We start from the raw sequence: 72,089 nt of genomic DNA, 5'->3' as shown, positions 1-72,089 counted from the left end.
CACCATCAACCGTCTCCCCTCATTCATGATCTCATCCAAATCTGAGTCAGCCATCGACGTAGCTGCTCTAGTAACACTCACAACCGAACCTTGAGCAGCAGAGACCTGCACCTCTTCATGTGTATCAACTTGATCCATATCGAAATAACCTTGACCTCCAAAGATAGCATCAAGATCTATATCCTCTGCAGCCGACACAACAGGCACAGCAGATGCAGCTTGAGTTGCTCTTGCCTGTCGCGGTTGAGGATCTCTGAACTCGTCCCCACCAGCAGGAACATACTCTGGGTTGATTAAAAACCCAAACAGTGGAGTATGCCTTGGACGACGTTCAGGGTTGCTCCTCGCTCTCGAAGTGCGGCATTGAGCAAAGATACGTTTGCTCACAGATTCCACGTATCTGATCGGTCGTCTCTGAGGTAGATTCGGAGCCACATGGTTCAATATCATCTGGATGAAACGTGGATACATAATGAACCGCTCCCGAGCCATCGCCCTCCTCTGTGTGTCAATCTCGTAAAAGACCATCTGACTAAAACTATAGCGTTTATTGTAAGGTAGTGCAGTCATTGCGGACTGCATGGTCGCACCCATACCGTCAGTGCCCGCCTTCCTTCCTGACATGCAAACTATAATGACGTGCATAAGGAAGCGCCACTGACCAAGTAGAAAACCCTTCCGTCTCTGTGAATCGCCTAATGGACCAGAATAGCCCATTCGGAGAAACGCTCCATCACGAAACGGAGCCACAAACTCAGTTGGGTCGTCCCTCGTCTCTTCTCCAAACCGTAATGCCACCCGAATCTGTTCAGAATTGAACTGAACCTGTTGATTGTTCACAGTCGCTCGCATGACCGGGGGCTCAACACGACAATCGTATTCTACCGTCTGCCAAAAGTCTTCGATATTTGGTAAGGATATCGGCAGAGTCGTCGTGATAGCATGAAAAATCCTCGAGCGTATGAGGAAAGTAATAATCTGGCGGTAATCCTCAACGCCGCTCGCTTCCGGGTCAAGGGTGATGTACATATTGTGACCCGGGAAAAATTGCCGTTGGTTATCACCATCGTCTCCTCCTGCACCTCCAGCACCAGCTACTGCAGCCATATCTGCAACAAACGAACCAAGTTAGATAAACGTTAATGAATAACACAAGTTCGCTGGTTACCATGAGCGAAGTTGTGATAAACTCTGTATAGGCGAAGTTAAAGATGAGGCGAAGTTGGGAACAACTTCGCTTCAGCTTTAAGTTCGTCTAATCATTATTAAGTTAAAAAGGTCCAGGCGTAGTTAATGATAACTTCGCCTCACCACAACATCGCTTCAGGCGAATTTAAGTTTCAGGCGAAGTTACGGATAACTTCGCCTCAGGCGAACTTAAGCTTCAGGCGAAGTTACGGATAACTTCGCCTAAACCATAACTTCGCCTGAATCTGAAACGGCGACAGTTCGAATGATTCAAGCATGAAGATCTGAGGTTTTCTGGGTATTTTGACGATTTAGGACTTTTAAACTCAAGCTTTTAACAATAGGTTGACGATCAGTTTGTACATGACCACGTGAAAACGAGTTTTGAAATCGGGTTTAATGGTCGGTCGTCCGAGGTTATTACCCGGTTGTCGAAACAACCTTAGATTAATCAAAGAACATATAACATCAGATAAAAGAACCCAAACAACCTTTAGATCGGTTTGAAATCGAAGAACAAGTTAACAAGTATGGATTTGTAATAACAAGTTCGCTGTGAAAAAACGGTGGATATAAGTTCGCTGAATAATGAACAGTTTGACTCTAAGTATTCTTTATATAGGGGATCTGTTATACAGGCGAAGTTACGGATAACTTCGCCTAGGCGAAGTTATCCACAACTTCGCCTGTTCAACAACATCGCCTATATATTTACAGAAATTAACCTTATAAGTTTAACATTTTTCCAATCAAGTTATAAAACTTTCCTTTAAGAACTAAACGACACGATCAAGTCCAAGTAACCAGTTAAAAAATCATAAAACTATCTAAGTACAAAAACTTAAAAAATTTAAAGTATAAGGGATCAAATTTCAGTCTAGTTAGGGACTACCACGTTTTTAGAAAAGATCCGAACAGGAATCATACTAATTACGTGACTGTCACATAGATCCGTGTTTAGCTGTATTATGACATATAGAGACAGGTTGTAAGCAGGTATAACTTAAAGTGGTTTTCATCGTTTCTGTGATACGGGTTAGGTTCGATTAAGCCTCAAAATTTAAGTGAGCAACAACTCAGAGATTTTGATGCCTCCTATCTATCCTTAAAGCGTATTTGGCTTTCCCCAAGTCACCCCGAATTGACTTCGACCCATAGTGTCTGATTAAACTTGTAAGTATTCTTGATCTGCTTCTCGTTCTTCTCTCTTACTCAATGATTGTGAAGTCTTGATTTTGTCATCTCTAAAATGTTTCAATAACTCCAATTTTTTTTTTTTTTTTTTGAATAAACATAGACTTCAAAGTAGAAATTAACTGCAAGTCCCGAATCTGGATCACTGCAGTATCTTGAGACGCTATCTTCACGGGAATCAGAACACTTACGGGCTCGTGTATGACTGGGTAATCGCTTTTCTGCCTATCATTCGGAAAGATATATATGAAGACATGCAAAACTCTTAAGGAGTTTCCACGTAAAATCAAGTAAATTTAGTTTGTATCACATCTACTTTTACGCACCATTAAAAAGTTACCATGACATACAATGACTGTTCTAAAGCCTTTTAAGCCTAATAACTTCACTAGTTAAGCACACAGAATCAGTATAACTATCATTTTCCAAGGTTGGATCAATTTTCTGTTAAACATAGCAAATGAACTTCTTACGAAGTAACAGACTTGAAAAATAATTTCATTTCCCAGTTCTTTCAAAATTTTAACATTAATCGCCCCGACCAAAACAAAGTCTTCAGGTAAACGGCTATCCCGAAGATCCAATGAATCAGCTGGACCGACCACATACTAGTATGTGTCATTCTAACTAAGTATGATCGACTAATTTTAAGCGAAAGAATGAAAAACTCATCATAAACCGCCCCGGTCACTATCAGTAATCTGGTTAATGGCTATCCTCAAAATCTACACGTAGAAAATGAGGACCAAAACATATCCGAAGACAAGTCCTTCAAACTGATGTAACCGACATATTTTTAAGCGATTAGTGACGTTTTTTTTTAAATATCACAAGAAAAGCATGGTTACTCGGGATTGATCATCCCGTTCAGTTCAATAAGGTTTTGAAATCTGGATTTGTCAAACGCATTAGTATATAAATCAGCGAAATTATCAAGCGTATCCACCTTTTCAAGCACAATCAATTTCTTTTCAGCACAATCCCGTATAAAATGATGACGTATGTCAATATGTTTAGTTTTACTATGTTTCACGGGATTGTTAGTTACTGAGATAGCAGCTGTGTTATCAATGCAAATAGGAGTAAGTAAGAAATTCAGACCATAGTCGCGCAACTGTTGTTGAATCCAAAGAACCTGAGAGCAGCAGTTGGATGCTGCCATGTATTCTGCCTCACAGGTTGAAATTGCGACTGAAGTCTGCTTCTTGCATTGCCACGACACCAATCTGCCACCAAGAAACTGACATCCTCCAGTTGTTGACTTCCGACTCTGATTGCACCCTCCATAATCAGAATCTGTGTAAGCGACTAGCTCCAAGTCTCCTCCTCTCGGGTACCACAACCCCAGCTTCGGCTTGCCCTTGAGATACCGCAGTATCCTTTTTGCACCTTTCAAATGAGATTCTTTTGGATTTGCCTGAAAACGTGCACAAAGACAAACACCAAACATTATATCAGGCCTAGATGCAGTTAAGTACATTAAAGAACCTATTATTGCCCGATATTGAGTTGGGTCCACATCTGCATCACCGTCTAATTCAGCACCCAATTTGTGATTGACGCAAATTGGAGTATCATATGGAGAACTATCCTCCATCTTGAATCGTTTGAGCACATCATGAACATACTTCGTCTGATGAATGAACATCCCGTCCTTCTTCTGATCAACCTGCAATCCTAGAAAGAAAGTTAGTTCACCCATAGCACTCATTTCAAACCTTTTCTTCATGACGGCTTCAAACTCCTGACACATGGAGACTTTTGACGCAGCAAATATAATGTCATCCACGTAGACTTGTACCAGCAGGAAGTCGCTTCCATCCCTTTTGAAGAACAACGTGCTATCTATTTTCCCTCTTTCAAAACCATTCTCGAGCAAGTAATCCGATAAAGTTGAATACCAGGCACGAGGTGCCTGATGTAATCCATACAACGCCTTGCTCAACCTGTACACGTGATCTGGAAAGTCTGGGTCAGGAAAACCCGGAGGTTGCTCAACATACACAACCTCATCAACTTTCCCATTCAAAAACGCACTCTTCACATCTAGCTGAAACACCTTCATCTTTTCATAAGCAGCAAACGCTAAAAACAATCTTATGGCTTCCAACCTGGCGACAGGAGCGAACACTTCGTTATAATCAATCCCCTCTTGTTGATTAAAACCTTTAACGACTAGCCTCGCCTTGTTTCTTATAATAATCCCCTTATCATCTCTCTTGCACTTAAACACCCATTTTGTGCCTATCGCATGCACATTCTTTGGTTTTTCAACCAAAGTCCAAACTTCCATCTTCTCGAATTGAGCCAACTCTTCTTGCATGACTTCGACCCACGAGCTGTCCTTTAAAGCCATTTGATAATTCTTCGGTTCAATCTGGCTTATAAAGCAGGTGTACAGGCATTCATTGATTATTCCTGTCTCCTTAATGCTTGTATAAACACAGGTGTGTTCATTCAAGCTACTTCTCGTTTGTACACCTGAGGACACATCACCAATCACATTATCCAAAGGGTGATCTTTATGAATTCTCGTGGTCGGAACAGAACCGACATGCAAATTATCTTCCAAATTATAAGAGATCTCGTCAATGGTTGTTTCTGGCTGAGAGTGAAATGGATTGATAAATTCTTCTTCAGTCGAGGCAGCAGGGATACCAGTAGAGTTTGATGAGGAAGGTTGACATTTATCAATCAGCTGTCTTTGCAATAGATTTTCTTCCTCATCACGTATCATCTTCGTCGCAACTCTCTCTTCCTCTTCAGAAATTTCCAAATCCGGTATGTTAAAAGACTTAAAAAGCTTAACATAGTCGAAAAGCTCAGCAGGTCCATTGCTTGGTTTTGGCGGTTGGTAACTTGTGATGTCGGTGTTACACATCATCTCCACCTTTCAGGTCGAAGTATTGAAGACACGTCTGTTGGGAGTACCAACAACATAACTGACTAATATTCCTTCATTGGCTACTTTGCCAAATTTAGAATTTGTCATCAAGATCGAACAAGGGGACCCGAATGGTTCAAGACCACTCAAGTTTGGCTTCCTTCCATGCATAAGCTCGTAACACGTTTTACCAAGTCTCTTAACAGTTAACACTCTATTCAGAACATAGCAGGCTGTAGCAACTGCTTCAGCCCAGAACATCACAGGAAGCTTCGAATCTGCCAGCATAGTTCTGGCTCCTTCAATTAAAGTTCGGTTCTTCCTTTCAGCCACTCCATTCTGTTGCGGAGTATACGGAGCGCTGTATTGGTGTTCAATTCCTTTCTGAAGACAGAAGATCTCCATCTCAAAATTCTTGAAATCCGTTCCATTGTTACTCCTGATGAACTTAACTGTTTTACCCATGACGTTCTCAACTTTGGTAATCAAATTCTTCACCATTTGAGCCGTCTCATCTTTCGATTTCAGAAAATATACCCACGAATATCGCGAGTAGTCATCAGTGATCACCAAGCAGTAAGAAGTACCTCCTAGACTTTTTGCATACACGGGACCGAAGAGATCCATGTGAAGCAATTCTAGAGTACTGGCAATAGAGTTGACCTTCTTGGTGAGATGGGATTTCTTGTGTTACTTTCCCTTCTTGCATGCTATACATTTGTCTTCAAAGTTAAAACTTTTCAAGGGAACGCCCATCACAAGTCCATTCCTGACAATGTGGTTCATCTTCCAAAGATGAATGTGCCCCATCCTCCTGTGCTACAGTTCGGATTCCGATTCGCTTTCTTTCGTCATTAAACATGATTCTTCCGTGGCTATTTCAGTAGACCTCATATCCATCACATAAGTATTTGTATCACGTGGAGCTTTCATCACTATCCACTCGTCTGGTATCTGAAAACCAGGCTTCAACACGATCGCCTCATTCTTCGTGAAATGAACAGTGTACTCCTTATCACAAATCTGCGACACACTCAGCAGATTGTGCTTCAACTCTTCTACAAAGTTCACATTCTCAAGAGTCATTTTTCCATTGGACACCGTTCCTCTTCCAGTAATTCTGCCTCCACTTTCACCGGCAAAGCTAACTCTCGCTCCTTGAACAGGTTTTAAGTCGTGCAACAAGTATTTGTTACCCGTCATGTGCCGGGAACAGCCGCTATCTACAATCCAAAGACTGTGGGCAGCCCTGTTCAACTGTTCCTGCACAATAAAGCAAAGGATTAGAATCTAGGGACCCAAGACCAATTGGTCTTGGATCTATACATCCCGTACTTCTGCTTTCCAAAGTTAGCATCTGGATTATTCCTGTCAGTCCTATTAGGAAATCTCCTTGGAAATTGAGTGTGAGGCCTTCCAAACCTATGTGTATTGAAAGTATTATATCTTGCGGTTTGGTTATTAGCATTGTTAAACTGAGGTTTGTTTCTGTGAAAACCAGAATTAGTTACATTTCGGAACTTTGAAGGGTTTTCATTTTTAGCAGTATTAAAATTACCATTAGGCTTATGTTCAGTTTTAATAGGCCTCACACCTCTGAATTTCGGCGTCAGAGGGCAATCTGCAACAAGATGTCCTAACTTATTACACCTAAAACAACACCTATGCTCCATTTTCTTTTCAAAGGTTGTTTTGGATGTCGAGGCTGTGTTACCGGCCGTTCGTCTCACATAAGGTGGGACGTACGGGTTGAGTGGAGTACTCTTTTTATAAGTTTTATCTTTTTCTCCACCAGTGGGTAACACTACCTTCTCTTTTGTCTTACCCGATTCGGACAACTTGTCCGAATCTGATGAGACTGGACTCGTAACAGAAATTTTCACACTTGAAACAGGCGAACTCGTTTCGCCACTACTAACACTTGGTTCTTTACTCGTAACCTTGATTGGAACTGTCTGAGGAACTTCAAAATCAACAGATTTATGAACACTAGGGTTAAAAGTGTAATTGTGGTTATAAGGTGGTGGAACCTCGTGATAACCAGTTCCTCCCCTCTTCGCAGAGGAATCTTGACCACTAACAAGGTGATCAAGAATAGCTGAGGAATTTCTGAACTGCTCAAGTTTTCGGTTCAGTTCCACCACTTTCACCTGGTGGTCAGCAATCTGCTTTTCTCGTTCAGCAATCAGTTTAGTCTTTTCTTCTAAAACCTCATAACTTAGATCAATTACTTCAATTTTTTCAGCAAGTTTTGTTTTTAAGCTTTTAACATCTTTTTCACACGCTTTTATCTTAACTTTGTAACTGTTTTCTCTTGCTTTCATAAAGTGATGATCTTCTTTAAGAGTTTTAAATTCAGCATCTAAACGAACATACTGATCAGTTATGGTAGCAAGTTGCTCAGACAAATTCTCACATTTAGTACAAATAGGTTTAGAACTTACCTCGGAGAGTTGATCATCGTTATCTGCCATGAAAGCTTTTTCCTTACCAGTAGCTTTCTCTTCTCCGGTAATCTTCTCACATTCTTCATTTTCAACCTTAGCCATATTTGCCTGCTCACTAGTTTCATTCGAATGCATGTTCCAGTTGTATTCACCTGCTTCTCTGGATATCATGGCATTGACTTCTTTACTACTCCCAGTGAGCTGTGCAGACCGGCCTAGACCACGTTCAACTCGCTCGTTTCTGCACTCTTTGGCAAAGTGCCCGTTTTGTTGATAGTTATAGCACCTCACCTTAGACTTGTCGAACCCTGGCCTGCCACCAATAAACTTTCTCCCCGTCTTTCTCATAAACTTCTTCACTCTCCTCACTATCATGGCCATCTGCCATTGTAAATCCATTTCCTCCAGATCATCAGCATCGATCTGGTCATAGTCTTCATCCAGCATCGCTGGATCAACCACCTTTCCTTGAATATAGTTTTCATATGAAGCAATAAACGAAGCATAGAGGCCAAACTGCTCTTCAGCAGATTTGACGCTCATTGGCATCTTAGAGTAATTATTGCTTGAGGAACTTGAAGATCCACTAATCTTGCTTGCTGTCTGTTGAGTACCACTTGATCCACCCGCAACAAAGCAAACATCCCCATTTGAGTTTACTGACACATGCCCCTCCTGTGAAGACTTGTTACACGACTCGCCCTTTGAGTAGTAGGCGGCAGAATCAGTCTTTGAACTTGAATTTGAGTTTACTTTAGCACCGTACATGCCTGGATCTTGAACCTGATCCATAGATGTCTCTTTTCTGACCATATTAAGCTCAAAAGTTCTGAGCTTGTTGACAGTGGTTTCAAGATCATAAGTAGGGAAGTCCTTGTCTTCCCTCATCAGCACAGTATACATCTCCCATTTTGGTGGGAGGGCATCGAGAAGCTTTTCCACAATCTCTTCTTCTCGGTAGGAAATGGAGTAGTTACTCAATTCAGTCATTAGATGATAATATCGAGTGATAATATCATCAAGAGATTCGTTCTTCAAGTACTTAAAGACTGAAAATTGAGTTTTGAGCAACTTTATCTTTGAAGCCCGAATACCTACATTCCCTTCAAATCTGTTTTCAAGAGCTTCCCAAAGCTCTCTAGCTGATGTATACTTTCTGAATGTATGGAGGATCTCCTGTGGAAGAGCCATTGTGATTGCAGCATGGGCCTTGCTCTCGGCCTCATACATCTTTTTCTCCTCCTCTTCCATTTTACTGTATTTCTTGATTTGGTCTCGACCCTCATACTCCATGACTGGTGGAATATATCCATCTTGGATGCATACCTACATTTTCGCATCCTGGTACTTAACGTATTGTATGAACCGATCCTTCCACGCGACAAAATCGGTTCCCTTCAGCAACCTTGGGGCCTTTGTAGCTGACCCCGCTTCAACTTCCATCTTTACAAGCTCCGAAATGTTGATCGACGACATCCTTCTTGAAGAATAAGAAACCCGAAAAATTCTGAGTAGGCGAAGTTAAAAAATTTCCTCTGAACAGTACTGTAGGCGAAGTTAAGGATAACTTCGCTTAAGTAATAACTTTGCTGGATCTTTCTTAAATTTGCGTGACTGGGCGAAGTTGAGAATAACTTCGCTTAGGGTAAGCGAACTTAGAAAGTAGGCGAACTTGAAGAAAAATTCGCTGAGCTAGGCGAACTTGAGGAGAACTTCGCTGAGTTAGGCGAAGTTGAGGAGGTAGGCGAAGTTGTAAATAACTTCGCTTCTCCTTATATCTTCGCCGAAACCCTACGTATCCTGACGGCAACTTCGCCTGATGAACAGCAACTTCGCCTGACGAACTCAAACTTTCTGCAGTTCTGAAAATCGGATTTTAACGAAGTTTTTGACGGTTTAAAGGCTTGAACACACTGGTAGGAGGCTAGAATGAGCAAAAACACCAAAAACTCGTCCAGTGAATAGTCGAAACGGGACAAATTCTACACCCGCGTGAATATCCCGAACCACACAACCGAGCAAAAGCTCTGATACCAATTGTAGGTTCCCTGGACGGATCACACGAAATATCCCGATATACACAGGTGCGGAATCCCTGTGTAGATCGTTACGGACGTAGAACACAAACACACGAACACACGAATACGATACGAACAAACACACGTTATATTAATAACTCAACACGTGATATAATCACAGTTACAGACTCTCGACCTCACGTCACTTGACTCACTGAATTACACGAACTCGAACTCTTTTAACTAACTCTAAAACGATAATCCGTAACCTGTATAAATACACGACAACTTCGCCTCAGGCGAAGTTGTCCATAACTTCGCTTGGTTAACAAGTTTGCCTAGGCGAACTTGTCAACAACTTCGCTTGGTTAACAAGTTCGCCTAAGCGAACTTGTCAACAACTTCACTTTAAACAAACAAATACATAAACAATATTACAGACTCGATTACAGACACTAGACATATGAACTACTGACATTTATGCACCAACACGAGCGAAGCACGCCAGGACCCCAGCGTAGTGACAGGTACATTCCTCGTCTCTGACCATTACGCTTCTGTATTATTTGATACGAGTGCCGACAGAAGTTTTGTCTCCGTTAAGTTTCTATCGATAGCAAACCTTCCAATTGGTGAAACCATAGAACCTTATACCGTAGAAGTCGCTAACGGTAAAACCATGATAGTTAATCAAATAGTTCGGAATTGCCCTTTTATTCTAAACGATCAATCCCTTCCAATTGATTTGTTACCGGTAGAATTGGGTAGTTTTGACGTGATAGTGGGAATGGATTGGTTAGCACGTAACAAAGTAGAAATAAACTGTGAAAAGAAAATCGTCAAGATCCGGGTGTCGGATGACGAAGAGGTATTAGTGCAAGGAGAAAAGTCAGGCAATATGATACCGTTTATATCCCACCTCAAGGTGTTAAAATATATACGCCAGGGATGTGTGGCGTATCTAGCAAGCTTGACGGCCACAGATTCTGAGGAGAAACGAGTGGATGATATTCCAGTGGTGAGCGAATTTTCACAAGTTTTCCCAGAAGAACTTCCTGGATTACCGCCAACCCGACAGGTCGAATTCAGAATCGACTTATTACCTCAAGCTGGCCCTGTTGCTAAGGCGCCCTACAGACTTGCACCATCCGAGATGCAAGAATTATCCAACCAGTTGCAAGAATTGTTGGATAAAGGATTTATACGTCCCAGTTATTCCCCGTGGGGTGCACCTGTACTATTCGTGAAAAAGAAGGACAGGAGCCTTAGAATGTGCATTGATTACAGGGAATTGAACAAATTAACAATCAAAAATAGATACCCTCTTCCCCGAATTGATGACCTGTTCGACCAACTACAAGGTGCGAGCTACTTCTCAAAAATTGATCTTAGATCGGGATACCATCAGGTTAGAATTCAAGAGGAGGATATCCCAAAAACCGCATTCCGGACTTGTTACGGCCATTATGAGTTCTTAGTTATGCCTTTCGGGCTAACAAATGCGCCGGCAGTGTTCATGGACCTCATGAATCGAGTCTGTAAACCTTATCTCGACAAATTCGTCATCGTGTTTATTGACGATATTTTGATATACTCGAAGAGTAAAGAAGAGCACGAGCAACACTTAAGATTAATTTTAGAGCTTCTTAATCAGGAGAAGTTGTATGCAAAATTCTCCAAGTGTAACTTCTGGTTACAAGAAGTACAAATCCTTGGTCACGTTATAAACCATCAAGGAATACACGTTGATCCGAGTAAGGTTGAAGCAATTAAGAATTGGCAAGCCCCTAAATCTCCAAAGGAAATCCGCCAATTCTTAGGCTTAGCTGGATATTATCGTCGATTTATAGAGAACTTTTCCAGCATCGCCCAACCTTTAACCCTTCTGACTCAAAAGGATCGAAAGTATGAATGGGGAGAAGAGCAGGAAACGGTGTTTCAAACGCTAAAACAAAGATTGTGCCAAGCGCCGATCTTAAGTCTCCACGACGGAAACGATGGTTTTGTCGTGTATTGTGACGCATCCCGTAGAGGGTTAGGATGCGTGTTGATGCAGAATAATAAGGTTATAACCTATGCTTCTCGACAGTTAAAAGTACACGAGAAAAATTACACTACTCATGACTTAGAACTGGGAGCGGTTATCTTCGCACTTAAAATCTGGAGACATTATCTTTACGGTACAAAGTGCACCATCTTCACCGATCATAAAAGTTTGCAACACATATTCGATCAGAAAGAACTGAATATGAGGCAACGAAGATGGGTCGAGTTGTTAAGCGACTATGACTGTGACATCCGTTATCACCCCGGCAAGGCTAACGTCGTAGCCGATGCCTTGAGTAGGAAAGATCGAGTTAAACCATTGCGTGTGCGAGCGCTGGGGATGATAGTCCAGTCGAACCTTTCGGACCTGGTTCGAGTCGCTCAACGCGAGGCGTTGAAAGAGGAACAATTGGAAAAAGAGGGACTTTACGGTAACGAGAAGAGTTTCGAACAGCGCGTGGACGAAATTCTCTATTTCAAAAATCGGATTTGGAACCCGACCCTCCATGACCTTCGTGAATTAATCATGGACGAAGCGCATAAATCGAAATATTCCATACATCCGGGATCGGATAAGATGTACAAGGATGTGAAGGAATTCTACTGGTGGCCGGGTATGAAAAATGATATAGCCACGTACGTCAGTAAGTGTACGACTTGTGCGAGGGTTAAGGCGGAGCACCAGAAACCCTCGGGAATGTTACAACAACCGGAAATTCCTGAATGGAAGTGGGAGCAGATCACGATGGATTTTGTGACACATCTCCCCAAGACGTCCCGAGGACATGATGCAATTTGGGTAATCGTGGATCGATTAACCAAATCGGCACATTTTATTCCGATTAGAAATAATTATAACACTGAGAGACTTGCGCAGATTTATATAAATGAAATTATGTCTCGTCATGGTATACCCATCTCGATCATCTCCGATCGAGATAGCCATTTCACCTCCAATCTTTGGCAAGCTGTACAAGAAGCGCTGGGAACGCGTATTGATCTAAGCACAGCTTACCACCCTCAGACTGATGGTCCTGGAGGATTTGCTTCGTGCGTGCGTACTGGATTTTAAGGGAAATTGGGATCAACATCTCCCACTCGTTGAATTTTCCTATAATAACAGTTACCATAGCAGTATAAAGGCAGCACCTTACGAAGCATTGTATGGACGGAAGTGCCGATCACCACTCTGTTGGACTGAAGTGGGCGACACACAGGTTATTAGATCGGACCTGGTCTAGGAAACGACCAGCAAAATCCTTGAAATTCGGAACAATCTGAAGGCCGCGCGGGATCGGCAGAAGAGTTATGCCGATACCCGTCAAAAACCGTTATCATTTGAGAAAGGTGATAAAGTGTATTTGAAAGTATCACCTTGGAAAGGAGTAGTCAGATTTGGAAAGGCGGGGAAGTTAGCCCCGAGATACATTGGGCCATTCGACATTACTGCAAAAATCGGTCCTGTAGCATACCGATTAGAACTGCCTGATGAACTGAGTGCAGTTCACAATGTGTTTCACGTGTCGAACTTGAAAAGGTGTCTGTCGGATGAGACATCGGTGTTGCCCTTAGAGGGTGTCCAAATAAGTGAAAAGCTTAATTTCGTAGAGGAACCCATAGAAATAGTGGACGGGAAAATCAAGCAACTTAGATGGAACTCGCAACGAGGCCCAGAATATACATGGGAACGAAAGGACGAATTTCGGAAGAAATACCCCCACCTATTTCCTCAAAAGGAAGTAGTTGACGCGTAAAATTTCGAGGACGAAATTTTTGTAACGGGGGGAGAATGTAACGATTCTGGCAAATTCAGGTATACCCTAGCCGGTATATACTATTTACGTGTTATTTAATACTGAATATATGAATTATAATGTGTATATACGAGTATGTATGATTCGCGGTACGAATTATACTCGATTATACCGTTAATCGTATTGGAAGTACGGTTAACCGATTGACGGTTATTGAAACCCGAATGAATCGGAGATTACATTATAGACGAAATATATAATGTTTAGTGATGTTTACGAAGTATTAAAGCTTCGGGATAAGTGAATTAAAGCACAGAAAAGAGTTTTCGATTTAATGGTACGTCGGTACGTTAAACGAAACCTTTAATACCAAACCAAGCAAGAGGCGATCGATCAAGCTGAAAAAGATGCACAATTACCGACAATATGATGTGTTAAGTCAATAAATGTCATGGTTTAAGTTTTTAAAGTTTTTAAATCGGTTTTATATAAATTTCATTTTAAAGCCGAAAAACGACCGTTTTATCCTTGTTTTAAGTCGAATTAAACGTTTAACCGAAAAACGAACTGAACCAGATTATCCACAACGTTATCAGGATTACACAATCCGAATGTGTGGCCAAGATTGAAGGTGTGGGCCCCACCCCACACCCAATATGTTCCGATCGGATAAGGGTAACCCCCTCATCCCTTTCATTTTCTTTTTTCTAAAACCTAATCTCCCAAATTCTCTCCATCCTTCCAACATTCATCCAACCTCTCTTCGATTTATACCAAGAAACCAAGGTAAAGACCGGATTATAGTCGTGTTCATCTTCTTTTCTCGAGTCATTTACAAGAAAATGAGGTTTCAAATGAAAAATGGGTGAAACCCCGAGATGAAACCGATTCTTGCATGATCAAGTGATGTATACAAGTTATACAAGGGATCTTGGTCCAAGAAAGGAGTTAAAAGAGTCAAAAACGAATTTTTACGGTTAAAATCTTTGTTTTGATGTCTTAACCGAAACCATGAAAGAAATGGCATGATTGTGGGTATAACTTGCTTGGTGTGGTGTTATTGTGCTTGTAGGTGTTATATCAAGTTGCTAGCAAAGGCTAGAAAGCAAGATCTTTGCGATCTAAAGCTAGAAACACAAGGTAGTTCGGTTTTTCGTATGATTTATATGATTTGGACAGATTGTGATAGACTTAGAGTTGGGTCATGAAATTTCACAGAGATGATCTACACATGAAAATATGAGATCTGTGAAAATTTGGTAATTTTTGGATAAAGGATGAATATTTGGTGAATTTAATGCTCGGTTTTGGCTAAAAATGGTGAAAAATAGCTAAACATCATGAAAAATTCTGGAAAATTCCAGATAAGCTTTTCATAACATGTAAAAGTCACACACAAAATTTCAGGTCCATTGGAGAAGTCTAAGTAGGCTTTTCGGTAAAACGAGTTCTAGGGTTTTCTAGCTCGGTTTTAGTGAAAATGGCATGAAAAATGAGATTTTGGTTCTGGAAAGATTACAGGGAACTATGTGGATGGCAGGGGTCATCCCAGAAAAATTTGGGATTTTTCTAAGGTCGTTTGGTCTTTTCGACATATTTGGTGTTTAAATGATGTTTAAAAATAGATAAATAAATGTTAAATATAAAAATTAATTCTGGAAATATTTTTATAAAATTCCTTACTGTCAAAAAGTGGTTTGTGCAAAATTTCAAGATCCGAGACTAAACGGATAATTATTTGTGCTAAAAAGAAACATAAAAACAAACTTTTAAAGCTTAAAACGCGTAAACCGGCAATTTCGCCTAAGCGAGCTGACCGGTGTATAAAAACCTTAAAATGGACTATTTTCATGAAACTAAGTTAATCAAGTAAAAATAAATCATCCGAAAATAATTCGGATGATTTGGGTATTTTTACCCGATTTAACAGTTTCCGGTGTATTAAAGACGGAAACGGGCCCCGCGGCCAAACGGGGTGTCTAAACCGAGCTCTAATTTCACCACTTTAATTAAAATATCAGTAACAACTATTTTCGGGTCGTGTGTGACCAAACTCATTTTGAAACATAAAAACGGATAACCGTGCTAGGCACGCAAAACGGGGAAAACATAATAATAATAATTTTGACGGATAAACTCTAAGAGATATCACAATCTGAGTCCTGAGAAGTGTCTCTGGGTTAACATTGTCTCTGGATCGAGTACAGTACTGGGTTAACAGTGTCCCCAGATGTACCGGTTGACACGGATTTAATTTATGGAAATTGTATAGTAACGACTTAGGTATCATATTACAGATTCAGGCTCATAGCTGTACACTGTACTACATACTGACTCACGAGAAGGTGAGTTTCACGAGCCCCTTTTTACTGAACTGTTTTAAATATTTTCCCGGGGCGGAAAGCATGTTTCTATCAAAATGTTTAAGTACATGCTGATCGCATGGAAATGAATGTATTTATTTAATGTTTGTTGTACGGGAATCGTACGGTAATGTATTAAGATGGTAATTGTCTGAGTTGCTAAAATTGTAAGGCCCGAAACAGTGTTCTGGATTAACAGTGTCCCCAGAGGTTATTAAATGGGATTCTGGGTTAACAGTGTCCCAGAGGGTATTAAATGTGTTTCTGGGTTAACAGTGTCCCCAGAGGTTATTAGATGTGTTTCTGGGTTAACAGTGTCCCCAGAGGTTATTAAATGTGTTTCTGGGTTAACAGTGTCCCCAGGGGTTTTGGGTGTGCTTCTGGGTTAACAGAGGTTTCACTTGTGGGCTCAGCATAATTACATCGCTAATTTATGATTATTATAATGATTTGTCCTAGTTTACTTAAATTAGTGAAACTCACCAACTATTCGTAGTTGACCCGTTTTCTTTACATGCTTTCTAGGTACACCCAAATTGGAATGAGTGATACGTGCTTGATGATGTGTGCTATTTTGTGGAAGCTTAAGGATCTATATTTGTATTAAATATGTTAATGTACTATCGGTAAAACTTATGTGATAACGCCTAGACGGTAACGAAACTCGGAACAATGTAATACGTTTAAATTAATGTAGTGGTGTTTTCTTTATAAGCAATGCTGTTGATATCGGACGTGTCTGTGGCATCCCGTTTACGTTTCCGCTGCGGTTATGGGGTGTTACATTTTGCCCCCCCCCCTTGCTTCATTACCCACGATTAAGGCCTGGAATCACGAAATTGACTTTGTATAAACGCTAAGTGATAAAAAACGCGTCCAAATCATACCTTAATTATGTTAATCAACAACCAATTGACAGCTCAATGCCAAAAACGAATCGCGGATCATTCGATTCCTAAAACCATATATAAACTCGTTTATGTTTCAATTAAACTCGTCCACAACTCACTCAATCTATCACGACCTAAACCCCTATACTTAATTAGACCAGTTCACTCTTTATAACTCGTTCTTTCATCAATAAACCGCTGGCCCTGCTTGATCTCGTTCACCCACCTCTGATTGTTGTTAGACTTAATTGTATACATGGTTAAATTCGCGATGTTGTGTAGATTAAAAGCCCTAAGGCTTATTGGATAAACGTTAACATATTTGGATCAATTGATTTCGTTAGGGTTCTTAGCCAAATCTGTTGATGTTTGCTTATGTTTATATTATTTGGGTTCTGGGTATTGTTGCAAGATGTTGGATGGCTCAACTGGTTAAGTCACTTGAATCCCGTGGTGGAAGTCGCGGGTTCGACCCCCTGCCACCCCGTTTTGCTTTTATTTTTAGTATTTTTGTTAAACTAATCAATTTCAATGATTTAAAACTTAATAAATTATAAATAATTTATATCTTATTAAAACCAACATACTAACTCGTTGTTTTCCGAATCTCGGTTAAAACTATAAACATATATATATATATACACACATATATCTATATATATAAATATATGTATAATAGTTATTAAAAGTTTATAAGGGTTTTTGTAATGAATATTTAAAAAGATTTTGTTTATTTAGAATACGTAAATTAAGGTATATAATATTATTTTACATAATAATTTGGCTAGCAAATTTATAAACAAATGGCATTTTAATAAATATATATTGTTACCGCTTAAATAATATAAGTACAAGTATTTTATAACCAGTTATATTTTATGCAATATTAAGTTATAAGTAATCTTTATTAATCTTTAACTTTAAATAAAATATGCTATACGCTCAATACCCGTTCCTATCTCGTTTTCTCTCTTAGTCCATTTGTTAATTTGTAGTTTTCCCGTTATTACACTTGTTAGGATTTGACTTTGCTACCTCTCGAGCGCGACGCTTATTCTCCTGCCAATCTTAACGTATTTATTCATTTGCTTATTCTCTAAGGTGAGTTTACATATCCCTCTTTTTCATCTTTTAAATTTTGGGGGTGGCATGTATACCCTATTTAAATTACTCATTTTTATTTATTCATCTATTCATAACACCATTCATTATATGTTTATGTGTGATTATTGCATGCTCTATGATAATGTTGTATGTGCTTAATTGTTTATTTTATGTTTGGTGGTTGGTATCTCATCCTCATCTATCCTCATCTAGTATGATCATACACTTACCCAAGTACTTTGATTTCGTATCAATAGGAACGAGTCCACATCTATTTAGTTGTTTTACATTTTTTATGGGGATTGTGATGCTCAACATTAACATATGACTTGTGGTTTTTATCTATATATGTATCTCAACTAAAACTTATGTATTCTCATCAACATTCGTGTTGAAAAACTCTATTTTTATACATGCTACAGGTACAAGTAATTTACATTGATCAAGATTGAATATATTAGTTTTTACCTTAGGATATTTATCCAAACAATAAATATGATGTAATTGTTTTGATTATTATAATGGTGTACTTGTTTTGATATTAATGAATTAAATAATTATCGTCACTTTAATTAGTGTCTTATGAGCTACTGTCCAATCAATACGTTACGCCCCGGCATGTTCCGCCTTTGGTCGGGGTGTGACAGGTTAGTCCATCTCGCAAACTTTTTCTTATTATCATAAGTTTGACTAGTTTTAGACACAAAGTGAACATTTTGAGTTTTAATTTTAGAAGAATTGTAGTTATTTCTATGTAATTCTTTCCTAGACACGATAGAAAAAGCAACTTTAACAGAGGTAAGAGGTTCCCTTGTCAACAAGTTACTTCTAATAGGCTGATAGATGTCATCTAATCCCATAAAAAATTGCATTGGTTTGATTAGATAGTTGAAATCATTAAATCTTTTAGATGCTTGACAAGAACAAAAAGGAAGTTGAACCATGGAATCAAACTGCATCCACATGGTGTTGAGTTTGTGATAGTAATCTGCTACAGAAGAACCATTTTGGGAAATGTAACATCCCGAAATTTCTAAAAGTAATATTAATTATATTATTTATTATTGGTGGGAAAGTTTACTCGGGTTAGTGAGAAAATAATAAACTAAAGTAGGAGTTATTAGGAGTCGGGCTTGTGTTGGGTTAAGTAATGTGGGTAATGGACTTGGATTAGAAAGGAAAGAAGATGGACCATGGGCTCAAGCCCATGACCCATAATATTAATACTATAATTTACCCTTAATTCATTCATTTCCATTCCATTCCATACACCACCAAAAACACACACTTAGCTATCTTTCATAATACTCTCTCTCTCTCTAGCCGAAACATAGAAGAAGAATTGATTTCCGACCCTAGGTAATGATAGTATAATATTGTAGAGGTTCAAACCCGTTAGATCTAGTCGCGAAATGACGAGCCGACACCTTAAACCGTTAAAGTCACGAGATCCGGATGGAATCGGGTATAAACCGATCATAAGATGAGCTTAGGGATCACCCTAGCTCAGATCTGGATCGAACGGGACAAAAAACGGTGAAGAACGGTGGAAAATAACTGAGATCTCGTTTTTCCGGCGATGACGGCGCCGGAAATGATGTACGAGGTTATGAGAATGTCAGGGAATATTCTGACATTCTCTGACCTAAACCTAGTTCGTTAACGGAGACTTAACGAATTAGAAGGTAATTCGTTATGTCATTCGTCAACGGGAGATAACAAAGCAGACACAATTCGTTAAGCCTTTCGTTAAGGAATAAATGACGAACTAACTCCAATTTGTTAAGTAGTTCGTTAAGGAAGAACTGACGAATGAACCCTAGTTCGTTAAAAAAGGTCCAATTCGTTATGATGAAAGATGACGAACTAGAATAACGAATCAGCTAAGGAAAGATAACGAATTAGCTAACGAATCAGGACAACGAAGCTGGATAATGAATCAGATCATGTGCTAGATAACGTATTAGACTGTGATCTGATAACGAATTAGGCTTAATTCTTTATAGAAAATGTGCTGGTGAATAATATAATAATTTAAAATCCTAATGGAAAATGTGTTAAGACAGTTAATGGAAATAATATTTGTTCAAGCTGACCTGGCAGCTCGACCCCAGCCAGGGGCTCTGCCCCTTGGACTCTGCTAGGGGCTGCCGCCCCTAGAACCCCGCTGGCAGGGGCGCTGCCCCCCAGACCCCGTTCGTTGAGGGTCATAATTAGACTAGAAACGCGTTTTGGGTAGTGATAGTTAATTGATATGTGTAATTATTATACAGTTAGTCGGGCACAGCTAAAGAAGGGAATAACTATAAACGGTGAATGTAACCAAATTCAGGTGAGTTTCTAGCCCCATTGCTTGTTATGTTTTCGGGGCTGTGTGCATACTCGATGTGATTAGTTAATACACTTACCTTAAGTGGTATGTGTATGCCATATATGATATATATGTGCCAGGCATGAATGATTGCTTGTCGGTACACGAACGATCTTCGTATATTGCGCGCACTGTCAGGTTAGAAATAAAGATATGGATGTTATATGTAACGTATGGATGATGTATGAACATTATAAATGAACACTTTTTGGGCGTGAACGATCTTCGGATATTGCACGTATCGATAAGGGGTGTGACTGTTAAATGAATGATGTGAAGGATGCCTATAGTGTTCTTATGCTACAATGTACTTATTGTATATGTCAAGTAGGTGTGTACATGTACATGAAAGGCATGTGAGTTCTACGTCCGACATAGAGAGTTAGGATGGTAAATCTCTCTAACTTCTGCTGGACATAGACTTGACAGGTGATGGCGTAGTTAAGGACTACGGGCCTTATTGTAAGGCCCCGTTACCGGTGCCTCACTTTTAACGTTGGATTTACTCATAAATACAGTTCATAATATCAGAGTTAATATAAACATTTGTGGAATATTAAAACATTCAATCCATTACATTACATGACCATTCATCCTTGTCTTAACGAGCATTAAAATTATTTAAACATAAAACATTGTCTTTTAAATATCATGACATAACACTTCATTGAGATGCTAGTGTCTTCAAATCCATGCCATGTGCTTCCCCCCAAGCAAGTTGCTTCATTCTACTCACCTGCGTGCATACTAAAAGTCAGCTACGCTGAGTGAGTTCTAGTTAAACAGACGACATTCAATACTTTCACCTACTGACATATGCACCCGAAGGTACATACCTTCATATTTACTATGCTTACATACATTCGTACTTTCATCCTTTCTTTCATACTTACGTAATACTCCCATTCATACATGTACGTTTTTAAGGGCATTTCACCCTATTAACTTCGCCGATATTATTAGGTTCGGTTCTCTACATTCGCCGATACTATTATGGTCGGTTCCCTACATTCACACTACTATAACATACTTGTCCTTTACATGCTCTCCTTGACAATACGTGCAATCTCCGAAGAGCGTTCACGTGCCATCAACATATCATACATACATTATTCATACATCATATATATTCATACATATATCATTCATACATCATACATATCAATCATATCTTTAAGTACCACTTGACGGTACATGAAATATCCGAAGATCGTTCACGCACCGTCAAGAAATCATCATACATAAATCATACAAGGCATACACTTACCACCTAAGGTAAGTGTATTGACTATCACATCGAGTATGCACACAGCCCCGAAAACATAACGAGGAAGTGGGGCTAGAAACTCACCTAAACTCGATTACGTTTACCGTTAATTGTTATTCCTTTCCTTAGCTGTGCTCGACTAACTGTATAACAATTACACATATCAATTAAATATCACTACCCACATTGCGTTTCTAGTTTAGTTATAACCCTTAACGAACGGGGGTCCGGGGGCAGCGCCCCTGGCAGTGAGGTCTAGGGGAGGCAGCCCCTAGAAGGGTCCAAGGGGCAGAGCCCTTGGCGGGGGTCGAGCTGCCATGTCAGCTTGGAAAAGTTTTATTTCTATTAACTGTCTAATCACATTTTCCATTAGCATTTTGAATCATTAATTAATTTGCTACTTAAAAGTTCAAGGGCTTCTTTGTAATTAAATCATTCTTTTTCTAAGTTCAGGGACCATTCTGTCCTTTTGTTAAACTTCTAGTTCGTTACATTGCTCTTAACGAATTGGCTTATCTTAGCGAACTGGTCCATGTAGCGAATTGAACCCTTTAACGAACTGGTTATTAAATGAACTGGACCTTATAATGAACTGGTCCTTTGACGAATCAATTCATGTAGCGAATCAGTCCATGTAACGAATTGGACCTTCCAATTCCTTATCTCCTTTAACGAATTACTATAACGAATCAAGGATGATTCGTTATCTTTTCCCTTAACGAATTAAACACGAACTGAAGCTAGTTCGCTATGCTTTCTTTAATGAATTACTTGGCGAATCACCCCTAGTTCGTTAACTCCCCGTTAACGAATTAGGGTTAGGTCAGAGAATATCAGGAACATTCTCTGACATTCTTACCTCGTATTACCCTTTTCCGGCGCCGCCTTTCCGGCGCCTCCGCCGGAAAACATCGGATTCGCCGGAAAAAACGAGTTTTAACTCGTTTTCGCCCCGTTCGATCCAGATCTGAGCTAGGGTGATCCCTAAGCTAATCTTAGGTTCTGTTTATACCCGATTCCATCCGGATCTCGTGACTTGAACGGTTTAACGGTGTCGGCTCGTCGTATCGCGATTATATGTAACGGGTTTAAACTCATACAACATCATACTATCATTACCTTAGGTCAGGATCGGTTCTTCTTCTATGTTTCGGCCAGAGAGAGAGAGAGAGACTAGAGAGAGCTTAAGTGTGTGTTTTGATGGTGTATGGAATATGTGTGAAATGAAATTAAATGGGTAATTAAAGGTATATATATTTATTGATCATGGGCTTAAGCCCATGGTCTTTCCTCCTTTCCTTCATAACCCAAGTCCATAACCCATATCCATTTACCCAACACTATCCCAACTCGTAATAACTCATTTTTCATTTATTAACTGAAACTCGAGAAACGGGATGTTACAAGTCTTCCCTCCTTAAAGAGGTTTCGTCCCCGAAACCTAACTATTACATAAACAAATTCGGATAAAACTTGCGCATCTCATCCTCAGCTTCCCACGTGGCATCCGATCCTTTACGATGTTTCCATATCAATTTCACTAATGGGATAACTTTACGACGAAGTTGCTTCTCCTTGCGATCAACTATCTCGATTGGTTGCTTGATGTAGTTCAGCCGTTCATCAACCTCAATGTCCATTAATGGCACGTGCGATGTGTCATCAGCCAGACATTTTCTCAGATGGGAAACATGGAAAGTTGAGTGAATTCCTTCTAACTCTTATGGCAAATCTAACTTGTAAGCCACTTCACCTACTCGCTCTAAAATCTTGAACGGTCCAATGTACCTCGGACTCAACTTTCCCCTCTTCCTAAAACGAATAATTCCTTTCCAAGGCGAGACCTTGAGCATCACATTGTCACCAACGTTAAACTCAATCGGTCGTCGCCGCTTATCAGCATACGACTTCTGTCTGTCTTGAGCAGCTTTCATTCTTGCCTTAATCTGATCAAAATTTCAAGAAGTTTCTTAAACAATTTCCAAACTTCCCATCTCCTTTTGACCAATCTCTTCCCAACATACTGGAGTTCTACAGCGTCTTCCATATAACATCTCGAATGGTGGCATACCAATACTTGAATGGTAACTGTTGTTGTAGGAGAACTCTGCTAGATGCAGATGATCATCCCAACTTCCACCAAAGTCTAAAACACAAGCACGTAGCATATCCTCAAGGGTTTGGATCGTCCTTTCAGACTGACCATCTGTTTGAGGATGATACGCCGTACTGATGCTCAATCTCGTCCCCATGGCTTCATGGAAATTCTTCCAAAACCTTGAAGTAAAACGAGTATCTCTATAAGACACGCTCGATAACGGTACTCCATGCTTGGATACAACCTCCTTAATGAACAAGCTTGCCAACGTTTCTGACGAGATAGCCTCTCATATCGGCAGAAAGTGAGCACTCTTGGTCAAACGGTCCACAACCACCCAGATGGTATCATGATGCTTAGCTGTACGAGGTAGCTTAGTTATGGTGATGTGTTCCCATTTCCATTCTGGTATCTCCAAAGGTTGCATCTTCCCATAAGGCTTCTGATGCTCTGCCTTGACTTGTAAACAAGTTAAGAACTTACTGACATAATCTACCACGTCATTCTTCATTCCTGGCCACCAATAGTCTCTTTTCAAATCTTGGTACATCTTCGTAGTTCCTGGATTAATCAAATACCTTGACTTATGATCTTCATCTAAGATTCGACCTCTGAGATCTCCATGGCGTGGAATCCACATACGGTCAAACCTAGTCTTAACACCATGAGTGTTTTCCATCAACTCGTCTTGCTGACCGAAAATCCTTTCTTTCTTTACTAGCCCTTCATCAACCAGCACTTCTGACTGCACCTTGATGATTTCTTCAAATAAGCTTGAGTTCATAATTAGCTGATATGACTTTATTGTTGCAATGACTTCCTCATTCTTAAGACTTAGCGCATTAGCGACCACGTTAGCTTTACCAGGGTAGTACTTAATATCACAGTCGTAATCCTTTATCAATTCTAACCATCTTCTCTGCCTCATGTTCAATTCCTTCTGCTCGAAGAAGTACTTTAAACTCTTATGATCTATGTAAACGGTACACTTACTACCATACATATAGTGTCTCCATATCTTGAGAGCATGCACTACTGCTGCTAGCTCCAAATCATGTGTCGGATAAGTACTCTCATGGACTTTCAACTGTCTAGACGCATAAGCTATCACCTTTCCTCGTTGCATCAACACGTAACCTAACCCACGATGCTAAGCATCAGTACAAACAACCAAATCCTCGTCACCATCGGGTAAAGAAAGGATTAGAGCTTTCGTGAGTCTCTTCTTTAACTCCTGAAAAGCCTCTTCTTGAAACTTACCCCAACTGAATATTATCGACTTTCGGGTCATACCGGTCAACGGTGCGGCTATCTTGGAGAAACCTTCGATGAATCTCCTATAGTAGCCAGCTAACCCTAGGAAGCTTCGTATATTAGTCGGATCTGTGGATTTTTCCAATTAGTTATCGCTTCAATCTTAGCTGGGTCCACGGTAATCCCTTCAGGATTAATCACGTGACCTAGAAATTGCACTTCTCGCAACCAGAACGCGCATTTCGAAAACTTAGCATACAACTTCTCTTTCTTCAGAGTCTCCAATACCTCTCTCAGATGCTCAGCATGATCAGACTCGCTTCTGGAATAAATCAATATATCATCGTTGAAGACGAGAACTGACTTATCCAACATTGGCTGACACACCCTATTTATCATGTCCATAAATGCTATGGGAGCATTCGTTAGACCGAATGACATTACAAGGAACTCGTAGTGTCCATACTGCGTCCGAAACGCTGTTTTAGGGATGTCTGCCTCTTTCACTTTCAACTGATGATAGCCTGATCTGAGATCTATTCGTGAGAACCAACTTGAACCTTGTAGTTGGTCAAACAGATCGTCAATCCTTGGCAAAGGATATCTATTCTTTACCGTAAGCTTGTTCAACTCGCGATAGTCTATGCACATTCTCATACTTTCATCCTTCTAATTCACGAACAATACTGGCGCGCCCCAAGGGGAAACACTTGGTCTTATGAAACCTTTGTCAAGGAGTTCTTGCAGTTGGGACATCAATTCTTTCATCTCAGACGGCGCTAGACGGTAAGGTGCTTTTTTGCGACAGGTTGGGCTCCTGGTATTAAATTTATCTGGAATTCTATCTCTCGCTCCGGTGACAACCTTGGAAGATCCTCTGGGAATACTTCTGGGTAATCGCGCACTATAGGGACATCCTTCATTTCTTTTGTCTCGGCTGTAGCATTGACAACATACGCCAGGTAGGCACCGCACCCTCGCCTTAACAAACCTTCGGCTTTTATCATTGAAATGAGGTTAAACCTTGAACTTTCCTTATCACCATAATCCGTCACCGCACTACCACTGAGCTTTGTATTCAGATAACCAATCCATTCCCAAGACTACATAGAACCCTCCTAAGGTCATAACACACAAAGTAACAGGGAACTCATGTCCCTCTAACTCTATCTTACAATCCTTAACCATTTTCATTATTTTGACCGAGGTGTCACTAGCGGTTTCTACTATGAAGGTTTCAGACACTCGGCAACTTTTCATTCTAGCTAGTTTACTAAACGTCGCAGCTACAAAACTTCTATTCGCGCCCGAATCAAAAAATACTGAAGCAGAAATACCGTTTACTAAGAACGTACCCGTCACAACATCATAAATATGCCTAGCTTGTTCCTGGGTTAGCATGTAGGCTCTAGTTCTCGGCCTCGTTTGATCAGCATCTTTCTTCTCACTCCCTCCAGCTTCACCATTCGTACAAGTTCTCGCCAAGTGACCTGTCTGTCTGCACTTATAACACGCGGGCTTCGCATAGCAATCTTGAGCAAAGTGCCCCATCTTACCACATTTGTAGCAGGAATTTGACCCTGATCTACACTCCCCACCATGGGACTTCCCACACTTGCAGCACACCTCAGACCCAATGCCCCACTTGCACTCTCCAGCGTGCATCTTTCCGCACGTCCTACATGACCTTTTCTCCCACACTCTCGGTTGCTTGTTCTTGGGGTTCAACATCTAAGTACCAGTTCGTTTGACAGGCGCGACCCACTTCTTCTCCTTCTTCTCTTCCATATCCACCTCATCTGTCAAGTCCTCATAAACCGTTTCCGCGAGCCCCACAGCAGAACCAAAAGTACCAGGTCTACCAGCCTTAACCAAGACGCGAACATTCTGTGGCAGTCCCCTAAGGTAGCATTTGATCCGCTTGGCCTCGGTGTTCACCATATCTGGCACCAACCTTGATAAACGGTTGAATTCAGTGAGGTATTCGTGGTGTGTCATCTTACCCGCCTTCAGACTCAAGAACTTCATCTCAACCTTCTCTACCTCTGCATTAGCACATAATCGTTTCATCACTAACTCCTTTATCGTACCATCTCAAGGCCTTGATCTCTTCTCGACTCTTCCTCTGCTCAACTGTCTCCCACCAGTACATCGCCTCCTCACCGAATGATTGGGTAGCATACCTCACAGCTTGGTCGGGATGGCATTCGCTAATTCGGATAATTTTTTCCATCGCAGTTATCCATTGGAGAGTAGTGATTGCGTCTCCCAAGCCAGTTAGCTTTGGTGGATCACAGCCTTTGAAAGACTTATAGTTGCATCCACCACGGCCCCTTTTCCTACCATCAACCTTTACCGATTTAACCACGCTCGATTCTTCCCTCTCCCCTTCATCATCCTTCTTACCATCACCTTCCGCCCTCTCAGCGGTTCCTTCTCGGCCTCTAGCAGACTTATAGGGATTCATGTTTTTCACAGCAGCTGCTACCGCTTGAGCAATGGCAGTTTGAATTGCGGGATCCAGTTGAACTCCCTCGTTGATACTCGGATTTTGACCAGCTGCACTTCCTTCACCTTCATTGTTAGTGGCTGCCTCTACTGACGGTTCTCTGACAACACGTGGCCTGCCACGACGTCCTGTACGTCCTCCTTCATTTTTAGCTTCAGCCATTCGTATTCTATAAGAAAACAAACATCATCACTTATGGAACCATTTAGTACAATGATAGTAAGGCTAACAGGTAATAATAGTGGCCAGATGTGATTAGCTGCTCACGTTACCTTCCGTGTCCTATACACTTCCTCTTATGAGTATATTCGTGCTAGTTCTACTTCTAACAGTTAGACACTCAAACAGTTCATATCATCACATACTCCTATCCCTAGCCATTAAGCTAGCATTCATACATTCTTTATTTAGTAATTACGCAAACATCCAGTCATCATTCTACTTTACACGTGAATTTAATCGCATACTTTACCTTACTTAGCTTGCTTGAGTGACACATGGCATTCTCGTACTGGCATCTTCTTTCTTTTCTTACTTTTATCCCATTCTCTGTTCGAGTCTAAGCATGTAGGATGCTTAAATCTCTCAAACTTTGCTCTGATACCAACTTGCAAGGCCCCGTTACCGGTGCCTCACTTTTCACGATGGATTTACTCATAAACACAGTTCATAATATCAGAGTTAATATAAACATTGGCGGAATATTAAAACATTCAAACCATTACATTACATGACCATTCATCCTTGTCTTAACGAACATTCAAATTATTTAAACATAAAACATTGTCTTTTAAATATCATAACATAACACTTCATTGAGATGCCAGTGTCTTCAAATCCATGCCATGTGCTTCCCCTCAAGCAAGTTGCCTCATTCTACTCACCTGCGTGCATACTAAAAGTCAGCTACGCTGAGTGAGTACTAGTTAAACAGACGAGATTCAATACTTTCACCAACTGACATATGCACCCGAAGGTACATACCTTCATATTTACTTACATGCTTACATACATTCGTATTTTCATCCTTTCTTTCTTACTTACGTAATACTCCCATTCGTACATGTACGTTTTTAAGGGCATTTCACCCTATTAACTTCGCCGATACTATTAGGTTCGGTTCCCTACATTCGCCGATACTATTAGGGTCGGTTCCCTACATTCGCCGATACTATTAGGGTCGGTTCCATACATTCGCACTACTATAACATACTTGTCCTTTACATGCTCTCATTGACAATACGTGCAATCTCCGAAGAGAGTTCACGTGCCATCAACATATCATACATTATTCATACATCATATATATTCATACATACATCATTCATACATCATACATATCAATCTATCTTTAACTACCACTTGACGGCACATGCAATATCCGAAGATCGTTCACGCACCGTCAAGCAATCATCATACATAAATCATACAAGGCATACACTTACCACCTAAGGTAAGTGTATTGACTATCACATCGAGTATGCACATAGCCCCGAAAACATAACAAGGAAGTGGGGCTAGAAACTCACCTGAACTTGATTACGTTCACCGTTAATTGTTATTCCCTTTCTTAGCTGTGCTCGACTAATTGTATAACAATTACACGTATCAATTAACAATCACTACTCACATCGCGTTTCTAGTTTAGTTATAACCCTCAACGAACGGGGGTCCGGGGGAAGCGCCCCTGGCAGCGGGGTCTAGGGAGGCAGCTCCTAGCAGGGTCCAAGGGGCAGAGCCCCTGGCGGGGGTCAAGCTGCCAGGTCAGCTTGGAAAAATTGTATTTCTATTAACTGTCTTATCACATTTTCCATTAGCATTTTGATTAATTAATTTGCTACTTAAAAGTTTAAGGGCTTCTTTGTAATTAAATCATTCTTTTTCTAAGTTCAGGGACCATTCTGTCCTTTTGTTAAACTTCTAGTTCGTTACATTGCTCTTAACGGATTGGCTTATCTTAGCGAACTGGTCCATGTAGCGAATTGAACCCTTTAACAAACTGGTTATTAAACGAACTGGACCTTATAACGAACTGGACCTTTGTCGAATCAGTTCATGTAGCGAATCAGTCCATGTAACGAATTGGACCTTCCAATTCCTTATCTCCTTTAACGAATGACTATAACGAATCAAGGATGATTCGTTATCTTTTCCCTTAACGAATTGAACACGAACTAAAGCTAGTTCGCTATACTTTCTTTAATGAATTACTTGGCGAATCACCCTTAGTTCGTTAACTCCCCGGTAACGAATTAGGGTTAGGTCAGAGAATGTCAGGAACATTCTCTGACATTCTTACCTCGTATTACCCTTTTCCGGCGCCGCCTTTCCGGCGCCTCCGCCGGAAAACCGCGGATTCGCCGGAAAAACAAGTTTTAACTCGTTTTTCGCCCCTTTCGATCCAGATCTGAGCTAGGGTGATCCCTAAGCTCATCTTAGGTTCGGCTTATACCCGATTCCATCCGGATCTCGTGACTTGAACGGTTTAACGGTGTCGGCTCGTCGTTTCGCGATTATATCTAACGGGTTTAAGCTCATACAACATCATACTATCATTACCTTATGTCAGGATTGGTTCTTCTTCTATGTTTCGGCTAGAGAGGGAGAGAGACTAGAGAGAGAGCTTAAGTGTGTGTTTTGATGGTGTATGGAATATGTGTGAAATGAAATTAAATAGGTGATTAAAGGTATATATATTTATTGATCATGGGCTAAAGCCCATAGTCTTTCCTCCTTTCCTTCATAACCCAAGTCCATAACCCATATTGATTTACCCAACACTAGCCCGACTCGTAATAACTCATTTTTCATTTATTAACCGAAACTCAAGAAACGGGATGTTAGACTTATGCGTGATATAGAGGATAGATGTGAGCGTAGATAAGGACGGCGGGCCTTATACGTGTTATAAATAATTGGTGAACGTAGATAAGGATTGTGGACTTTATACGTATTGTAGATAGGTGTCAGCATAGGAAAGGACTGTGGACCTTATACGTGTTGTAATTGTATTTGTGTTGTGGTAGCATAGGGGAGGACTACGGACCTCGTATGTGCTATGAATTAGGTTACAACATAGGGAAGGACTGTGGACCTTGTACGTGTTGTTTATATAGGATGGTATAGGGAAGGACTGCGGACCTTGCACGTACCATAATTAGTGAACATAGGTAAGGACTGCGGACCTTTTACGTGTTCATGACCTTGAGTATAGGTATAGACGGCGGACTATGAACATACTCTCGGTGGACTGAGGTAAGTGATAGTATGTATGTATGTATGATAGAATGGTAACCGGTTTAGTATGGATATGTATATGCGGATATGTATGTATGTATGATATGTGTATGTTTTGTATGTCGCCTGATTAACTAGAACTCACTCAGCGTAGCTGACTTTTAGTATGCACGCAGTTGATATGACTAAAGAGCTAGCATGAGGATGGCACATGGCATGGATTGAATGGCTGGCATCTGAAGATGGAAGAAACGATGTTTTAAATATAATGTTTTATGTTATGGTATCAAAGAAAAGATTTAATGTTTTGTAACTAATGATTTAAGTTAATGTTTCCGCGAAAGTTTTAATTAACTCTGATTGTAAAAACTGTGTTTATGAATAAATTCGACGCTAAAGTAGGGCTACCGGGTTCGGGGCCTTACAAGAAAGCTCATTGATCTTCTGATATAGATTGAAAATCACAGACCCATCCACCTTGTCATAAGCTTCCTTCAAGTCTTCCCAAACCTCAACAAGTTAAGAATAGACTTGTCCTACATATAGTTCCTCACTAATAGAATTTAAGATCCAAGTGAATAACTAGATAGTTACATATATCCCACTGACTTGCTAAAACTTCATTATCATTAGTTTTAACACATAATCCAGTTACAAAACCATACTTATTTTTAACTTGTAAAGCAAGTTTCATAGAATTAGCCCAAATTGATTAGTTTTCAGTTCCTTTCAGTTTAAAATTGATGATGGTTAAGGAACTACAATCACTTGGATGAATATACAAGGGATTACTGACATCTAGCTTACTTATTAGTGTATCATTGTTAACCACAACTTAATCAGAATCACCTATTTAAAATAAACAACTAAACACAGAAGATATGCACATATAATCCTAAAATTCCTAATGCACACAAGAACCATGCATGTACATCTGGTATCAACAAATTCCTAATGCAAAATCAAAATTAAACAGTAACAAAGAGAAGGAACAATCTCACCAAACGAGCGTAGTAGAAAAGGGAGAGCCGTAAGCTTCACTTAGGGTTACAAACTGTCAGAAGATCCCACGAACACGAACACCTTCTTTTAATAGTCGTAACCTTCAATTGGGTTTTAAATCTGAAAACTCTCAACACCACCAATCATGGAAAATCCTAAATGTGGAAGAGCGATGGATCAGATGCTTATATGCTCTTATACATTGTCACAACTCTAAACTTAATATATTCAACCAAAATAGACGATTCAATACATAAGACAATTCGGATTAACACAATCTGATGTTACAATAAAAGGAACTAATAAATTAAATATAGATCTTCACTATAACTATTCAATAATCTCAAGAACATAATAAATGTAAATATTTGATGAGAGAGAAACAATATGAGAACCAAGAGACTTTATGATAAAGTTCTTGTGCAAAATAACATCTCTAGAAAATATAACGTGGAGATGAATGGGCCAGCCATCAAACCAAGCTCCTAGGCTCCAAGCCATTGAACAAAAGAGGCCCCAAAAGCTCCAAGCCCAAAACAAAACAAAACAAAACAAGAAAACTAACATTAAAGAGAATATTGATTTGGGAAAATCGATATATTTTTAACAATTATAATGTACAATCTTATGTCTTAATACTTCTTACGATTATTTATAAAGTTTAAGCTACATCATTGATCATGTGCTAATTAAAGTTGTATTATAATAAAATGCATATTATTCTTCTAATATTGTATATTTCTTCAAATTAGAGGGGTGTGGTATGATGAAACACATAGAACCCTTTAGATAGAATCAAATTGTCTATTTGAAATCTATACGGTTAAGTATAATATTGATTCAAGTGATTAGACATTACACGTATTTGAATACTTTAAAAACATATTACGATAAGATTTTATCAAATACTTTCGAATTGGTTTGTGTAATCTCCATTTATTGTAGTCCTATACTCCTATACCAAAATCTTGTAATCATCAATTATAAGCTATTTTCATCAAACATTAAAATCACTAGTATGTGTCTCGTAATATATACATACATATATAGAAGGATTCTAGAATGTACAAGGAAAATTCTTACTATTTATGGTGTGTTGGGACATGAATGGGTTCCAAATCTCGTAAAGGTTTTCACTTTTACAAGTAGTGTACAACTCGTCGGAATCTCAACCATAAGAAATTAAGAATCGTTTTTTTTTTCATGTTTTTGTTGTCTCACACCTAAACTTATGCCGCTTTTTTGAGCGTCATTATTGTGGAAATTCTTGGTCTCATCCTTAAACTACCACGTGTTTTCGGTTTTCCAGATTGCTTCACTGGTAGGAATTTTCCTCCATTTGGTCTCAAGTATCACTTATAGCCTAGTACTTTGATTCTTTGCATCGTTTGACCCGACAAGATTTCCTAAACTTAACTGTCGAATGGCATAAAAAATGTATATGGTGCTCTTTTGAACACTCGTCGTGTAAGTTATTCTTCGTCCATGCGATAATTTTGTAGAGGTCATGTGAAAGTGTGAAACAAGTGGATATCTAACTTGGACCAAGTTAAAGTCAGTATCTTCCTAATACGTCAAATTACTAGAATACACCTTCATACATTCGAACCAGTTCTTTATGCAACTATTGTTGAAGTAAAAGTTTTACCATCACTTGTCATCCACAAACTCTACAATATGTATCCTTTTCCATTTATTGATCCACTCTTTTTTCTTTAATTTTCGTTTCCGCTTTATCAAACAAAGTCCTTGCCAATCTTCTTCTCCTCAAATTTTGATGACGTAAATAAAGGAAGAAACGTCGATTAAAAATATATGGTTACCACTAATATAGTTATATAGGTGATAGAGGCCAAGTTCGAGATTGGCTAATCTCCTTCTAAAATAAAATAACACTAAATGTAAAGAGACTTGTTTTGATTAAATTGTTCATGTCCTCCGTTAAAAACCAAATATGCCTTTTATAGGCTTACAAGAAACGTAAGATATGCATGAAATAAGGAAGATAGGTTAGTGGTATAATTACCCACTAATACTTCTAGAATTGAAATAACTAAAATAAAGGAGTTAACCAACTAATGCAAATAAACATGGAATTGACTAGAGAACATGGAGCCAATAGTTGTGCATCATGAGGGATCCGTATCAATAGGCGTAAAATTTAACGTAGTTAATGAATTGTTTACCTTTTTAATTATACACATAAATTGTATGGAGATGCAACTTAGGATACAACCTAATCAACTATGTGAGAAAATAAGAATCATTAGAAATTTTTATCATTATCCGCTTAGAAAGGCTATAAGTTACATAGAATTTGAAAAGTTAAAATAAAACAAAATTTTCAACTCTAATAAGGAAAGTTTTCCCTATTTTATGCCGAAAGAAAAAGTTCATCTTGATTGTCTATGTTACTTTTGTGTACTAAAATGAGTAATTATTAAAAAATTTTCTCATTTCATGCTCTTCTCGCATGAATAGTCTCCCTATGAAATATAGAATATGATCAAGTCAAGCAGTTCACTAAATCACTGAAGGTGCCTTCATTTGGATACGTCACCATGTAATAATTTCTCTTCACAAATTGACAGAAAAGCATCAAATGATTTGTCGTTTCTGGATCTTCATCAATGGGACTAAACCTTGACCAATAAACACACCCCTACTTGCAAGTGTCGTCATTGTTAGGATCCTATTTATCGTTGCTCTCCAACAAAAGAAGTGCACCATAATAAGGATCCAAATGTTCCAGCTATGATTGTATAACCATAAGTTGAACATGCCCTTCTCTATATTGTTTTTAAGGGAGTGAACTGAAAAAACTTTTAACATTTGCCTTTTACACCTACAAAACAAACTATAACTAATCCATTGTTGGAACTCGAACATATCTAACTCTTTACTTGATACCATTTTCTAGTCCCATATTTGTCTCGACATATTAACTTGATGTTGCCATTGTCATAAACTTATCCAAAAAGTATATATTTCTCATTGTCGGTTGCCGCTTTTATTTTCCCCAACAACTCTATGTTTAAAGCTGCCATAATCTCGTTCAATATTTAATATATTCTTCCATGGACCCGTAATATTATACGGATGTCATAAAATTTTAAACTCCATCTTTTATTACTTCATACACAGCCACAATGCAAATACAACTAACCAATCGAAGAAGAAACCAACATATGAAGATTATTACAATACCGATAAACTGACTACAAGAAGTTTAGATCAATTCAACAATGATCTATACGATTAAATCTCTCAAGAAATTACAACGGATGAAAACCTTAAACAATATTGAGATGAAACAAGAAGATGAAAATAATGGAAAATATCTCAAAACTACTGAAACAAAAAGCCAGACTTCGTTTATATCAGCAAGCCTAAGTGCCTAACCACAAGTTGTTGTAACAAACTTCATACAGCCCAACAGCTCCAAGCCCAAGTATCTTTAATCAGGTACAAGTCAGCCCACTAGCCCAGACTTTTGTGACCAGCCACAAAATTATTTTTTCCTCACAATAACGCAAATAAACAACACATTAATATTTAATAATAGAATTGATAAGATATAAATTCGACAACCCCCCTCAATTCTATTATTGAAACAAATCAATCAGACCAAGAGAGTAATAAACTTGATCATGTTGAGTTGGAAGAAAACCTTTTGTAAATACGTTAGCTAACTGCTCATTAGTACCAGTTTTAATCACTTTTAAAAAACCAGAAGCTATTTCTTCTCGAAGATATAATAAATCTATCTCAAAAAGTTTAGTCCTATCATGGAATACCGGATTTGCACTTACAGAGATTGCAGCTGAGTTATCACAGTATAACTCAATTGGCAAATCCACTTTAACTTCCAATTCTCTCAACACATTAACCAACCAAATAATTTCTGAAGTAGCAGCACACATAGCTCGATATTCAACCTCATGTAAAGATCGAGACACGGTTTTCTACTTCTTACTTTTCCAAGAAACAAGAGATTTCCCCAAAAACGCACAAAACCCAGTAACAGACTGACAAGTAACCAAACACTTACCCCAGTCTGAGTCTGCAAAAGCAGACACCTTCAAACCATTTTCTTTACTAGTCAACACACCCTTACCAGGTGCCTTTTTTAAATATCTCAATAGCCTAAATGCAAGCTGTAAATGAACATATCTTGGGCTATGCATGTATTGACTCAGAAACTGAACACTATATGAAATGCCAGGCCGTGCATGTGATAAATATATTAGTTTTCCAATTAATTTTTGATAAACTGAAATATCACTTATTAAAGTTTCATTCTCCTTACAAACATTTATTACCATATAATTTTGATCAACTAAGTGTTCACCGGTTTACGAGCAATTAACCCGAACTCACCAAGTAACTCAACACAATATTTTCTTTGTGATAAGCAATTACTAGAAGATGTTTTAAACCTTAGTTCCTAAAAAATACTTTAAAGGACCTAAATATTTTACAAGGAAAATAACTTTAAACCATTTTTTACCTTTTCAATTTGTGACAAACGTTACATGTAACTACTATATTAGCAACATATACAAGTAAAACTATCAAAACAGCTATGCAAGACTTTATAAACAAGAATCACATTTACTTTGAACAAACCCCTGATCAAGTAAAGCACCAACTAATACTTGATTCCACATCCTTGGCGCTTGCTTTAAACCATACAAAGGTTTTTTTTTAGTTTACAAACTCTATTATCATTTTTTGAAAAATAACCCTCATGAAGAGTCATGTACACGTCTTCATGCAAATCACCATAAAAAATGCATTATTAACATACAATTGAAATAAAGGCCAAACATATTTAACAGCTAATGAAATTAAAGTTCTAACAGTTATCATTTTAACTACCGGTGAAAAAGACTCATCAAAATCAACCCCATTAAGAATTAAATCAATTTTATTAATGACTAAAATCATTAAAAACTTTTGATGCTTGACAAAAACATGAGGGCAATTGAACCTTAGCATCAAATTGTTTCCACATGGTAGTAAGCTTGTGGTAGTAATCTGACACTCATGATCCATTCTGACTTAAAACATTTATTTTTTGATATAGGTTAAAAACAACAGAACCATCAATTTTTTCATATGTTTCCCTTAGTTCTTCCCAAACCTCATAGGCCTGATAAGAATAAACTTTTCCTACACACAATTCCTCACAAACAGAATTAAGAATCCATGTAAGCACTATTGAAAATTAACACTTGATTTTCAGTTGGTTTTATACATTTTCCATTAATAGAACCTAGTTTATTTTTTTTAACTTGTAATGCTAATTTCATAGCATTGGCCACACAGAATAATTTTCTAGTCTCTTTCAACTCTATTGTAATTATTGACAGGTTACTTGAATCATTAGGGTGTAAATACAATGGATTACTCGGATCAAGTTTACTAATTAGGGTTTCACTAGTACTAGAATCACCCATTTTTTCACAGCCCAAGAACAACAAATCAAATAAGAATGAAGCACACAAAACACATGCACAGAGTAATGATGATATATGCAACACACAAACACATTAACACATAGATGATGCACACGTAATACAGGAGTGTCTCTCCCTGTTTCAACCTGGCCCGACTAGTCCAGTAACATCAAGGCCTAATGTTAAAAACAGAAACTTAACAATCTCACCGAATCAGCAAACACAAAAAATTCAGGATAGCAATAACTTTAACAGGCACAAAAGAATATTCTTCTTGATTCGCCAACAAGAACTGTCACCAATAGCAAAGATCTATGGTTTCAAGTCAAGAAACCCTAAAACACCAGATCTTCAAAACTCCAATACAAATACAACTAACCAATCGAAGAACAAACCATTAATTGAAAATTATTATAACACCGATAAATAACACATTAATATTTAATAATAGAATTGATAAGATATAAATTTGACAGATGGGATTGCATAAAATCTTTGAATGATGAAATTACCTTATTATTCCATAAACATGTAATTCGATTTAAATATCCACCACCATGCATGTGACCAATAATGCAATGTTAGCGCTTCAATCCAATATTAAGCAACATGTTATATTATTAGAACTTTCCCAGCCCACAAGAAACCTTATCCTAAACCTTTTTTTTTTTTTTTTTTTTTATTTTACATGTTAGGAATATCAAATATGGTTTGCTCTTATTACCGAGCTAATTACTTTTAGCCATCACTTTTTACACCCACCCAATTAAAATAATTGGTCTATAGTTTGATAAAAATAACGGATCCTTCACTTTAAGTATAAGCACCAAATGAAGAGTTCTTCACCAAAGTTATAAGTGGAGAGTTATAGACGCAGGTACAAATAGAATAGTTAGGGGTTGTCAAAAAAAAGTAGAATAGAATAATTAGGGTTGTAATCAAACGAACCGAACAAGGTGTTGTTTATGTCCGTTCGTTAAGCTTTTATAGGACAAGCGAATGGTTTACAAATAACTAACCAATGAAATTTTTTGTTCGTGTTCATTCTATAAGGAAATGAACTTGTTGGTCAAGATGTTCGCTTAATCATATAATACTCATGTATGTTTTTGTTGTACTGTCAATAACTTCGCTTAAATATTAAAATTCTTGTAAGACTAGAATAGTCATTAGAAAAGTATTAAAATTCTTTTAATAAACAAACATAGAAAAAAAAACGGACGTAAACAAACATATTGTCGAACATTCAAAAACTCAATTGAACGAACAAGAACGTAAATGAAGACATTATGCATAGGCGGATATCGAGTATTAGAAGGGTGGGTGAAGGCCCACCATCCTTAACTTTATAATTTCGTATAAATTACGAGGTAACTAGTAACATTATATAATCTACATATAATATTAAAGTAATGGGTTTTGTGGACAAATGACATCTACATATTGGTCCATCACTATAGTTTTCATACATACTAAGGCTTCTCAAATTTTCTTGGTATTTAAATAATTCAAAAGTAAATATTATTCAAAAGTAAACAATTCAATTCTTATATTAGTGTTAATTATTGTGATATTAAATAAAATAGCAACTCCTGATTTACATATGGAAAATTGAATACTATTTAACTCTACACATTTTGTTTATATACATTCAACCACAATGTTGGTGGGTTAGACACTTTTACATTAACGATTTTATAATCCTCTATGTCGTTTGAAGTTATGTTATTCTTCGTATCGAGTAGACTAATGTATGGTATTTATGTTTTCTGGGTAATGTTTATAATTTACATGTTTTTACAATTACATTACAAACATCCAACAGAAAAGCCACAATTGTTACTAAACTTAATACTCTATGTTGTCCCGTTTTTCTAGTTGTTACGTATTGTGTATTAAAATCTTTCATTGAATCAACAAAATTAGATAGTACGCTATATACGTTTTTATTTTGTCAACATTTATGGTATTCCTCATTTTCGTATGGTAATCTTGTTATATTATATTACAGATTAATGGTAATTTTGGTCAATTTCTTCCAATAGGAGGAGTAATTCAAATGGTTAGTCATTTTAATATTATTTATTTACCCTTCAGATGTTTTATAATAATGTTTTTTTTTCTAAAAGTGTAGTGTCAACGCAAAAAGAATCACTGAGTAGCATTTCGCACGGTAACAATTTATATATAACTCTTTAATGTAGTAACATATATTTAAATTTATTTTGTTATCTTATTAGCTTCAAGTTAAAGCTTACATCAAATGATACAATATACTATAAAAGTGAACACGTACTTCTACCTTGCGCGTTGCGGCGGAGCGGGTTAAATGTGTTACATGTTCGAAAGCTATCACGTTTTGCGACAGACATGCGGCGAGAATTTAGTTGATATCGGTTCGATTCGTTATTATAAAAGTTTTGTGGCAAAAATTTAATTACCAAAGTTGATGGGCCAAAAAAATAAATATATGAAACTAAAGTTGAGGGGTCAACAAATATAAGTCTAAAAACCTTTATGCCAAAAGTCTAATAAACCAAAGTTTTTAATAAGAATTGAGAGGCTAAAAATGTAATTATTTGAACTATTGTGATAAAATTATAAGGAAAAAAACTTTAGTGCTTACCTTTTAAATGCATAGATAATACTTGTGCAACGGTCTTTATGTAGGAAGATTTGAACATTGATGTATAGTAAATGTGTGAGTGTAGAAAATAATGGTTTCAACATATATGTTTGTGTGTGTGTGTGTGTATAGAGAGAGAGAGAGTTCGATTATGTAAAATAATCCTTAACGTACGCGAATCACGCTTAAGACAAAACACAAAACGCTCAACCGAAACACAAAAAATGCTCATACGCTCAAGGAAACCTAGTTACACTCATGTATAAATTGATTCAATTGAAGATCCAGATCTATTTATTTGGATGAATTGATGATTAATTAGATATAGATTGATGATTTTGATATCATTTGATGTGTTTTCATAGATCGATATCAAGAAAAATGCTCATACGCTCAAGGAAACCCCATTACGCTCATGTAATAAATTGATTCAATTGAAGATGCAGATGTGTTTGTTTGGATGAATTGATGATTAATTAGATATAGATTGATGATTTTGATATCATTTGATGTGATTTCATAGATAAATTTTAAGTTTAAAGATGTCGTTTACGTTTCAGCAAGCAATTGTGAATGTATCGAGAAGACATGGAGGATGCTTCATTGATCGCGTCAATTGATTTTGCTGAAGAATCGAAACGGGTCGCGTCAATTGATTTTGCTGAAAAATTATGTTCAAGGCTCGCGTGTTTTTGAAATTGAAGGGTCCTGGTAGTCGCGTACGTTAATGTACGATAATGATTATTGTATTCTATCCTTTATCTACATATACATACATATATATATATAGGTATTGGATCATTTCAGAAGTTTTTTTACAGCGAGAAGTGAAGGTGTAACTCCATTAATCCCTAATTTCACTTTCTTTCTTATATGTGTAGGTGCGTATGTACGTGTGTAGGTACGTATTTTTGTATATGTGTATGTATCTTTGTATGTGTGTAGGTGTGTAGGTTTGAATGTGACTCAGTTCATTTATATGTGTGTAGGTAGGCTTGAATGTGTGTAGGTACGCATGTATATGTGTATAGGTAGGTTTGAATGTGTGTAGCTAACACATAAATACAACCAATCAACATACATGTAGACAACATCATAAAAAGGGAGTGAAATTAGGGATTAATGGAGTTGCACCTTCACTTCTCGTTGTAATATCACTTCTTGCAATATATATATATATATATACTAGTAAGAGTGCCCGCGCGTTGCGGCGGGGACACATTTATGATTCAGTTCGTAGCGGCTCATTGTGTTACGGACATCTTCGATGGTAATATTTGTTTCCATATAGAGCCCGCGCTTCGCGGCGGGGTGGTATAAGGATGTTAGCGATGACATATGTGTTACTTGTCATAATCATATGACCAACTGGATCAGTCAAACCAAATTCAAGAACCGGATAAGTTATAAATATTTGTTTATTATTTGATATACAAATATGTATTTATGAACCGTTAACTTAGATAATACCATAAACTTTATTTATAGTAAAAGTAATTGGAAGCATTATTACCCCACACTATATATGCACCACAAAAATGACAAGTTCGGTGGTATGTATCCAATGCGCGACCAAAATGATATACAACAATGCATCAAGAACCAGACAACAATTAAAAAACCCCAGTTAAGTAGGACATATGCTCTGATAGAAGCCACACCAAATCTCCAGCCCTACAGCCGGCTTCCTTTGCCCCATATGAAGATGAAGGTCATAAGATAACCAGCCAATGGTGTGTACATATATAACACCAAACATGAGTAATTATTAAAGCACGAGTTAATTTGAATTAAACTTATATTTACTTAGATACTAAATAATTATTCATTCAACTTATATAACAATCGCAAAAAAATGACAAAATCTAAATAAAATGATTTAGGAAGTTTTATGCATTAGATATGCAACTTGGCCAGCTTTTGGCCCGATACCCTTTATACCAGTTTTTTTTTTTTAAAATACTTGTTTAAACCGTTATGATAAATAAACCTCGCGAACCCTTCATAAGTAAATGGGTCAAGATTGTAACATTCTTTATTTAGAAGTACAAAACAAACCTTTTTTTTGAAGTTTTTCTTATGATTAGTGTCAACTATGATCAATAAATTTCCTTCAATAATAAAATAAAATTTTAACAGAATGGTCAAGGGAGTTTTATGCATTGCAAGTGCACCTTGGCCGCATTTGACCCGATTATTTTAATATTTTCATTTGAATTTTTTATAACTTTGCCTATTAAGAGATTAAGCATACCAGTATCGACCCAATTATAAGTAAATGGGTCAAAACTGTAATGTACTTTTTACAAAAGTAACAAACTTGCCTGTAGGTAAGAAGGGGCAAAGTCATCATCATCATCATCGTACTCAGTATATCCCACCAATAGCAAAGCTATGGTAGGGTCTGAGGAGGGTAAGATGTAGGCAGCCTTACCTCTACCCCATAGGGATAGAGAGGCTGCTTCCGGTGAGACCCCCGGCTCGATAGTAGTTTTGCATCAAGCCTTGGACATAAGGCACATAGCACTCAATCATCGGGACACCGGCTGATCGGTGCATGTACCCTTATCTTTCAGCTATCAACGCCACTACATGATGCCTGATTAACCGTCCGTCACTTTTAACGTTATTTTCACGAGATTAGTAAAATAACGTCAAAATTAGTGCAATTTCACTTTTGCCCACCCGAGGGTTCACACATATATACATCATATGTGCGCACCGCAATAACAAGCCATTTTGAAGTTTTTCTCGTAATTCTCAAGACCAAGTCTAGACAACATGGATTAGCTTCACTGTACAACACATCGTCAACTGGCGGCTTTAAGAACTTCTCCCCGACCTGCACAACGGGTAAAAAAGGATTTTTAATTTACCCTTAGATATCATGAAACTGATCCATGGATTTGAATCATAATAATGATAATAATCACCTTGAAGAGTCCACCCTGAATAAGTGCAAAGAAAACACCCAATTTGAAGACATTAGCATCCGGATTAGGACACTCCATGTCACTGACCAAAGAAAACATCAATCTCGATTCTCGACCCACAAGCCGCTACATACTGCAATCATGCATTAATATATGTCAAAATAAAAAAAATGAATTGAAGATGAGTCTTCTATTTTTTTAAAACAACTATAAAGCACATTAATGTTTCCTTACATTTCCATTTTAAGCCGTAAAATAAGAAATTTCATTTGGGACATATAGGAGGAAAAATTTATACATTTAGATAAACAAAATGTCTATCCAAAAAAAAAAACATGAGAGCCTGCAAGTTTTGTAAAAGTCAAGAAAACATAATGTTGTGTAAGTTTCTATCTTAAAAACAAAACACAAAAGATATCTTTTAATAATCACTTGTGGTACATGGAAAGAAACATTAGAGCTTGCAATTTCATGAAATCATAGCCGTTATTAGGGGTGTTCACGGTCCGATTTTAACGGATTTTTGATCAAATCATGAACCAAACCGTTATGAACGGTTTTTCATTTTGTAACCGAAACCAAACGGTAGAACTCTAAAACCGAACTGAACGAAACCGTTAGTAACGGTTTGGTTTCACGGTTTAGGCTTATTGGGCTTCTTTATAAAATGTCCAAAATAAGATGTAAAGCCTTGAAAAATTTGCAGATTTCAAATTGTCATAACACAAACTCTTGAAAAAGTAACAATGTGGTCTAAACACAATTAAACGTCCCTAGTTTCATTGCAGAGTCAAGGTTTACGTTTATCGAATTGGTTCAGTTGTTTCTTGACAACAGCCATGTCTTTTAATGCGCTATGGACTCTGTCACCCGAGTTTATTGCAGCCCAAAATAGTTTATTGCGTTGCTTTGATTATTGTCTGCTATGTTGAAAAACTGCACGTACGCTTACAACTAATTTGCATAGGTTAAATTCACTATTAGTAATTACACATTCTAAGCAAGTTCATTAAATCATTCAAGTCTATCTATGATGTAATGAACACACACATATATCTTTACCCCACAACAAATAGCAAAAGCCATTTCAACAAATAGCAAAAACAATGAGAAAAGCTGATAACATATTAGAACATAAACCTGAGCAAAGACTTACACAGACTTATAAAGTCTAAAACAATAAAAAAAAAATAAAGATAGAGATTTGATACCTCCATTTGCTTTAAAAATGAGATTGTTGTGACTTCTGTCCCTGGTAGAACATGATTGCATCACGTTCATGTTCGGGCAGTTAACAAATCAAGCGTTGAAACCCTAAATCCTTACTGACATTATGAGGTATTCCACAATCCACAAAAAAAATGGAAACATTAATAAAAAATGGCCTCAAATTAGGGCTGTAGAAATATAAAAATGAATCACCAGAGCGTGAGAGAAATTGATGTTTCCGTGGAGGCGCCTGCACATACAAATTAGCCATCAATAAATGATATAGATTAGCAGGCCCATTAGGAATTAAGGGGAATCGAGAATTGAAAGGATCCGTCAGGAATCATTTATTCATCATTCAATTTAGAAGTTTCAATTGGTTACATAAGCGTTCAATTGAATTGATTTCATATAAATTGCAATTTAACGTAGTCGTCGGCGAGTATAAATAATAAATTAACGTTTATTGATATTACTTGGAAGGTCTTTAATTTATCGGCGTCTCCCAATCAATTGGTTAAATTACCATCTTGTCCACAGAAAGACTTGTAAAAATCTCAACTTTGTTGAAATTCAAACTCATCATCATAGTCGTTTCGGATTTGAGAACGCCAAACAAAACATAGTAACATAAAGCGTGTAATTTGTAGAAAACCAAGTGCTGAAGCATTGACCTCGAATTTGTGTAAGATGCCGGCCCTGTATTGTTGTATTGTTGCTGCAACTGAAATATGAAGTAATTTAATAGTTAAAAGCAAAGCTGTAAAATGTGGGCCGAATATCCAAGATTAGATTCACAATTTGTGGTAGTGCATATGCTTTTCAATTATTATTTAACTACATTTCTAATGTAGTCTTCTATGCAATGACACAAGTATGTTAATGTATGTACAAATGTAGCAGAGTAAGTAGTGCTTTTCTGACCTGGTTAATGAGTACACAAACGAGAAAGGCTTGAGTTTTGTGTAGAGAAAAGCAAGCATCACTTTAACTCCAAGAACAAGATAATTCCAGTTCATCTATGCAATTAATAGTAGGGAAATTGGCACAATCATTTTCTTGGCTAACATCAAGAAATTGTGTGGACTATCATCAGTCTCCAATTCGCCAAACATCCCCATGCTATGGTGGTCTACTGTTATGACATATCCTTCAACATCATGTATCGTCAATTTAAAAGAATAGATATAGTGGTGTCACAATGGTAGTTTTTTACATGGTTCTGTAAAAGAATTTGTTTAATTTTTTTCAACGTAGTCATTTTTTTGTCAACAATGATTCTATATTTAGTTGTTATAATAGCCTTACAAATCATTCAAGACCACTAATTCTCAAAACAAGTCAGGGATCAAGATGGCAAGCCAGTTTCAAATAACCAATCCATTTAATTTCAACAAGTGTTGCATACAAACTGAATAATTAGTAATTAGCATATTAATACATGTAAATTCAATAATCATGTTTCGAAACTAACCCGTAACACTTTTTGTACTGCCACATACAACGTCAAAACTGACCCGAAACACTTTTTGTAAGAACATGAACCAAACTATTTATAATTTCAAAATTGGTCACTGCCTGTTTCAACTCGAACCAATTTAATTTTATTAATAAAAGGGTTTGAACCAAACTCATTCTACCCTGAACCCTGTTCGACCTGACCCATTTTGACCCACTATGTAGCCCGACTTGGCCCGCATGAACTTTTCATGTCCAAAGTTTCATCATTTTTTTTGTTTTAAATTCGGCCACAACCCGCTTCAACACATTTAACATACAGACGTAATCAAGTTGAACTGTTTAACCGGTTTAATCATATAATAACCCAAATCGTTAAGATAATAATTACAATAATTTAAATAGCTTAAAATAATAATAATACTTGATAATATAAATTAATTATTAATTTGGAGGATAACGTTGTGATCTTTTAGTTTAAAAAAAAAATAAAAAAAAATAAATAAATAAAGACAATAATAGAGATAAATATGCAAAAATCAATCAATAGATAAAACTCAAAACACTTTCACATGCATCAAACGAATTCCCAGAGAAAAATGGGATTTCAATCCCTTATCGGCTACAAAAATCTCGATCGATTACGACGCCAGTAACCTCTCATAAGATGTCACGAAGCCCACATATCGCATCTATATAATATCTTTGCTTTCCGTTCGACCTCCCATTCCAATTTCGCCGGAGAACCGCCATCTTCACCCTTCTCCACTTAAATCACCGCTGCCGTCTTCCGTTGTCACTATAGACAGGCATCGCCTCCACCGTTGTTGGTTACTGGGAGGCCGCCACCATCACCTTCTGTTGTGCGTGCCGATTACCGAAGGGAGTCATCGCCACGGAAGCCACTGTCTTATTCCTGATAATTGTTATCGCTCATCCGCCGAGGTACCGAACACGTTCTCTATTTCTATTTCGTCTATGTTTTTAACCTTAGCCAATAACCTTGTGATCGTTGATCTATTTCCGCAATGTAAAACCTTGTTTAATTAGAAGATTTTGTTTAAAACCAAAATTTAAAATACATACAAAGTTCCATGCATGTTGTAAGTGCTCATGCATGTTTTGTGTATAGCCTGTTCGTTATACATATATATACATATATAATTGATACCTAGAGTTAAATATGAAAGCATAATGTAACTAATATGAAATTTCTTTCCTTTATGAATCTGGTATGTATAACCAGTAACCAAACTTATGAATTTAAGTTAGGAATTATTAAGTATATAAAGAGTTTTGTTGGTTTTAATAAGAAGTTGAAGTTAGTTTCGTTCCTATATAATGAGCAAAAAGGTTTAGTGATTCATAATATATTTAAAGCTCAAACTTTTTTGGATAATTACTAAAATGATCTTATGACGGTGTGTTTAAATAATAAATTGTGAATTTTAGAAGGCATATGTCGTGGGCGGAAATCAACGAATCAACCCATGTAAATCAAATTCGTGTATCTAAATAATAAAATTGTAAATAAACCGTAGGTACTCATAATTGTTGAAGACAAGCCAACTTGTTTACTTTTGCTTAATACATAAGGTACGGTTTCCGTCTTTGTTTCCTCTTAGTATTATTTATATTCCGTTACTTCGTAGTACGGATTCTGGTTTCTGTCACTCATAGTATAAATTTTATTTTGTTACTTTGTAGTACAGTTTCTGTTTTTGTTCACTTTTAGTATTGACTCTATTCCGTTACTTTGTAGTACGGATTTTCGTTACGCGTCGGTTATATTTTGAGTTCAGTTATTTTATATAATATATTTTAGTTATACGACTTTAGTTCAGTACTCTGTTACCCGAGCATTTCTGACTTGTCGTTGGGGCGTCAACGACATGGCACTTATCGTGACAGTGCGTAATCAAAGTTCACGGCGTCTCTGAAAGTACTCATGTAGTACCTTGGCCACTTAGAGGCGTATAGATCGATCTTAGCTCCGACTCCTGACTCCTGACATGGCACTTATCGTGACAGTGCGTAATCAAAGTTCACGGCGTCTCTGAAAGTACTCATGTAGTACCTTGGCCACTTAGAGGCGTATAGATCGATCTTAGCTCCGACTTCTGACTCCTGACTCCTGACTCCTGACTTCTGTTTGAGATGGAACAATGTGTGCACGCCACCCACACCGTCTCTTTGGTGCATGGACTAGCTAGCTGTGTACCCCTCTGTTTAGGCTCTGGGTGCTTCCGTATTACACGACCTATTTATTTTAACATCATCGTCGTGTATTTTAGTAATTATATTTTGTTTCGCTATATTTCTGGTCCGTTTTGATATGTGTATATGTATTTGATTAAATTTGAGTATATTCAGATTACGTCCCGATCGTGTATCGGATTATGTTTCGCATTTAATTATAGTTCAGTTAAATGTTACACGTTATATGTTACACGTCACACATTATATGTTACAAGTTATATGTTTCTGGCTCTGGGTGTTTTTGTTATATGTTTCTGGCTCTGGGTGTTTTTGTTATAGTTCTGATATATTTCCGCATGCGTTTGACCATGTTCTGGCCAAGTGTCGGATCATACATCCGAATTTTGTTAAGTATATGTTTCGGTAAAAAGGGTTGGTTTCGAGTTTGAATTGAAGTTCGTATATTTATTCTCTTACGTCTGTCCTTACCTATACTATTGTTCTTTCCGTTACTGGGCAATTTTTGGCTCAGCCGTGTTTTCTTGTTTTGTTTTTTCTTATTTTGTTTTCAGGTAATCCGGGATTCTGGGAATTTAGTGATGAGAGATAAAAATAATGAAGTTCAAGCTTCTAAAAGTTAATTCATTTTGTTTAATAATATGACGTAGGTTGCATTAATTTTTGTTGTATTTTGGATTGTGGCGTTGATTTGATATCTGTAATAGTAACACGTTAGTGTAAGGCCCCGAACCCGGTAGCCCTACTTTAGCGTCGGATTTACTCATAAACACAGTTCTAAATATCAGAGTTAATTAAAAACTTTACGCGGAATATAAAACTTTCATAAAACATTCCTCTTGTCTTTCAAAATCAAAACATAACTTATAAAACATATCAGATCTTCAGATGCCAGGCTTTAGTCTTCTGCCATGTGTCCTCCACTCAAGCCAGCTGTCTCATCCTACTCACCTGCGTGCATACTAAAAGTCAGCTACGCTGAGTGAGTTCTAGTTAATCGAACGCCATACAATACATACACATACATACATGTCCGTAGATACATATCCATACTTCACTAGTTACCCTTCTGTTCTACTTACATACTTGCTACCATACATACATACATATCTACAATCACTAACCTCAGTCTACCGAGAGTACGTTCATAGTTCACCGTCTATACCTGTACTCAATGTCGTGAACACGTACAAAGGTCCGCATTCCTTACCTATGTTCACCCTTTGTGGTACGTGCAAGGTCCGCAGTCCTTCCCTATACCATCCTACATCCACAACACGTACAAGGTCCACAGTCCTTCCCTATGTTGCAACCTAAACCATAGCACGTACGAGGTCCGCAGTCCTCCCCTATGCTACCACAATACAACTACAGCACGTATAAGGTCCACAGTCCTTACCTATGTTCACCCTTTGTGGTACGTGCAAGGTCCGCAGTCCTTCCCTATACCATCCTACATCCACAACACGTACAAGGTCCACAGTCCTTCCCTATGTTGCAACCTAAACCATAGCACGTACGAGGTCCGCAGTCCTCCCCTATGCTACCACAATACAACTACAGCACGTATAAGGTCCACAGTCCTTACCTATGCTGATGCCTATCTATAATACGTATAAGGTCCGCAGTCCTTAACTACGTTGTCGTCTATTATCTGTAACACGTATAAGGCCCACCGTCCCTATCTACGTTTACATCTATCATCTACTTTACGTATAAGGCCCGCAGTCCTTAACTACGTTTACATCTATCATCTACTTTACGTATAAGGCCCGCAGTCCTTAACTACGCCATCACCAGCCGAGTCTATGTCCGACAAAAGCTAGAGGGATTTGCCATCCTAACTTACTATGTCGAACGTAGAACTCACATACCATTCGTGTACCTGTATACACCTACTTCACATATACAATAATTACATCATAGCATAAGAACACCCTAGGCGTTCTTTACATCATTCATTTAACAACCATACCTCTTGTCGATACGTGCAATATCCGAAGATCGTTCACGCCCCGACAAGTATTCATTTGTAATGTTCATACATCTTCGATGTATAATATTTGTACCTTTATTTTTGACCTGACAGTACGCGCAATATCCGAAGATCGTTCGCGTACCGACAAGCAACCATTCATATCCAACACATATATCACATATGGCATACACTTATCACTTAGGATAAATGTATTAACAACACATCGAGTATGCACACAGCCCCGAAAACATAACACATAAATGGGGCTAGAAACTCACCTGAATACTGTTACGCTCTCCGTTAATAGTTATTCCCCTCTTGAGCTGTGCACGGCTAACTGTATAATATTTACACGTATCAATTAACTACTACTACTCGTTTTGTATTTCTATCTATATATGACCCACAACGAACGGGGGTCCGGGGGCAGCGCCCCTGGCAGCGAGGTTCTAGGGGCGGCAGCCCCTAGCGGGGTCCAAGGGGCAGAGCCCCTGGCTGGGGTTAAGCTGCCAGGTCAGCTTGGAAAAATTTTATTTTCGATAACTGCCTTACCACATTTTCCATTAGGTTTTTAATTTATTTTCTAAACGAACCTCACTTCAGGCGAAGTTAAACCTTAGGCGAACTTGGCTTCAGGCGAAGTTAAACCTTAGGCGAACTTGGCTTCAGGCGAAGTTAAACCTTATGCGAACTTGGCTTCAGGCGAAGTTAAACCTTAGGCGAACTTGGCTTCAGGCGAAGTTAAACCTTAGGCGAACTTGGCTTCAGGCGAACTTGGCTTCAGGCGAAGTTATCCTTAGGCGAACTTGGCTTCAGGCGAAGTTATCCTTAGGCGAACTTGGGCGTAGGCGAAGTTATCCTTAGGCGAAGTTACGCTTGAAGGCGAAGTTACGCTTGAAGGCGAAGTTCATCAGGCGAACTTAATCTTGCAGGCGAAGTTGTCGCGCTGCAGATCTGTTTGCCCATAACTCCTTCGTTTCTTAGCCAAATAACTCGATTTTGGTACCCACGGAACCGTATGATCGGCGCCTACAAACCCCAACCATCAAATCGGCCTAAAATCGACGTTTTAGGGGTCCGATTTGGGCAGTTGGGTTTCGGGTCCGGTTAACCCATCCAATCCTAACCATTTTCAGTAATAATAGCTTTGTTAGATTAGTTCTTACCTTACCAACTCAGATCTATCAACAAATCTCGGGTCTCGGCTTCGAATCTAGATCGGTTAGAATGTGTGTGTTTTGAGGGTGTAAGGAGTGTGTGTTAGGGAGTTTGGTGAGAAATGAGATATTTTGGGATTTTGGGGGTATTTATATCCCTGAAATCCCATTCTCATTTAACCTATCTCAATTAACCCAAGTCCATAACCCACTTCCATTACCCGACACTAGCCCGACCCATACCAACTCCTATTCTTTTATTTATTTCCAGATAACCCGAGTAAACTTCCCATCTATTAATAAGTAATATAATTAATATTACCTTTGAAATTTCGGGATGTTACAGTTAGCCTGTTCCGGGTTGGGGTGTTACAGTTATGGTATCAAAGCTCAGGCTCTTTCCTGTAGAAAACTTATACAATAAATAATTAATCATGTGAGTTAATGGGTAGACGTCGGGTTAGGATTCCTCTTTTCGTTCTCCGCGTATTCCGTAAATCTTTATCTTTCAGCTCATACGCTACCTTACTTCCAGATGCCTCCTAGAAGACGTGTGAATCGCCAAAACGAGAATGATGCTGGAAACGACCCTCCTCTTGCGACCCTTGTTACTAACGCCGTCAATGCAGCTATTGCGGAAATAGTCCCTAACATCATACAACAGTTGCAGCAGAACAATGCCGGTGGCAACAATGTCGGTGGTAACAACGCCGGTGGCAACAACGCCAGTGGAAACAATGCTGTTGGCAACAATCATCCTGTTGGTATTCATGTCTGGCTTGAGCGTTTTCAAAAGCAAAAGCCAAAATCCTTTAGTGCTGCTAGTTCTCCAGTAGAAGCTGAAAACTGGATCGCGCACATCGAGAAACTGTTTGAAGTGCTGGGTGTTGAAGATGTGTTTAAGGTTCGGTTAGCTACTTACAAGCTCGAAGATGACGCTCACAGATGGTGGAAGACACTGAAAGCTGCACGTGGTGGAGACAATTATGCTGCTACACTTCCTTGGAATGAATTCCGTACTTTGTTTTACCAACAGTATTTCACTGATGCTGATCGCAGTGAATATTTGAGAGAATATTCTTCAATTATTCAGGCTAATGATGAGCCCATCGTTGAGTTTAAAAATCGTTTCAGTCGATTGGTTAGTTTTCTTGGCCCAACTGTAGGCACGCAAGAACAACAGACCAACCATTTTAAGTGGGCCATTTGTGACCGAGATAGGAAGTTTATCTTGAACCTCCGTTTTAATGACATAAATGAGATAGTTGATGCGGTTAAGAACCTTGATAATGATAAGAAACACCGCCAGAAGTCTTTTGATGAAAGTCGTAAGCGGCCAAGAGAAAATAATCAGGGTCAATCTTCTTCTCAGGTTGGAACCGAACAGTCCCTTGTACCCCGAGACCGTAGACAGCGTACTGATGGGAATTTCAACAATCAGCCACGAAATGGGGGAAATCAAAATCAGAATCATAGGACCGCACAGAATAATATGCAACAACATCATAACCCCACCAGAGCTCAATCACTTAATCAACAAAACCGAAATACTCCTCTGTGTGGCACGTGTGGGAAACGTCATGGAGGTGCTTGTCGTCGAGCTGAAGGTCGTTGTTTTAGATGCGGAGATGCAGGACACATGATCAGAGACTGCCCTCAGCGGGACCCTAGAGCTAATAATGGAGAAAACGCTAGACCTGCGCAAAAAGATTAGTTCTGGGGAAATTGAAGCCATGAACCGTTTTGATTATCCGTATTTGTTTTCGTTTTAGTACCCCGTATTTCAGTTTATTTGGGTTTGATTTCGTGCGAATTTGGATTTTGTTAAGTTTCACACTCTGTTTATCTGTCATGTTAGAAGACTCTTATGTTTGGTATGTTTGAAGTTTAGCATATTTGGGTCGTGTTTCGTATCATTTATGTCAAGATTTTGACATCATTTTTTTTAGTATATCAACACGTCATTTTTTTTATATAAGTTTAGTCTTTAAGATGTGTAATGGAAGGACCGTTAGGACACACTCGTAAGGTAAATTGATGATTATGGTCGCGAACGTAACCATGAATTTACAGGTATGTATGTGTGCTACTAAAATCCATTTTGCAGCTTAATATTCCTCTAATATTTAGATACGACATTGTCTTAAGTTTTCGCTATTATCTGCTAGTGTTACGTGTCTTTTATTATATATTTATTTATTTTTATATCAGTGTAGAAATGCATGTTAATATTCAAAATATGTTTTTGAAAATTTACGTTTTAAGTCTTGATTTTTTTTTAGTATTCCATTAGTTATCACTTTTTATTTCCACTTATAAGTCACATGTTTCAGTTATCTGTCTTTCATTTTGGTTATTAGTTACACAATTTAGTCATAGGCTTTAGCTCATCAAAATTTATTTATTTTAGTTATTAGTTATCCACTATGTTATATGTAATTCTGTGTTCAAATGAAATTTTGATTTCCGTTTATAAGAACTAGTATTATCCGATACAAGTTTTAGGTTACCCATAGTTTCGTTCAATATCATCATGGCAGCGAGTCAGCTATTTCAGTTTGGATGGTTTTGATTTCATATGAATTCTGTTTTATATGTCCTAATATTTGTTTCTGAGACTTTGCAATTGTCATGTCTGAATTTATGAAAGTTTTAAATTTGTTTCGTTTCCGTGATATCCGAAAGTATGTGTCACCGTCTTACAATTTCGAGGACGAAATTTTTTTTAGGGGAGTATAATTATAATAACCCAAATCGTTAAGATAATAATTACAATAATTTAAATAGCTTAAAATAATAATAATACTTGATAATATAAATTAATTATTAATTTGGAGGATAACGTTGTGATCTTTTAGTTTAAAAAAAAAAAAAATAAATAAAGACAATAATAGAGATAAATATGCAAAAATCAATCAATAGATAAAACTCAAACACTTTCACATGCATCAAACGAATTCCCAGAGAAAAATGGGATTTCAATCCCTTATCGGCTACAAAAATCTCGATCGATTACGACGCCAGTAACCTCTCATAAGATGTCACGAAGCCCACATATCGCATCTATATAATATCTTTGCTTTCCGTTCGACCTCCCATTCCAATTTCGCCGGAGAACCGCCATCTTCACCCTTCTCCACTTAAATCACCGCTGCCGTCTTCCGTTGTCACTATAGACAGGCATCGCCTCCACCGTTGTTGGTTACTGGGAGGCCGCCACCATCACCTTCTGTTGTGCGTGCCGATTACCGAAGGGAGTCATCGCCACGGAAGCCACTGTCTTATTCCTGATAATTGTTATCGCTCATCCGCCGAGGTACCGAACACGTTCTCTATTTCTATTTCGTCTATGTTTTTAACCTTAGCCAATAACCTTGTGATCGTTGATCTATTTCCGCAATGTAAAACCTTGTTTAATTAGAAGATTTTGTTTAAAACCAAAATTTAAAATACATACAAAGTTCCATGCATGTTGTAAGTGCTCATGCATGTTTTGTGTATAGCCTGTTCGTTATACATATATATACATATATAATTGATACCTAGAGTTAAATATGAAAGCATAATGTAACTAATATGAAATTTCTTTCCTTTATGAATCTGGTATGTATAACCAGTAACCAAACTTATGAATTTAAGTTAGGAATTATTAAGTATATAAAGAGTTTTGTTGGTTTTAATAAGAAGTTGAAGTTAGTTTCGTTCCTATATAATGAGCAAAAAGGTTTAGTGATTCATAATATATTTAAAGCTCAAACGTTTTTGGATAATTACTAAAATGATCTTATGACGGTGTGTTTAAATAATAAATTGTGAATTTTAGAAGGCATATGTCGTGGGCGGAAATCAACGAATCAACCCATGTAAATCAAATTCGTGTATCTAAATAATAAAATTGTAAATAAACCGTAGGTACTCATAATTGTTGAAGACAAGCCAACTTGTTTACTTTTGCTTAATACATAAGGTACGGTTTCCGTCTTTGTTTCCTCTTAGTATTATTTATATTCCGTTACTTCGTAGTACGGATTCTGGTTTCTGTCACTCATAGTATAAATTTTATTTTGTTACTTTGTAGTACAGTTTCTGTTTTTGTTCACTTTTAGTATTGACTCTATTCCGTTACTTTGTAGTACGGATTTTCGTTACGCGTCGGTTATATTTTGAGTTCAGTTATTTTATATAATATATTTTAGTTATACGACTTTAGTTCAGTACTCTGTTACCCGAGCATTTCTGACTTGTCGTTGGGGCGTCAACGACATGGCACTTATCGTGACAGTGCGTAATCAAAGTTCACGGCGTCTCTGAAAGTACTCATGTAGTACCTTGGCCACTTAGAGGCGTATAGATCGATCTTAGCTCCGACTCCTGACTCCTGACATGGCACTTATCGTGACAGTGCGTAATCAAAGTTCACGGCGTCTCTGAAAGTACTCATGTAGTACCTTGGCCACTTAGAGGCGTATAGATCGATCTTAGCTCCGACTTCTGACTCCTGACTCCTGACTCCTGACTTCTGTTTGAGATGGAACAATGTGTGCACGCCACCCACACCGTCTCTTTGGTGCATGGACTAGCTAGCTGTGTACCCCTCTGTTTAGGCTCTGGGTGCTTCCGTATTACACGACCTATTTATTTTAACATCATCGTCGTGTATTTTAGTAATTATATTTTGTTTCGCTATATTTCTGGTCCGTTTTGATATGTGTATATGTATTTGATTAAATTTGAGTATATTCAGATTACGTCCCGATCGTGTATCGGATTATGTTTCGCATTTAATTATAGTTCAGTTAAATGTTACACGTTATATGTTACACGTCACACATTATATGTTACAAGTTATATGTTTCTGGCTCTGGGTGTTTTTGTTATATGTTTCTGGCTCTGGGTGTTTTTGTTATAGTTCTGATATATTTCCGCATGCGTTTGACCATGTTCTGGCCAAGTGTCGGATCATACATCCGAATTTTGTTAAGTATATGTTTCGGTAAAAAGGGTTGGTTTCGAGTTTGAATTGAAGTTCGTATATTTATTCTCTTACGTCTGTCCTTACCTATACTATTGTTCTTTCCGTTACTGGGCAATTTTTGGCTCAGCCGTGTTTTCTTGTTTTGTTTTTTCTTATTTTGTTTTCAGGTAATCCGGGAATCTGGGAATTTAGTGATGAGAGATAAAAATAATGAAGTTCAAGCTTCTAAAAGTTAATTCATTTTGTTTAATAATATGACGTAGGTTGCATTAATTTTTGTTGTATTTTGGATTGTGGCGTTGATTTGATATCTGTAATAGTAACACGTTAGCCTGTTCCGGGTTGGGGTGTTACAAATCAAAAGGGGATTTCTTCACATGCGAAATAACGTCATAATTTTGATGGTTCAATTTCGAGCCAGACTTTGGGCATCGTTTCAAGTTAAACTCACCAACTCGCGAACACCACCCCGTTTAACAAAAAAAAGATTATACTTTTTTTTAATAAAATGAGCTAAAGCAATCTTGTTAATACACTGTATCATTTTTAGTTTTCTTATTTTCCGCGAAAACTTTGGGCATCGTTTCAAGTTAGACTCACCAACTCGTGGCCACCCCGTTTAACAAAAAAAATAATATGCCTATATTTGATAAATAAGCTAAAGCAATCTTGTTAATTCACTTACACTGTATCATTTTTAATTTTCTAATTCTCTGCAAGTGCTATATAGTTGATTAAACGTACCTTGGAAAACATTTTCTGCGTATTCCGCAATATATCTGACATTTTCGCAAGCGCTAGATATATTCTGATGCTAGAAATTAAATTTACAAGTTAACCAGAATAATAACTAATTAATAAACATATAAAGATAATCATAGCTACAAATAAAAAATCCAGATACCTGTGTAAGGTATCCAAAGATAACGATGTTAACGGTTTTGACCGGAGACTCATAGGTGATCAGACCTCTTACATTGTTCACCTATTAAGTCAAAATTTGGTTTCAATATTATAAAATTTCTGAGTCAAGGACTGTGTTCGAAATCAATAGTAGTAGTGGCCGGTAAAATAAAAGAACTCCCCATATATCATTGATCTGAGCACGCACAACTTCCGAAACCTCTTATAAGTTTGAGCATGCATCATTGTTATTTTCATTTGATTGAGCTTTTTGAGATGCTGCAGTAAAACTATGTTTATATTCATATTTGAATGATCTATAGTGTACGCACAAAAGTCAAACTTTGGCCATATAAGCATTTCAATGTCAAACAAAAATAAGTAGTCAATGTATTATAAAATATTAACAAAATGCATCACAAATAGTTCAAGATTTTACTAACGTTGACAAACAAAAAATCATCACAGGTACTATAAAATTAGACATATTTATGAAACACAAAACTTTGCAATTTAACAAAACATCATAAAGATAGCAATTGCTACAATTAATTTCCATTGAGATAGAAAAGTTTGTTACCTGATCATTGACTACTCATCAAAAGAGTTTTTTTAGCTATAGATACTCATTGATGCACCTAAAATAAAGAAACGAAAATAAAAAGAGAAAAAATTGAACGATGTGTACCTATTTTTCGGCATGATGTTTCGTAAGGATGACCGACATGATAAGTTTGAGTTTTCTTTTGACGATATAATTTCTTATGTTAAGTCCTTAAGTTCTATATTATATGTCTGTAGTATTTATTACAATGTTGTCGTCCCAAAAAATATACTACAAATTATCTTGTCAGTTATAATTATATGTGTAGTATTTATTAAACGATTTCAATATTTTCTCATGTGTCGTACACGGGTAAATAGCCTAGTTAGTAACGTAATATGTAGCCTATTTTTCTTGTTTTAGTCTACATGTTCACCCTTTAAAACCTCAAGTCCACCACCTAAACCAATTAACTAATCCTAATTGCCTAATTTTGATTTTGAATGCATGGTGTCATTGTGAATCAACCTTTTGGCACCTAGACACTGCTCAACTTCTCATCATCTTCTGCCTTGTCTTGGCCACTCCGTATTGTACTTTCTGCTTCTGCTTCTGCTTCTAGGTAATAGTAAGACATTCACCTCATCAATTATGTACGTACACTTGTAAGTAATAATATTGTTTATTATAAAATGATCAATCTATTCTATTTTGTGTGTCCAGTCCAGTCCACCAACTGTTCGATGAAATGCCAACAATTCCTTGTTTACTTCAATCCCTTTTTATTTATTTCTAACTAACTAACTAATTACTTCCTGACTCACATATATTATACAGATCATCACATCTCATACATAATAACATTCAAACCAAAATGGCGCCAAAACATTCCACTCACTTGCTTCAGAAGATAAGAGGTAATAAGATGCATCCAAATTGATCAATTATGTTACATTTTATCATTTTCTGACAATTTTGATTCCATTTAATGCAATCTGTACACGCATTTGCAGGTTTTACGCGTTCCATTGTCGAAGATCTTTCCAACGGTCGTGCTCCGGTGATCTACATCAATCGGTTTCGTAATTACTGCACTGACACTTCTGGAAAATGGTTAGCTATGATCTTAAGATCTATGCAGTAAAAATCGATATTTGAGATACTGGTTATCGTGGTGGGATATCGGTAATTTTAATTGTATACATGTATACGCACGTAAACGTATATAATATTAATACTAATATCAAAAGTTAAAACTTAAAAGTGTCAATATTTTAAACATGGCCTAATCGTAAGTCATGAAATCTTCCTCCGAGCCCACATAAACCAAGGCATCCAAAATATCGGTCAATCAATATTATAATAACTGCATATTTAAGATAATTTCCCCAAATTTTGAATACGCTTTATTAACATGCTTTAATATCCTAATGTTTCGTGTTCGTGTTGCTTTTAAACAGCTATTGCAACCAAAATTCTGTTAAAGGAGTTGAGATTCTCACACTGCAACGAGAATGTCACGCGCGTAGGCTAGGTTAGTATATTTTATTCATCAAAAATTTGTAGTAAAATTTATATCTCCTTCATATAAAAAACTTATGTTTTTTTTTCTTATTGTCAGACATTTTATTGCGGGTGCTACTTATCGTTCAACAACTTTTGCAAGAGAATAGACACGGGTCAAAGAGAGACATATATTACATGCATCCTTCAGTGTTTCAAGGTGAATGTTAAGATACTTTAAATTTTATTATGTCACAGTTTAATAATCTAATTCATTTTTTTACATTTTGTAACAGAACAATCGGTTGTAGATCGTGCCATCAATGATATTTGCATACTTCTTCAGTGCAGTCGTCACAACCTGAATGTTGTATGTAACGCTAACACCCTCATCTTTTTATTTCTGTAATTTTATTATATTTATGTAAGAGTCTCCATTAATGGCTTATTTATTTTTTTGTATCTTTATACTTCTATTTTCATGTTATGTTCCTTCACTTGCAGGTTTCTGTCTCAAAAGGGTGAGTAACACTACTACAACAATACCTTACTTTGTTGAGTTTGCATGATTACTTATTAATCTTTTAGTTATTATTATTATTATTATTATTTCAGATTAGTGATGGGATGGCTAAGATTCTCAGAAGCTGACAGGATATTCAACTGTATGAACCACCCTGATACTGTAAGAAGGAAAACATCATCCTTTATGAGTTGGCGTGTAAACAAATCAAACGTTTAGGGAACCGTTTGATGCGAAGTTCGTTTATTTAATAAATTGATGAAGGCCCAAGTATTGACGAATAGCCCATGTTATATTTGGAGGCCCATGATCGTGTCTCCAAAGGTGGCCCACGAAAACGGGCATAACTTGGCCCACGAAGCTCCGTTTCAGGCCTATTACCAGTCAAATCGAAGCTTGAGACGAGGAGCCCATTGTGGCAAACGCCAACGGCGGTTTGGCCCCTGTCCGAAGCCCAAAAACGCCTCCTAAATAAAGTTTTGGGCCTTTTTATCTTTTTTCAGCACTTTTTATCTTTTTGTTTTTGGGTTTGTGTTTGGCCCATGGCCCATTTTAGGCCCGTTTCGTATTTGGAAGTCTTTTTATATGCTTGTAATGTAATTCCAAAAGTTAGACTTGAATTTTATAATAATTAATTTTCCTCTTCATTTTCCCTGACCTTTGGGTGGGATTTTTAGGGTTTGGAAGTTCATCACGGTATTCGATTGAATCAACGTGATCGATCTTCATTCTCGTTTTACCGCTGCATCATAAATGAACACAAAATTCTGTTCATTTAGTTAAATGAATGAACATGAACACGTCTCGTTCGCTCATTATGTTTGTTTATGTTCGATCGTTTAAATTGTTTAAGTTGTCGAATCTAATTTAGTCTAATTTTAATAACTTTTTAGGCCCAACACATTGTTTTTCACATTATTTTTAACTGTTTTTACCTCACGTTTGTTCATTTATGTTTGTTCATGTACCATTCGTTTATACCGTTAACGAACGAACACGGAGATGTTCATTTTCTTAACGAACGAGCACAGACATGTACATTTTCTTAACGAATGAACACAGACAAGAAAACCCTTGTTCGTTTATCTGTTTGTGTTTGATCGTTTGTTCGGTTCGTTTACAAGTCTATTTGTGAGTTAACGTTTAACCAAATTTTGAAGGTTAATAACTGGTTTTCTTGCAGGCACACTCTATTCCAGTACTTGTAGAAGAAGTGAAAGGTGAAAAACATTATTTCCATATATCAACATAGAGTAATAATATATGTTATTTCCTCATATGAGATGATGCTAATATTATACTAATTGGATTGTATACATATTATTAGTGTTGCAGACTACATACTAGTTGTGGAAAAGGAATCAGTATTCCAACGACTAGCAAATGATTGTTTTTGCAAGAATAATCGTTGCATTGTTGTCACGGTGAGCTTGTATTATTAGGGGAAAGTACTTACAGTTATCAGCTATTAACTATATATAATTACAGGGCAGAGGTTATCCAGATATTCCAACAAGGCGGTAATATTCAAATTTTCCTTTTTCTTTAATTTATAAAACAACTTTAATCTTGATATTGTTTGTACAATTTTTTAAACAGGTTCTTACGATTACTAATCGAGCAACTGCACTTACCTACCTATTGTTTGGTTGACTGTGATCCATATGGGTTTGACATTTTGACCACATACAGATTCGGCTCAATGGTAAAAATAACAAGTTTTTTAGTTAATTACAGTTTCAAGCATGGTAACAGTTTTAATAATTGATTTGTTTTACTGTTAAAGCAAATGGCATATGATGCAAAGATAATGAAGCTTCCTGAAATAAAATGGCTTGGAGTATTTCCTTCAGATGCTGCAAAATTTAATATTCCACAACACTGTCTCCTTCCTATGACAACCGAAGGTGTACTCGAGTACTTCCACATGCCTAAAATTTGCTTGTAAACGAACCGAACATGTAGTGAACCTTTCATGTGTGTTCGTTTATGTAATAAATGAACAAACATGAACAAATATTTTGTTCATTTAGTTACACAAACGAGCATGAACACAGTCTAGTTTCATTAAATTTTTAGGCATAACATATAGATTTTCATGTTTCCTTTTTAATTGGTGTTTGCTCGGTTTAAATTCATCATCTATGTTCAACTATCTTCATTTGTTTATGTTCGTGAACCGTTTGTTTATACTATTAACAAACGGACATGAACATGCTCTTTTCTTAGTGAACTGACACGAACGTTTGTTTGGTTAAAGTTAAACAAACGAACATGCCCCGTTTGTGTTCGTTCGGTTCGTTTACAAGCCAAGCCTACCTAAAATTATATTCCTCTAAATTATTAAATTAGCTCAGTTTTTTGCATCAGTTATTTAATTTTGTTACTTTTGTTAATCAGATAAGATCAAAACAGAGGCAATTTTAAATCGATGCTATTTACAGAGAGAAGTACCACAGTGGAGGTTTATACTTCATATTAGATAATGCTCTTTATTTATTATTATTAATATTATTGTTACCCTGCATGTACTGAAATCATCCTTATAATTTGTTTCTTTATAAGGTTGGAATTACAGTTACTGCTGCAGAGTGGAGTCAAGTTTGAGATTGAAGCGTTATCGGTGCACTCGCTTACCTTTTTATCAAAACAATATCTACCGTCTAAGATTCATGGTAAATATAATTGTTTGTATATATTAATCAAATTTTCAAAATTTTAGAAACACCATTATTTTAGAATAATATTGTTACAACTTACACATGATTATTTAGTTTCTGTTCTGGGAGTTGATAATATCTTCCTTGTTAGTAATAAAATCTATGATCTTGTTTATTTCCTACAATGATTCACCCAAATAAAATTCAAGATTTTCCAAAATCAACAGAAAACTATAATAAAAAATTTCCAAAATTAAAAGATTTTGTCTCTGCACATATATATATATATATATATATATATATATATATATATATATATATATCATGCAAAATTCTTCTTATTGTTTATTGTTTCATCTGTTTGAGACGTCAGTTTTTCACCATGAATCCTTGTTCAGATATGGTAAAACCTTTTGGTTCTTATGTATATGTTAATATTAAATAATATGCACCATATGAAACTGTTTGATTTGATTTTATATATTAATTATATTTGAAGGAATGCACCATGAGAGTCGACTCCAAATGCGAGTGCTGTGTGATGAAGGTGCATGACGTCTTGCGTTCGGTCCGTGGTAAGCTTTTCTTTTATATGTATATGTGTGTGCGTGCGCCTGCGCGTATATCATGTTTATTCTATTAATGTTTGATATAATGATTTCAAATGTTTGGTGTTTATTCGGTTACCTGGGATGTTGAAGAAAACTTATTTAAAATATCGGGAGAAGTTGAACCGAGTGTGTTATTAAAGGCGGTGTTCCGAACCGGTAAGCACGCTGAGTTTGTAACAGTTAAACCCAAGCACCCACAACTAAGAAAAAAATACTACAATAATGGTGCTAGTGGGCCCCCCATTGGTGGTTATAATAATATGCCCTATTATAGAGGTGCTGGTTATATCCAATATAACCCTTATATCCCACCACGTGTTCATTATGATCCGCCGCCTCTAGTTGATTACCCGTCTTCTCACGGTTGTAACGGTTATAATTACAATAATGCCACCAACAGTGACCACGTGTATCCTCTACCACAGGCCAATTACGTGCCGTCTTCTCACGGTTATAACGGTTATAATCACAATGCCACCACCAGTGACCACGTGTATCCTCTACCACAGGCCAATTACGTGCCGTCTTCTCACGGTTATAACGGTTATAATCACAATGCCACCACCAGTGACCACGTGTATCCTCTACCACATGCCAATTACATGCCATCATACCCGTCGCAAGAACATGACGCGTATGCTAATTTTGAAAGCATTAGTCCTTGCACCATTATGTGAGATAAGTTGGTTGTTTTTTTTTTGTTCCAAGTGAAAGTTGAACATGAATTGATTTATTGTTTGGTTTTTTAAGGGTTTCCAAAACATGTGTTGATTTATGTGTGAAATAATGATGATATTTTGGTTATTGGTGGAATATTGAGACTGATTGGTTATGGTCATAAGAAAAAGAAGTTAGAATGAGATGCCCTAACACAATAATGGGTGAGAAGAATCTGCTTTTTGGTAAGTGCAAGTTATGGCCATTTAATTTAGAGCCACATTTGAGCCTTTTCTTTTGCAATAATTCGTAAATGCCATGAATAGACGACTTCAACCCTACACTGTTATAACATGACATGAAGGTTAATCAACTTTAACCTCACGCGGTTACGGTGTTATAACATGACACGAAGTTAAACATGTTAGGGCATAAGCAGGTTGTCACATGATAATAAACATGTTTAACTAGGTTTAACATTTATGACATACGATATTTGATTAATTGTGCTAAATCAATTAACGTGTTGTGATGACGTGTTTGAATTTCGTTTATCAAAACGAAATAGTTTTTGTAGTTTTAAGTATGTTATGAATTTGTGATTTAAATATCTTACTGTAATTTTGTAAACTTTATTTTATCGTATTAAAATTTTTTTTTTAATATTTAGTGAATCATGTCAATAATCATGTTAATCATGTTGCGTCATTCGTGCTATCATGTTACTTATTTAATCATCTTAAAAAGGATTGTATATTATAAGTGAACAAGTTGTATTTAATCGTGCAAAAGATGTCTTCTCACATACTCTACTTGTTGAACATGTCCATGTTAGCATTTAGGTAATTGACATGTTTAGATAAAAATGTGTTTGGCTTCAGCAGTCAAGTTAATGTTTTGTGTCGAATACAACATGTTTAACCTGTCGAAGAGACCCTTGAGCTTAGAAAAGGTCGGCCATGGAGGGTGGCTGGATAGTCGACGGCCACAGGCCCAGATTTAAAAAAAAAATTTATATGTAACTGATGAAAAAAATAAGTATAATCAATGTTTCAACATAGTTATATAACCACTAGTTTGGTCTAATGGCAAAAAGGTATACATCTATCCAAAAGGTTGTGGGTTCTAACCTTATTTGAGACATTTTTAAGCTTATTTTTATACCAAAGTTTTTTACACAACTCAAATTATAATCAAATAAACACAATATAAAATTAAATTGAATAAACCCAATAAAATGTTTCTTTTACTTAAGATTCAAAAAAATATTCGTCTTTAGCCCAAAAAAAATTTTTCGTCTTCTCAGAGTCGGCCCCGAACCTAATTTTTTTGATCCTCGTGTTTAAATAATAGTAAGAAAATATATATTATATTTCATAATTATTCCCTTATCTAAACACGAGTACCAAATTTTGGTCAAGATTCTCGATCTTTATTTATTCTCCTTTTGCGGGTTGCATCCGATACCTTATATGATTCCAAAAGCATTATTTGGTGTTTGTACCCTTTTCCATTCCTTTATGGTGTTTAATTTTTAAATATTTTGTCACCATTTTGAATTTAATTCAATAAATATATATCAAACAACATCCTGCCAAACTTTCATTTGAACCATCAAAGAGTTCTTTTGTAATTAAACGTCTTATTACACTACAACCCAAGCTCACAACTTTTCAAACCCCTATATAATAAGCATCTCATTCCTTCATTCTAACTTACAATTCTATCCATTCTTTCTTATTTCATCACTCATTGAGTCATTTCTATCCTCATCGTCGTCATCATAAAAGCGTGTGTTTGGAGCAAAGAATCACATCAATGAAACGATGGAGCAAATTCAGAAGAAAAGAATAACAAAAAAGGGTGTCACGCAAATGCATTTGGTGTTATCGGTTCTATCTTTTCATTTTTGTGTTCTTACTATTACTATTACTATTACGACTACTATTGCTCTGTCTTGTCAAACTGTGTAGATCTTGCATATCCTATCGAGTTACTTCTGACACGAGGCATGAACAAGACATACGTGTTTCTCATCTGTAATGGGATATTGGTTGTGTTGGTAAAAACGTCAGGTTCTTCAATATCTCAATCAAAATTTGACCTCAAGGAACACATCTACATTAAAAACATTCATGACGCGTTAGAAACACAATATGAGGAAGATGTTGTGGAGGATGAAGAATTGGTAATTAGGGTGGATGGAAATGAGGAAGATGTGGAATTTGTAATGGAGAATGTTGGAGAGAGCATAGAAGAACTAAACAAGAAATTTGATGAGTTTATAAGGAAAAGGAAGGAAGAAATTAGAGGTGATGGTGATCAACTTGCAATGCTTCCTTATGATTGACAAATGAAATATGTATGTACATCGATCTTTATATTATTTTCTTTTAACTCTATATCTTGCTCTAACATATTACATGCATACACACATACGTATTTATACACATACTGACATACATATAGTGATGAATCAAGGATTTGAAATAACACGTGTTCAATTTAGTTTAGACGATAAAACTAATTGTTACGTTGATTTTGTAACAGGTGGGTTGGATCTTTACGTACGGAACATCATATATATATATCTAAATACATGGGGGTAAGTTCAAACAATAGCCACCAAATAGTTATGACCTAAAGAAACCATTTTTTTATGTTTGGCTTATCAGACGTGTAAAATGAGAGAAAATCGCAATTTGTGGAGTGGACAAGACATTAGAGAGCTAGAAGGTTTTAACCTTCCGGTAAAGTACCATCAATTTATCAAATGCAAAAACAATGTTGTTTTAATTCCTAATTGTTTAATGATTCTCCTTTGATATATTAAAAACTAACGGAGTGAAAATTAATACATAAGATTTTAACTCTTTAGGTACATCCTATAAGTGGAAAAAAAATGTATTTTATATTTTAAAGTTTTTAAAATGAAATAAAAAAATAAAATTTAATATATAATTGGGTTTTAAAAATAAAGTAATTATTATATGTAATTTTAGTTTCATTTACTATTTGATAAAAAAACAAAAGTTACATAATTAAATTTCAAAGTTTCATAAAATGAAAGATAGTTTAAATAAATAAAATATGTTTTATTAGTATAATTAGTATATTTTCTTTATTATTATTATTATTATATATGTTTAAAAAGAAACTTGAAGTCATCTCACATTTGTTATTGTAGCTAAATACACAATTCTTGATGCTGGTCATACAAACTTTTTAAGTGAGGAGAGTTTGTAAATTATAAGGTGATGTTATGAGTGATTGTGACTGTAAATTATAGGGTGAGGAGAGAAAAGGTAGTGATTTATTATAAATTTGGGGAAACTTTGTTTGTTTCTATTAATTTTTTAATATTTGTTGAATTGGTTGTGAGTATATAAGAGAGAAAACTATAATGATAATGATATAAAGTAATATTATTTAATTAAACAGGAAAGAGAATGTAGTATTTTGTAGTGTAATTATAAAGATAGGGATGAAGATCCGGATAAGAATCCCCTAAGGTGCAACTTATGAGATGGGTTATTGCCACGTGTTCACATATATGGGTGTATATCTCAGTTGGTGGGTTTTATACCACACAAAGCCTAAATATTCTCATCAAAGCCTAAATATTCTCATCAATCATAAGGCCTCTTTCTCCACAAAACCATCTCCAACACATTCTCTCCTTCGACTACCTCTACCCAGCTGACGGCCACCCTCCGTGCTTTCTATTCTAGTTATTATTAAAATGTATATTTAATAAACGAGACGGATGGAGAAACATGGTGAAAGTGAATATTTTTTTTGAACGGCAAACAAAATAGAATATATAGATAAAACACACAGCTTGCAAGAAGCAAGCATACAACAAGAATAACCACCCAAATACACCCAAATTCATCTAGAACAAACTACCCTCACCACCCGATACAATTAGAAACTAAGATTAAAACTACGCCACTTCTCCCTCGTCAGGTTCGTGTTCTTGGATCTATTCTTCACCCATAAAAAGCTTAACGCTTTAATTTCACTTATTATATGAGCCAACTGTGTCGGCTTCCTTTCGAACAGTTGAGAGTTTCTCACCTTTCAAAGGCACCAAATAACTGTGAGACAAAGACAAGCCAGGACACAAAAGATCTTTTATTATTATTATTATTATTATTATTATTATTATAATAGAATAAATTTGACATCACTTATCACTATTCTACTTGACATCTAATTGGCTACAATTCTTTGTGCTGTTTTAAATTTGATTCTTAAACGGTTATTCGTCTCAACTCGCCTCCGTAACTCTTGGACCGTTAATGTTCAGGTTTTACCAACGACCATGTTTTACCAACTTTTTTGTTTTAGTTCTGGTACCGTAACGAACATAACCGAAACCGACTGAATTTGTTTCGACTCAGTGCCGCAACGCCCAGGACCGACAATGTTTGGGTTTTATCAACGTCAAGGTTTTACGTTTAAATAAATGTAACGAAACCCGATCGAATGTCAATTTTGTTTTTTTAATTATTTTTCTTTGTTTTGTTTTAGTTCTAGTACCGTAATGAACGTGACGGAAACCGACCGAATTCGTGTAAACTTGCCGCAATATTGTTTTACTTCTTGTACCGTAACGAAAACTGACTGATGTCAATTTTTTTATGGTACCATAATGAACGTGACATAAATCTCCGACTGAATTCGTTTCGACTCAGTGCCGCAACGCTCAGAACCAACAACGCTTGGGTTTTATCAACAAGGTTTTACGTCTAAACAAACGTAACGAAAGCCGATCAAATGCCAATTTTGTTTTTTTTATTATTTTTCTTTGTTTCGTTTTAGTTCGAGGACCGTAATGAATGTGACGGAAACCGAATTTTGTTTCACTTCCAATACCGTAACGAAAACTGATTGATTATCAATTTTTTATGGTACCATAACAAACGTGACATAAATCTGCCAAATTTGTATAGTTCACCGCCTCAACGTCATGATGGAACAACATCGGTCGGGTTTTACCAACGCTTGAGTTTTACCGACCGAGACCACCCGATTAGCGTACCTTGATTTTTATAATAATTTTTTTGTTTTATTTTTTGTTTTAGTTATAGTACAACAACGCATGTAATTAAAACCACTTCGCACGTCAGCTTACCGCCTAAACGTTTAGAACCGCCAACGCTTGGGTTTTACCACGTTTAAGTTTTACATACTTGTTCGGCGCAACGTGCCGGATAAAACACTAGTTAGTTGTGCCGGATAAAACACCAGCTATATAGTATATAGAAATTATAAATATAGATGCAATGGCTTAAGAAGTCACGAATCAGTCATTATAACCAAATATTGTTTCTTAATCATGTGATTCTTTTTGTTCTGTTTATTCTAGAATCAGTCATTATAACCAAATATTGTTTCTTAATCATGTGATTCTTTTTGTTCTGTTTATTCTAGATCTTCGTTTAAGTAGATATAATTATACTTTATTACTTATTAGAGAGTAATTTAAACTGTTAAGTAGATATAATTATACTTTATTACTTATTAGAGAGTAATTTAAACTGATTGAACTTGTTAATCATGTAATAAATATAAGTGTTTATGGTTCGGTTAAAACCCTGAAATCGTTTAAACCGGTCATTGGTTTGAGTTTTTTTTTCTTTTTCTTTTTTTTACTTTCGGTTTGTTGGCCGGTTTCAAAATTCTCAAAACGTAGTGAACGGTTAGTTTGCGGTTTATATTGGCAACTGACCATATAAAACCAGACCAGACTGTAAATGTTGAATGCATTTTAATCTTTTTTATTATTAATTATTAAATATGTTTTGTTATATAAATTAGATATAGTTAAAATGTAATTGACCATAATCTTATTATTACAAATAACTTGGCTATATAACTTCAAATTAACCTAATTGCAGTATGATTCTTTTTGTGATCTTTGTTGTTATTATTTTACGTCCTAGATATTCAATTAAAATTTACCATTTATGTGGCTAAAATTATTATTTTTTATTTATAATCCTCTCAAGTATCATATTATGTTGGTGTTTAGTTAAAATTGATGATATATTTAAAATCTTTAAACTAAATTTATTGTTTGTTTAAACTGTGAAACTAAACTGGAACCAGGCCATTAGTAAAGATTCGGTTTCAATTTTCAAAGGTTGAGTTTTGTTTTGGACGACATAAAATCAATATTAATGGTTGGATTCACAAGTTTAACTTAAAACTCATCAAAACCGACACTGAACACCCTTACGTAACATATTAATTTATTTAAAAGAAAAAAATTATAGCAATATCATATTCAAATTAAAGAGAATAAAATACTCGTTTTTATGGTGTAATTTTTTATAAAAATATTAACGTATGAAAAAGCTATAGTCGTTTAAAAAAATGGGTGGGAAGTTAGTTTGAAATTTAAATTTAAAACATAATATGGTTAAAGACGAGGGATCAAACTTGTAAGTTGAATTTAGTGTTTAAAAGACAAGTTTACCCTTACTAACACATGTACCTTATGCATTAACATTTGTAAAGCTCTTAAAATCAAATGTTTTAATTTACCCTTGCCTCATATATCTTTAAATACTATTAAAGCAATACAATTGTGACACATGGTCTTTACCTAGGCTGTCCACATGTGCAATCCATTCATCAAGTTACCATTCTCAGAAGGTCTAATATTGTGCCACGTGTCCTGGTCTCCAAACTCCCAAAAAAACAAAACCCGGTTTATTTTTCACAAACAATATTGATTTCCACTACCGATTCTCTCTCTAATCTCACGATGATTATACCTACTCTAATTCCGCCGGTGAGATCTACAATCAATTCCACCACTGTTTTTCAGTCTAACTTTCCGATGAATATACGAATCCTAAACACGTCGTTCAGATCCACCATCGAACCTCTACAATGTTTACCAATACGAGCCATAATTCCACCGTTCGGATTCGAACCGGTTGGAGACATCAAAATCCTTGGAGTTGATTCTCCGATGATTATATTCAAGGTAACTAACAATCCAATTTTGCAAATACAATTAGTTTTTATAACAAATTCTCAATCTTTCCGTCCAATCTGTTATACGCATATTGTATGTTTACTGATTATTCCGGTCAATTATTTATTGTTTTGTTATTCAAATCTTTATAATTGAATTTCCGGCTAATTTCCAGTCAATTAATTTTTGCCGGTCATTTTTGTATTGTTTTTTTTATTGAATTTAAGTAATTTATATCCGACCAATTTCAGGATATATTTTTGTTAAATTTATAATTGTTTTGTTTGACCAATCTTAATTTTTTCCGACTAACATGTTGTTATAGTTTACTTCTGTAAATTCTGCAAATCTTTATATTTTGATTTCCGGCTAATTTCCGTTCAATTTATTTTTCCGGCCATTTTTTTTAGTTTAAACAAAAATCAGAAACTTTTAATATTGTTAAGATTATAAGTTTAGTAAGCTTTCTAAATCATAATTGTGATTTTGTAAAACAAACAAATAATTTTTAATTTTACAATAAAGAATTTATGATTTCAGTAACTGATTTCATTAACCAATATATAACAATAAAATAATTATAAGTTAAGCAATATATTTTTTGAATATATTAACTGATTTCATTAACCTTAAATATTGATATCAAATTTTTTTGTATAATAATACATTTTAAATTTACATTTTGAATATATTCAAACGGTTATTTTTGGAAAAAAAAATCTTCAATAAACCGGTTTAATGATATTAATAATGGTTTTCAGTTACCTTAAATATTTAAATATTTTTTCTTGTATAATAATACATCGGTTATTTTTGGAATAAGGAATTACCATAAACTGCTTAAATTATATTCAAACTTTATTTAGAAAGTTTATAAACATAATACGTTTGCCAAAATTTTTATTCTCTACATCCTACTATATAATATTTAGCTAATCGCATAAGCCTTTATCATACTGTAGAGGATTAAAAATTCTCCAACAATGTAAGCTCCTCCCTTTTTTAATAATTTTGTTTATGTTTCAAATAATTTATTCTAATATTTTATATTTTAATTTTATTCATAGGACAATGGAAGCTCAAAAATTTACCATGCTTAATGAGATTGATGTTCTCAAAACATCACCATCAACTCTGAAGGTTAGAGTTATAAGACTGTGGAGCATAAAAGACAATAAAAATGTGAATGAGGATTTTCTGATCGAGATGGTGCTCATGGATGAAAATGTACGTATCTAATTATGAATCTGTATCTAATTATTGATTGACTTTTAATTGTAATTCTCATATATATTTTTTGCTTTAATGACAGGAGAACCAATCCAAGCAACCGTTTACAAACAGGATATCTTTAGATTCAAAAGATTCCTCAAGGAAAGCTCAACTATGACTATAGTTAATCCGAGCGTTGGTTTAAATGGATCGAACTACCGTGTGATTGACTGTTCCAACAAATTGGGGTTGGGACCAAACACACATGTGAATTCATGTCAGGAGTTTGATGGTCGTCTGTTTGGTTTTAAGATGATTTCTTTTGAATCACTAATCAATAAAGATATTTCTTTGAAATCGACAGTTAGTATAAAATAATTTTCTGACATGCAAATAAATAGATTTATAATGTTAGCGTTAGATTTCCATTAAATCTTTTAATTAATTATTTTTTTATTTTTTTTTGTGTTAGATATTATTGGTCACGTGGTTCATGTGTTCAAGAGCAATGCTTCAAACGTCAAGGACAAAAACAAGCATACAATGGAGATATCTGATTTACGGTATTACTATTACACCTAACATTTGATTACATATTTTTGTTACTAAACTTTATACTTATGATTGTTTCTAACGCTTCTGTAATTTCAGTGGAAATTGTGTGTATCTCATACTATGGGATAATTATGCGTCTGAGCTCTCCAAATATGTAATTGAACATTTTGATGAAGGCCATGCCATTATTGTACTGCAGTTTGGTAGGGTTAAGTATTACACCGGTTCTGATGGTAAAGGTGACTATGTCTACTGTTTTGAAGTTTCTTGAGTTTAACTAATGTCA

At 36.5% G+C, this 72,089-nt stretch overlaps 1 protein-coding gene and 1 long non-coding RNA gene across 2 annotated transcripts; one reads left to right on the top strand and one right to left on the bottom strand.

The window, feature by feature from the left end:
• Window positions 1-44,786: 44,786 nt before the first annotated feature.
• LOC143595338 (uncharacterized) lies at window positions 44,787-56,906 on the bottom strand. Its single transcript, XR_013146504.1, has 3 exons — window positions 56,546-56,906; window positions 56,386-56,455; window positions 44,787-45,006 (listed from the first exon to the last, which is right to left on the bottom strand). It is a non-coding gene; the product is annotated as an uncharacterized LOC143595338 (long non-coding RNA).
• A 1,056-nt stretch (window positions 56,907-57,962) lies between these two features.
• On the top strand, window positions 57,963-62,885 carry LOC143595337 (meiotic recombination protein SPO11-1-like). Its single transcript, XM_077074376.1, has 15 exons — window positions 57,963-58,005; window positions 58,102-58,201; window positions 58,549-58,622; window positions 58,710-58,811; window positions 58,888-58,961; window positions 59,096-59,112; window positions 59,207-59,276; window positions 60,298-60,334; window positions 60,432-60,538; window positions 60,603-60,634; window positions 60,714-60,819; window positions 60,901-61,021; window positions 61,515-61,578; window positions 61,680-61,789; window positions 62,274-62,885. Exons 1-15 carry the CDS (start codon window positions 57,963-57,965, stop codon window positions 62,327-62,329), a joined length of 1,113 nt encoding a protein of 370 aa, XP_076930491.1. The 3' UTR covers window positions 62,330-62,885.
• The last annotated feature ends 9,204 nt before the right edge of the window (window positions 62,886-72,089 follow it).

The sequence above is a fragment of the Bidens hawaiensis genome, unplaced genomic scaffold, assembly GCF_021521415.1.
Source record: "Bidens hawaiensis isolate Kalapana, Puna unplaced genomic scaffold, B.hawaiensis_p1.1 tig00044921_1, whole genome shotgun sequence".
Taxonomy (NCBI): domain Eukaryota; kingdom Viridiplantae; phylum Streptophyta; class Magnoliopsida; order Asterales; family Asteraceae; genus Bidens; species Bidens hawaiensis.
The sequence above is the reverse complement of the archived record's forward strand: the minus strand, read 5'-3'. Positions and strand labels throughout refer to the sequence as shown.

Excerpts from the sequence above, each read along its gene's own strand:
- LOC143595337 (XM_077074376.1), top strand. The coding sequence starts at position 57,963 with ATGGCGCCAAAACATTCCACTCACTTGCTTCAGAAGATAAGAG. Across the intron at positions 58,812-58,887 it reads GCATCCTTCAGTGTTTCAAG|AACAATCGGTTGTAGATCGT; the intron begins GTGAATGTTAAG and ends ATTTTGTAACAG. Across the intron at positions 59,277-60,297 it reads GTATGAACCACCCTGATACT|GCACACTCTATTCCAGTACT; the intron begins GTAAGAAGGAAA and ends GTTTTCTTGCAG.